The sequence below is a fragment of the Bubalus kerabau genome, chromosome 13, assembly GCF_029407905.1.
Source record: "Bubalus kerabau isolate K-KA32 ecotype Philippines breed swamp buffalo chromosome 13, PCC_UOA_SB_1v2, whole genome shotgun sequence".
In the NCBI taxonomy this organism is placed as follows: domain Eukaryota; kingdom Metazoa; phylum Chordata; class Mammalia; order Artiodactyla; family Bovidae; genus Bubalus; species Bubalus kerabau.
In genome coordinates, this window is record NC_073636.1 from 66,986,934 (window position 1) to 67,058,305 (window position 71,372).

General features: G+C 46.7%; 2 protein-coding genes and 1 long non-coding RNA gene across 5 annotated transcripts; 1 reads left to right on the forward strand and 2 right to left on the reverse strand.

Annotated features, from left to right (window-relative positions):
• Positions 1 to 23,179: 23,179 nt before the first annotated feature.
• On the reverse strand, positions 23,180 to 35,826 carry LOC129625928 (uncharacterized). Its single transcript, XR_008701655.1, has 3 exons — positions 30,076 to 35,826; positions 25,395 to 25,483; positions 23,180 to 23,337 (listed from the first exon to the last, which is right to left on the reverse strand). It is a non-coding gene; the product is annotated as an uncharacterized LOC129625928 (long non-coding RNA).
• A 7,663-nt stretch (positions 35,827 to 43,489) lies between these two features.
• On the reverse strand, positions 43,490 to 53,980 carry BLCAP (BLCAP apoptosis inducing factor). The gene is made up of 2 exons (XM_055545010.1): positions 53,889 to 53,980; positions 43,490 to 45,416 (listed from the first exon to the last, which is right to left on the reverse strand). Exon 2 carries the CDS (start codon positions 45,238 to 45,240, stop codon positions 44,977 to 44,979), a length of 264 nt encoding a protein of 87 aa, XP_055400985.1. The 5' UTR covers positions 45,241 to 45,416; positions 53,889 to 53,980; the 3' UTR covers positions 43,490 to 44,976.
• On the forward strand, positions 47,285 to 49,640 carry NNAT (neuronatin). 3 transcript variants are annotated; one of them, XM_055545008.1, is made up of 3 exons: positions 47,285 to 47,427; positions 48,337 to 48,417; positions 48,643 to 49,640. In XM_055545008.1, exons 1-3 carry the CDS (start codon positions 47,356 to 47,358, stop codon positions 48,733 to 48,735), a joined length of 246 nt encoding a protein of 81 aa, XP_055400983.1. In that variant the 5' UTR covers positions 47,285 to 47,355; the 3' UTR covers positions 48,736 to 49,640. The 3 variants fall into 3 exon arrangements, with proteins under 3 accessions (XP_055400983.1, XP_055400982.1, XP_055400984.1); XM_055545007.1 differs by having other exon boundaries at positions 48,337 to 48,412; XM_055545009.1 differs by lacking the exon at positions 48,337 to 48,417.
• Positions 53,981 to 71,372: the final 17,392 nt, after the last annotated feature.

Consider the following 71,372-nt stretch of genomic DNA (forward strand, 5'->3'; position numbering starts at 1 on the left):
TCCTATTTATTTAATAGTTTTATTGAGGTACAACTGACATACAAATACTGCACCTACTTAAAGTCTGGAAAGTTTTTCCATATGTGTACACCCATGAATAGTCCCTGATGCTGGGAAAGATTGAGGGCAGAAGGAGAAGATGAGGTCAGAAGATGAGATAGCTGGACGGCATCACTGATGCAATGAACATGAACTTGGGCAAACTCCGGGAGATGGTGAGGAACAGGGAGGCCTGGCATGCTGCAGTCCAAGGGGTCTCAGAGTCAGACATGACTAAGTGACTGAACAACAACACACCCATGAAACCAACAGCAGTCAAGATAATGAACATACCTGTTGCTGAAAAAGATTTCTTGAAGCCTTTTGTGATCTCCTCTTCTTCAGCAAATTTGGAAAACTCAATAGTGGCCACAGGACTGGAAAAGGTCAGTTTTCATTCCAATCCCGAAGAAAGGCAATGCCAACGAATGCTCAAACTCCTGCACAATTGCACTCATCTCACATGCTAGCAAAGTAATGCTCAAAATTCTCCAAGCTAGGCTTCAACAGATGTTCAAGATGTTCAAGAACTTCCAGATGTTCAGGCTGGTTTTAGAAAAGGCAGAGGAATCAGAGATCAAATTGCCAACATCTAAGGAAATGGCAACCCGCTCCAGTATTCTTGCCTGAAAAATCCCATGGAGAGAGGAACCTAGTAGGCTACAATCCATGGGGTCACAAAGAGTCGGACACAACTGAGGGACTTCACCTTCACATTGGATCATCGAAAAAGCAAGAGAGTTCCAGAAAAACATCTACTTCTGCTTTATTGACTATGCCAAAGCCTTTGACTGTGTGGATCACAATAAACTGTGGAAAATTCTGAAAGAGATGGGAATATCAGACCACCTGACCTGCCTCTTGAGAAATCTGTATGCAGGTCAAGAAGCAACAGTTGGAACTGGACATGGAACAACAGACTGGGTCCAAATAGGGAAAGGAGTACGTCAAGGCTGTATATTGTCACCCTGCTTACTTAACTTACATGCAGAGTACGTCATGAGAAATGCTGGATTGGATGAAGCACAAGCTGGAATCAAGATTGCCGGGAGAAATATCAATAACCTCAGATATGCAGATGACACCACCCATGGCAGAAAGTGAAGAAGAACTAAAGAACCTCTTGATGAAAGTGAAAGAGGAGAGTGAAAAAGTTGGCTTAAAACTCAACATTCAGAAAACTAAGATCATGGCATCTGGTCCCATCACTTCATGGCAAATAGATGGGAAACAGTGACAGATTTTATTTTTTTGGGCTCCAAAATCACTGCAGATGGTGACTGCAGCCATGAAATTAAAAGATATTTGCTCCTTGGAAGAAAAGTTATGACCAACCTAGACAGCATATTTAAAAGTAGAGACATTACTTTTCCAACAAAGGTCCATCTAGTCAAACTATGGTTTTTCCAGTGGTCATGTATAGATGTGAGAGTTGGACTATAAAGAAAGCTAAGTGCCAAAGAATTGATGCTTTTGAACTGTGGTGTTGAAGAAGACTCTTGAGAGTCCCTTGAACTGCAAGGAAATCCAACCAGTCCATCCATCCTAAAGGAAATCAGTCCTGAATAGTCTTTGGAAGGACTGATGTTGAAGCTGAAACTCCAATACTTTGGCCACCTGATGTGAAGAGCTGACTTATTGGAAAAGGCCCTGATGCTGGGAAAGATTGAAGGTGAGAAGAGAAGGGGATGACAGAGGATGAGATGGTTGGATGGCATCACCGACTTGATGGACATGAGCTTGAGTAAACTGCATGCTGCAGTCCATGGGGTCACAAAGAGTCAGACATGACTGAGTGACTGAACTGACTTCTCTTTCTTTACAATCTAACTTTCTTCCTCTATTCCTTAGACAACCACTAATCTGCCTTCTGTCAATATATATTAATTTGCAATTTCCAGAATTTTATATAAATAGAGATAGATATATTCTTGTTTATTCTGGCTTATTTCACTCAGCATAATTACTTTGAGATTCATCTAATTTGTTGTGTACTGATAGTTTATTCCTTTTTAATGCTGAGTAGTATTCCATTGTATGGGTGTACCACAGATTGTTTATCCATTCAACTGTTGATGGATTTTCAGGCTGGTTTCCAGTTTGTGGCTATTACAAATACAACTGCTATGAACATGCATGTACCAACCCAAATGGCAACAATTGGGTTGCCATTTCCTTCTCCAGTGCATGAAAGTGAAAAGTGAAAATGAGGTCACTCAGTTGTGTCTGACTCTTCGTGATCCCATGGACTGCAGCCTACCAGGCTCCTCCATCCATGGGATTTTCCAGGCAAGAGTACTGGAGTGGGGTGCCATTGCCTTCTCCAACATGCTGTCATTACTTTGGGGTAAATATCAAGAAATATGACTAGATCATACAATACGTGTGTGTTTAACTTGTAAAGAAACAGTCCAATTAGGTTCCAAAGTGTTTGTACCATTTTACATTCTCACTCACGATGTATGAGGGTTCTAGTTGCTGAACAGTTTCATCATCACTTGGTATAATCATTCTTTTTAATTTTAGACATTCCAACAGGCATGCAGTGACATCCCATTGTGGTTTTAATTTGCATTTCCCTAATGACCAATATATGGAGAAGGCAATGGCAACCCACTCCAGTACTCTTGGCCTGGAAAATCCCATGGACAGAGGAGACTGGTGGGCTGCAGTCCATGGGGTCGCTAGGAATCAGACATGACTGAGTGACTTCACTTTCACTTTTCCCTTTCATGCATTGGAGAAGGAAATGGCAACCCACTCCAGTATTCTTGCCCAGGGATGGGGGAGCCTGGTGGGCTGCTGTCTGTGGGGTTGCACAGAGTTGGACATGACTGAAGCAACTTAGCAGCAGCAGCAGCAGCAGCAGCAATGACCAATATTGAAAGGTTTGCCTTGGAAACGAAGCGAGATCATTCTGTCGTTTTTGAGATTGCATCCAAGTACTGCATTTCGGACTCTTTTGTGACCGTGATGGCTACTCCATTTCTCCTAAGGGATTCCTGCCCGCAGTAGTAGATATAATGGTCATCTGAGTTAAATTCACCCATTCCAGTCCATCTGAGTTCGCTGATTCCTAGAATGTCGACATTCACTCTTGCATCTCCTGTTTGACCACTTCCAATTTGCCTTGATTTATGGACCTAATATTCCAGGTTCCTATGCAATATTTCTCTTTACAGCATTGAACCTTGCTTCTATCACCAGTCCCATCCACAACTGGGTGTTGTTTTTGCTTTGGCTCCATCCCTTCATGCTTTTTGGAGTTATTTCTCCACTGATCTCCAATAGCATATTGGGCACCTACCGATCTGGGGAGTTCATCTCTCAGTGTCCTATCTTTTTGCCTTTTCACACTGTTCATGGGGTTCTCAAGGCAAGAATACTGCAGTGGTTTGCCTCTCCCTTCTCCGGTGGACCACATTCTGTCAGACCTCTCCACCATGACCCGTCCGTCTTGGGTGGCCCCACATGGCATGGCTTAGTTTCATAGAGTTAGTCAAGGCTGTGGTCTGTGTCATCAGACTGGCCTGTTGTCTGTGATTGTGGTTTCAGTCTGTCTGCCCTTCGATGCCCTCTCTCAGTGCCTACCATCTCACTTGGGTTTCTCTTACCTTGAATGTGGGGAATCTCACCGCTGCTCCAGCAAAGTGCAGCCGCTGCTCCTTACCTTGGACGTGGGGTAGCTCCTCTCGGCCGCTGCCCCTGGCCTCGGGCCTGGGGCCACAGCCGCCGAGCCTGTGCGCCGCCCGCAGCCATACGCCTTCACAGCCGCCGGCTGTGTAACTGGTGAAGTAACTATTCAAATCTTTTGCTCATCTTTAATTAGTTTCTAAAAATTGATATATAAAGTAAATTCTAGATACAAGTCCTCTGTCAGGTTTAAGACTGATAAGATGGTTGGATGGCATCACCGACTCAATGGACATGAGTTTGGGTGGACTCTACAGGGAGGCCTGGCGTGCTGCGGTTCATGGGGTCGCAAAGAGTCGGACACGACTGAGCGACTGAACTGAACTGAATGACCAATAATGTTGAGCATCTTGTCATGTGTTTATTTGTCATCCATAAATCTTCTTTGGTGAAGTAACTATTCAAATCTTTTGCTCATCTTTAATTAGGTTTTAAAAATTGGTATATAAAGTAAATTCTAGATACAAGTCCTTTGTCAGGTGTAAGACTCACAAATATTTTCTTCCAGTCTGAGGTTGGTTATTTCTTTCTCTCACTAGTGTCTTTCAAAGAATGTAAGTTTTTAATTTTGATGAAATCCAATTTATCAGTTTATTCTTTTATGACTGTTACTTTTTTCATCATATCTAAGAAACCTTGCCTAACCCAAGATCACAAAGGTTCCTTTATGGTTCTTCACTGTTAAGATAATATCCTACCTTCTGGTATGGCTCAGTAGTAACTCCCCACCACTGCTCTTGGTCATTTGCTCTGAAAGTAGTGATCAAATGGCAAATTTCTTTTTTATTTTATTTCTTTTTAAATTGGTGTATAGTGGATTTACAATGTTGTGTTAATATCTGCTGTACAGCAAAGTGAGATATATATATGTATGCATGTATATATTTTTAAAATTTTCTTTCCCACTATGGTTTATCTCAGGATATTGAATATAATTCCTTGTGCTATATCATAGAACCTTGTTGTTTATTCATTCTGTGTTTAAACTTGTAGTTTGCATCTGCTAATCTCAAACTTCCAATCCGTCCCTCCCCCACACCTCAAATGGCAGTTTCTTGGGATCAGCGACCAATGTAATTCTTTCTTTCAACATAAGGGCAGGCTGAACCAGACAACCAGGGTGAAGTAAGACTCCACTTTCCCACTTCTCTAGATTTCTTTGAATTTGAGAAGACAAGTAGGACCCTCTCTGGCATGTTCTAGGGCTTGGCCATTTACTTCCCTGTCTTCTACAAAATTGTCCTGAGTTCTATGCCCTTGTATTTAGGGTCCCAACACATTTCCTTTCAGTCTTTTTTAAGTATTTGTTTGTTTCCTGAGCCAAGATGATGTCTGGAACACGTTTTGCACTCTGGTTTTTCACTTGCTGCTCCACTTTTATATCATAAAAATTTTCCAAATCTCTTGGCAAAAATCATGATTAATTGATTTATATCCATTTATATCCATTTGACTGGATAAAAAATAATTTGCTTAACACTTTCCCAATAGTTGGTTATTTTGGTTGTTTCAATTTTTGTTGTTATAAACAAGGCCACACTACATCTCTTTGTACATAAATCTTTGTCAATTTGAGATTATTTTCTTTTGATGGAGTGTCATAAGAGTAATTACCGGGTCAAAGGCTATAGTAATTTACATTCCCATCAGCATTATTGTTGGTTTCATCACACCCTAGCCAGCATGGGGTAGTCTCATTAAAATTTTTTTCTTCACTCTGTGATGGGCAAAAAGTGTTATCTCACTGTTGTTTTAATTTATTTTTTAAAAAATAATTAGATATTGGAAAATAGGTTCAACCTATGAGCCATAAAAAATTAATCTTCTGTTAATTGAGTGTTCCTCTCCCTTCACGTTTATACAGCACTGATGTGAATTTTTAAAACTCAATTTGTATGGATTCTTAAACACTAAGGATATTAACCCTCAGCTTGACATCTTTAGAAGTTGTTTTCAGTGTCCTTATACGTAAGTCCAGAATTTCAAACTTGTTTTCTCTGTCTTTTCTTTGTGAATGCTTCTCTTGCTTTTAAGCTTAGAAGGTAACACTTATCCAGAGTTTTGGGATGCATATTCAACTCTACTTTATTCAAGTGTGATTTTTTTAATTTAAATCCTTAATCTGCCTAAACTTGATGCTGATGTATGACATGAAGTGAAGAATAAGGTGGACTTGTGTTTCCAAACAGCTTAGCAATTGTTCCAATACCTTTTATTGACTAAACCTTCCTTTGCTCACTGCTTCAGGGTGCCCTCTTTTAACTATGTCGGTACGGTAATATTTTTCTCCTGTGCTACATGTGGGTAGAATTCTCTCTACCTCAACCTCCACCCCACTGCCCAAGCTTTCTGGGTACGCTTTTCTCAGGGGCCCAGGGCGCCATGACACAGAGCCTCTGACCTGGCTTTTAGTTTCTACGCTGTGGGCTTTTGTAAGCCCACAGCACAGACAATGGTTGTGGAGACTTTTGTGTACAAGAGAGCCTATGGAGTGAGAGCCATAGCTTTTCAGGGTGAGAGCTGGGGCCCGAGAAAAGAAAAACTCTGGATTTCACAAAGCTTAGAGGACTTGGAGTCAAAGCTAATAGAAGAGGCATCCAGGGATAAACTATAATGGGAAAGAATATAAAAAAGAATACACACACACACACATATATATATATGAAAGTGTGAAAGTGTTAGTCTCTCAGTCATGTCTGATGTTTTGTGACCCCATGGACCCATGTGACCAAGCTAATGGATATATATATATATATATCCCTTTGCTGTACAGCAGAAATTAACACACCATTGTAAATCAACTACATTTCAGTTATATATATATATATATATATATATATATATATATATAAAGCTAATGAAAAAGACAAAGAGCTTCTGCATAGACAGTAGATTGACAAAACAATTCACAACACTGCTTGGGCCCCATGAGTAGGGCAAAGAGTTGAACCTTTGGGCAGAAAGAGAGAAATTCAAGTGGACTGACTAGAACTTTGGCTCCAGGAGAAGCTCAGCTCCTAAGTTGAGTCCCAGCGGGGAATAGGTTCGGGTCCCAGATTAGTCTGGGTAATCCCTGAGCGGAAGTCATCAGCCCAGCATGGTGCTCACACCGCAGAGGGCACAGCCAGAGCACTGGTACAGGCTCGTGATGGCATCTGAGCATGTCTGGGGTGTCTGCAAAGGGACTGGTGGGGCTGAGTGAGCTGGTGGGGGGCCCTGGGGAGACTAAGGGAAGCTGGGGAGGATTCAGAACGATGGCTTGTGATTGCTGTCACATGAGGATGGAGCTGAGCAGACTAGCTGTGTGAGCACTTGACATTGATTCCCTGAGCCTAGGGCTTGGACCCACACCCAGCTAGTGCAGCCTCATTGATGTGGTTTTGATGTCCTTGTTTGTTTTGATTTTTTTGTTGTTGTTGTTGTTGTTGATGTTTTGATATCCAAGAGGGTGGTCCAACCTCAAGCCTCAGTAAGCCTTCTGCCAAAGGTCTTCTCTTGACGACCCACAAATTCTGCTTTCATGTTTCACAACTTTTCCTCTTTTTTTTTTGCTTTATGTTTGCCAGTTTATTATAAGGGATATCATAAAGGAAATGGATGAACAGCCAAATGAAGAGATAGATGTATAGGGCAAGGTGTGTGGGAAGGAGTTCAGAGCTCCCATACCCTTTCCCTTGAATCAGTCTTCCCAAATCTCCAAGTGCTCATCCACCAGAAACTCCTTGAACCCCATCCTTTTGGAAGCTTCATTACATAGGCAGAATTGATTGAATCATTGGCCATTGGTGATTGAACTCAATCTCAAGCCCCTCTTCTCTCTCTGCAGGTGAGGGGTGGGGAGCGGGGAGGAATGCGAGTTCCAACCCTCTAAACACTTGCACAACTTTTCCTTCAGGTTCAGGACTTGATTTCTGCTAGCAGGCAACTTTTGAACCTGAGCTCCTTTTGGAGCTCATCCTGGGATGAAGAGAGGCTGGGATGCTGGAGTCAGAAGCAAGGACAGCCAGCCACCAGCACACTCTGAGGTCTTCCACAGCCTATGTCCCTTGCTGGGCTCAGCTTCCTTCGCCGTTTGTCTGCGAAATGGGCTACCAATCCTTATCTGCCTCACAGGGTCTGTGATGACCACACAAGATGGTGGCTATGACCCAACTGTGTAAAGTATAAAGACCTGTACCACGCTGATGTGGGTTGTCTTGGTTCTATCTCACAAGCAGACCTCTTTTCCCCATATTCCATGGGTCCTGCTTGGCAAGAATGCCAATCATCTAATCCTCCTCCTCCCTCACAAAACCCACCTCTCCTAGGCTCTCATTCACTCTGCTATGCAGGACTCAGCACACACCCAAAAACATTTTTCTGATTTTTCCATTGATCACCAATTCCTTTTTGGCTAAAAGGTTTTTTTTAATTAATTAATTATAACTAATTTTTTTTTGTGGTTGCCCTGGGTCTTCTTTGCTGTGTGCGAGCTTTCTCTGATTGCAGCGAATGGGGGTTACTCTTTGTTGCAGAGCTCAGGCTCTAGGCATTCAGGCTTCACTAGCTGTGTTACATGGACTTAGTTGTCACGCAGCATTTGGGATCTTCCTGGACCAGGGATCAAACCCACGTCCTCTGCATTGGCACACAGGTTCTTAACCACTGGACCACCAGGGAAGTCCCGGCTAAAAGATTTTGATCCTCCATTTCAGACATTTTGTTTCAAGTTAGAAAATAATTTCTTCAGCGGCCCTTCCTTGGCTGCCCCAGGCTGGAAACGATTCCAAAATGAGTAAGACAAGAGTCCTGGCCAGGGACAGGATGAAAAGTTTCTGCTAATGTGAGACACGGGTAAGTCACAAAGGTCACATCCAAGTTCCCTGAAAGGAGTGGGACACAGGTTACTTGGTAAAAGGCTGAGTCCTAAATTCTCTCCCGGGAGTTGGATGCACATTATTGCCCAGGATGGATCCTTCTGGTCCATGTGGCCTCATTTCCTTGGGGGCTTCATTTAGCTAATTGCCCTGTTCTGCAATGGCTCATGTCCCACAGGTGTCTTCCTCTGGGAAAATTAATATGCAGATATTGCTCTTCTTGGGTTTCCCTGCTGGCTCAGATGGTAAAGAATCTGCCTGCAATGCAGGAGACCTGGGTTCCATCCTTGGGTCGCGAAGATCCCCTGGAGAAGGGAATGACAACCCACTCAGTATTCTTGCCTGGAGAATTCCATGGACAGAGGAGCCTAGTGGGCTACAGTCCATGGGATCACAAAGAGTCGGACACGAATGAGCGACTAACACACATTGGTCTTCTATTATAACCAAACCAAATGAAAAATCCTGCACACTTTATCTACCCTCCTTCCTTCACAGGTAGACCTCACCCCCCAAAAAACTGGCAAAGGGTCCCGAAGACCAAGTCTGGGGAAGCCCAGCAGCTTTTATTTCCTGACACGTCTGACCATGGCCCACTGGCAGCCACTCTGTGCTTTTGCTTTTTCTTTTAAAATATTTATTTATTTTTGGCTGCACTGGGTCTTCGTTGCAGCACGCGGGAGCTTTCGTTGCAGCCTGTGGGCATCTCTCTAGTTGCGGTGCACCTGCTTTGTTACCCCGAGGCATGTGGAATCTTCCCAGACCAGTGATCGAACCCATGTCCCCTGTATTGGAAGGCAGATTCTTAACCCCTGACCACAAGGGAAGTCCCTGCTCTTGTCCTTTTGGAAACTCTCCTCCCTGGGCTCTTAGGAACCCCTCCGCCACAGCTGACTTTTCCCTTCTGCTTCTCCTTCTCAGCCTCCTTTTTCCATATCCAGACCTCTAAATGCTGTGCTCGCCTGGCCTCAGCCTCTGTCCTCTGCTCATTCGCTCCATACTCTAGTTCTTAATGTCATCCACCGCCCGAGTTGCTTCAAAGCCCCTGCACCCCCACCTGTGTCCTCATCACTAGGCCCAGAGCTCCAGAACCCAGAAGTCTGAAGGCGTCTCATACAGCACACACTCAACACACAAGTCTGTCTGTCTATAGTCTGGTTCTTCACTAGAGTCCTGGGTCTCATGGACTGACATCACCAAACGGACACCTGGGATCTTCCTCCTCCGCTTACGTGCACCCATTCCCCCTTCACAGGCCAGCTTCCTGCCTTCGAGACTTGACCTCCCAATGGCTTCTGAATCCTTCCAGCTCTCTTCAAGTTCACTGGCAACACGCTAGTCCAAGACCCCAGCCTTGGTCTGGATCATGGATGGTAAGTTGCCCTCTCCCAGGTTTCCTGGAGGCCCCTCCTGCTCCCCTGCAATCCTTTCCTCACCAGAAACCAGAATGATACCTTCAACATGCAGTTGGCATCATGTCGTGGCTTTTAAAAACTCCTCCAAAGACCCCTTTCTATCACTCTTGGGATCAAGCCCCAAGCGTCCCCCGCTTGCTGAATTCTCCAGCTGACTTCTCACCCTCTTTCTTGTCACACACCCACCTTTCGGCCCCTCCCTTCCCACAAGTCCTGCCCCTCCCACTGCAGGGCCTCCCCCTGGAACTCTCGTTTTGATCCCCCTTAGTGGTCCATACCCATTCATCCTTCAGATCTCTTCTGGGAAATATCAGCAGACCCTCCCATCCCTGGCTGCTCTCAGCATCACACACACCTGTCCTTCATGGTTATCATTTTTGATAACCACTTATTCTTGTGATTGCTTTACTCATGTCTGTTTCCCTGCTTAGACGTGTAGCTCATACAGGCAGGCACGTGTCTGTCCTGTTCATTTCGTCTCCCCAGCAGCCAGCCAGCACGTAAGAAGGAGATGCTTGGGAAACATTTGTTGACTTGAGTTGAAAACTTTCCCCTGACTTCGCTCTCTAGCTTCTAAACAATCCTCGAAACTTTTCTAATTATCTAAACTTAATTATCTAAACTTCGGCAAAAAGGGCGTCTTCGCTGAGTATCTATTCTCCTCAGGCGCTGCAGTCAGGGTTCTGCTCTGTCTCACCCCTGAAACCGCTCTTGCTGAGGGCTCCGATAACCTCCTAATTACCAACTTCAGTGGGTGTTTTTCCATCCCTGTCTTATTGGAATTCTCTGCAGGGTCTGATATTGTTGATCACCTTCGCTTTCTTGAAATGCTCGGCTCTCTTGGTTTCCATGACAACACCCTCTCCTTGTTTTTAACCCATCTCTATGACGCTTTTTCCTTCCCAGTCTCATTAATCAGAGCCTCTGACTCAACCACCCTTGAAATGTTAGGGTCCTGAAGACTCGATATTGTGAAGATGTCAATTTTCTCCAAATTAATGTACAAATTCAATGCCTTCCTAATCAAAATCCCACCAGGGTTTTCTAATGGAAACTTAATAAGCTGATTCGAAAGGTCATAAGGGAGAGGAGATGGGCAAGAATAGCCAAGGTAATTTTGAGAAAGTAAAACAAGTGGTGGGAACACAATAGGAGGGAAAGGATTGAATTTGCTCTACTAGGTAGCATAGACTAAAGCAGCAGTGATTAAACAATGTGGCCAGGAACAGACACACTGATCTATAGAACTGAAGAGTTCCTGCCATATTCTAGGACGGGCATTTCAGGAGCACAAAGCTCCGCATTTCTCGGCTCTTTGAAAGGGGCCCACCTAGGCAGCCTCCCCCACATTGGACCATTTTCTTTCCGTTTCTGAGCATCCCTACTTCCTACCTTCAAAACTTGCCTGATGCAGGTACCATTCTCTTAAGACCTGAACTTTTATGTGATGTCTGTTTTCTTTTTTTTTTTGGGGGGGGGGTTCTATTATAAAAGTAATAAAAAGATCTTAGAGGGTGAATACATTGCATACTGTGTTCATCACACTATTCCTGTTCTCGTTTGTATTTTTGAAATCTGTTATCATAAAAACAGCGCTACCTGGTCATTGCAGAAAATGTGCACAGTGACTAAAGCATGGAGAACAGAAACATCTTGAACCTCAGCACCCACAGTTGTGTTCTGGGAAAATGCATCTGAAAAGCACATCTTTTCTTAGTCTTTTTTATGCATTTGTTTTCAATAAATAGCTTTATTATATATGTAATTTGCACCATCCTCTTACACTGATTATATGCTAAGCATTTCTCTGTGTTAGTCAACATTCTTTGTAATTATTATGTTTAATGGCTGCCTAATAATCTACCTAATGAATGAAACATAATTTGGTTAACCATTCCCCTGGGGTGGGAGATTTTGATAGCTTTATTGTTTTTCTTCCCTTTCCCCTTTATAAATAAAGCCACAGTGCACATCTTTCTGCACCCATCTTTCCTTCTTTTAGATCGTTGTCTTGGGATGAACTTCCTGTAAATGGAATTCCTGAACCAAACAGTATGAAGCTTTGGAGGCTCTTCACACATCTTAAGCAAATTGCCTTCTAGAAAGGTTTTGCCACTTCATAGTCCTGCCAGCTGTGAACAAGAGGTCCCACGCCACCAGGACGGAGCCAGCACCGCCAGCCTCTCATTTTGTAGTGCTCCTTCGATGGGCTCAAAGTGGTAACTCTCCATCCTAATTTACATTTATTTTATTATAACTAAGTTCAACATTTTCAACGGAGATGGCCTTTTGAACTTCATCTTTCACAAATGGACTCTTACTGTCTTTTATTGCCCCAACATTTCATTATGAAAATTCTTACTGCTCTGTGAATGTTTTATTTATGAGAACTTTCAGCACTCAGAACCTAACTTGTCCTGTAGTCAATTATATTTGTATTTTCCATTATAATTCTCTCCATGGCTGTGAAGGCTACAATGGCCTTCCTCAATCACAGTTGATATAATGAATCATTTCTACTTCTTTTTCTAGTTAGTAGTATTTTTCTTTTCTTTTTTGCATTGAACTCTTTAAATAAATCACCTGGGATCGATTTTGATCATTAAGATATAGGGAGGGGGAGGTAAAAATTGCTTTTGGTTTCCCAAATAAATACCACTTGCCATCCCCCCTTAGTGAACAATCCTTCCATTCTCTATTCATTCGTAATGTTTCTGTTCTTCTCAGAAACTACAGTGATAATCTGTGGATCTTCATTTGGGTTTTCTGTTCTATTCTATTGAGATGTCTTCCTATGTTTTGAAAAAAAATTATTTCATTTTATGTTATACTGCAATATCTTTTAGGGTTAGAACTCTTGAAACCTCTATTTCTTTTTTATTTTTCTTTTTTATTTAGAACTTACTGATGGGAGTGTATTATACATGTGAACAGTGTCAGAGACAGAACAAAAAGATAAAAACCTCTAGTTGGTGTGGCAGACATTGAAATTATAGACTGTTTTTTTTTTTTTTTTTCTGATTAAGTTACAAGCAAGTAGTTAAACTCCATAAGTAGATTCTGCACTGCATAGCCCAGAACACTGAGTTCACCCACTTACCTGGAGTAGCCATACTAGATTAAAGAAATACAATTCTGTCCTTATAAAGACAATTTCCAGAAAGAGCCACCTGTCCCAATGAGGTACTTGGGTTACCCAATGTGTACCCAATGAGGTACACTAGGGTTAGCAGAGCTAATCACCATATCATTTTTTAGAAGACTGACTTTTCTGTTTCTTTCTCTTTGGTACTGTACAAGAGGTCCACCAACTTGTTATGAACAAACATTAGATCTCTATTTCTTATCAGATCGGTTGCCCAAGCATCCAACTTCCATGTCCAACTTTCTGTCTCATCTTGGGTTTCCCACAACACCATTTGTCCACATATGTATACATTTTTTGAGCTATTTCTTCTCTATGGAAATAAAATTGTAACGCTGGGCTCCATAGGGGCAGCCCAGGGGTGGGTACGACCCTGAAATCTGGAGGCAGGGTCAGGAGATCTGGAGTTAGCGCTGCCCCAGCCAGCCAGGCACTGTGTCTCTGGACTTCTCAGTTCCCTTTTCTGTAAAATGGGGTTATTGTAACCAAATGAGTAGAGAGCATCAACACAGCTTCATTCTCCACTCAACAACTGTGTGTGAGGAGCAGGAATGCCAGAGTGGGCAAGGAAGGAATGATCTGAAGAAATGGCCTTCAGGAAGCTTTTAGGAGAAAAAGTAAGAATTAGGGCTCTTTCAGTGGAGCTTCGTGATTCAGACGGTAAAGAATCTGCCTACAATAAGGGAGACCTGGGTTCGATCCCTGGTTGGGAAGATCCCTTGGAGAAGGGAATGGCAACCCACTCCAGTATTCTTGCCTGGAGAATTCCACAGACAGAGGAGCCTGGCAGGCTACAGTCCATGGGGTCATAGAGAGTCGGACATGACTGAGAGACTAACACTCTTTAAAACAGAGGGAAAAGGCAACTGCCAAAGAAATGACTAGAAGGGCCATGAGGGAAGTGAATGGAATGCTGAGGAAAGAAGGGGGCAGGGACTCTGCTCTGGACATTTGAGAGGAGGAGGTGTGGGGAGAGCTTTCCTGGGATGAGGGACTAAGCGAGCAAAGGCTGTAACAGAGGAACTGGAGGAATTCGCCGCAGGCTGAGGACCGTGAGTTGAACATCCAAGGGGATTGAGGAGATGAACGGGCAGATCCGGTGAGCCCTGTCAGCTTTGAGAGACAGAGCCCAGATTCTGTTCTAAGGGGGATGGGAAGTCACTGAGGGATGGTGTTAGGGAGAAAAATGATATGATCTTATTTACGTATTAAGGATCTGCTTTTACTGCTGTGTGATAAGGAAAGAGGTGAGGAGGAGGAAGGAAGGCTGTGAGGCCCTTGTGGCAAGGAGATGGGGGGGTGGGGGGTGAAGCAGGTGGTAGTGGAGGGGGAAGGGTCAGACTGGGGAGGATTCTGGAGATGGAAATGGCAGGATTTCCTGGGACTCGATGGGAGGTGGGGAGGGCAGGGTAGACTCCAGGCTGACTCAAAGGGCTGGGTTTGGGAAACCGGATTGAAGGCTGGGCCTTTTGCAGAGAAGTGAAAGTGAAGTTGCTCAGTCATGTCTGACTCTTTGCGATCCCATGGACTGTAGCCTACCAGGCTCCTCTGTCCATGGGATTTTCCAGGCAAGAGTACTGGAGTGGGTTGCCATTTCCTTCTCCAGGAGATCTTCCTGACCCAGGGATTGAACCCAGGTCTCCCTTATTGTAGGCAGATGCTTTACCGTCTGAGTCACCGGGGAAGTCCAGGGCAAGGCAAGTTTGGGGAGAAGAAGTCAGCATTGTGATTGGCTTTGGTAAGTTGAAGAACATCAGTGTAGAGCTGTCAGCTGGGTAGCTTGGGCAGGCCAGTCTTGAGAGGGCAGGGCTAGGGGCCTGCAATTGGAGTCACGAGTTCTACCCAGGATGAGAACATAGAGGAAGATGGAAGAGCCCATCCATGAGTCTTGAGGGAAATCACCACTTAGATGGTGGATGGAGAAGACAGTGAGGGGGGAGGTTTTTTGTTTTTCGTTTTAATTTTTGGCTGCACCCCACAGCATGTAGGACCTTAGTTCTGTGACCAGGGATCGAACCCATACCCCTGAAATGGAAGGCTAAGTCTTAACCAGTGGACTGCCAGGGAAGTCCCTAGTGGGGAGGCTAACTGGGAGGTCTTGGTGTCACGGAGGCCAAGGAAAGGTGTTTTCAGGAAGAAATGTCAGCTGGATCAGAAGCTGCCACAAGCCTGAGTGAGGGAAGGGGGGAAAGCTGAATGGGCCAATGGGAATTGTTGAACAGAACAGGTGGGGATGATGCCCAGCCAGTGGGCAGCGCCATCACCTATGAAGAGCTGGTCCATGTTGGCAGGAGAAGTCCCAGTCCTTCCTCCTGAGTACATCCTCTGAGCACATCTCCCGGGTCTCAGCCCCCAACCCTTCCATCCCCACCAACCCTCAGAGCTTCCTTTTGCCTCTAATCTCACTCCCTTAGAAGTTCTTATAATGTCTTTTTGGTAAAAAGAAAAAAATTCTGAACCTCCATTTCAGACATTCGATTTCAAGCAGAAAATAATTATCCTGTCTCTACCTAGAGCTCGCTGCCTGTTGCTAGGTACCGAGAGTTACAAAAAAAAGAAAAAGAAAAAACGAATAAAGACATGGCCCCAGACACGAGGCAGGATGAAACCACTGCTAATTAGAGCTGCAGTCACTATGCAGAGGGCAGAGAAAAAGCCTCCAGAAAAACATGGAGATCAGGTTCCTTGGTAATACGTACATGATTTAATTTGCCCCTTTCTGCAAACACAACTAATCCCTTCACCTCTACACTTAATCCCACCATCTCTTTTACCTGTCCCTGCTTTTCAAACTCGGGCTCACATAGCCATCCTCTCTCCAAATGTCAGTCTGAAAGAAATAGCACCTTCTAGAAACTTCTGTCCCCCTCAAACCCCACTTTGCCCTCCTGCTTTCTCAGTCAGCCTCTAATTCATCCTCCATGCAGTTGGGCTTTGCTCCCTTCCCCAAAGTTGCAGTGGCAGGGGTCCCCACAGTCCAGGTCCAGGGCATGACCTCATCTCCCCCAGTGTCTGAGCCTCTGGCCCATCAGTGGCCACTCCATCCTGGAAACTCCTCTTCATGGGCTTTCAAGGCCCACCTTTCCTTATCTTCTCTTTCTCGCACTCTACTTCCGTGTCTACATTGGTACCATCCAATGTCAGTGTCATCCAGGGCTCTGTGTGTTCTTTCACTGAGTACCTTTCCTCTCAATCTCATACATCTTTAATGCTTTGCAGACCCACTGGGAGCTAATTCTCCAAACTGACTGTCCAGTCCAAGCCTCCTCTGAGCTCTAGACCAACACATTCATCCTTCTCTTTAACTACCACCCTCCCACGTGCAGTCCAGAGCTCCAGAACCTGAGAGCCAGTCATCTACCAACATCTCAGACACCTCAACTCTGTGACCAAAATGAAACTCTTGGTCTTTTTAAAAAAATTTATTTGGCTGTCTTAGCCACAGCATTCAGGATCTTTGCAGCATGCAGGATGTTCAGTTACAGCTTGCAAACTCTTCGTTGGGCCATGTGGGATCTAATCCCCTGACCAGGGATCGAATCCAGCCCCCCTGCATTGGAAGCATGGAGTCTTAGCCACCGGACCACCAGGGAAGTCCTCCTGGTCTGTTTTTAATCACTTGATTATCCTTTTTTTTCATTCAAATTCCTAATCCTTCTTCCCGCCAGCCATCCTCATCTGGGGTTTCCTATTTTGGAGAATGATGCCCCTGCTATGTAGGAGACACTTAGCAGTCACCTAGAATCTCCTTTGACCTCACCTGCAACATCCTATCATGAGGCTGTGGATCTTACCTCCTAACCCTTCCCATCATCACCACTAGCTTGGTCCATGCCATCATCTCTTGCTTGGTCCAGTGCAATTATCTGTTAATTTGTCTCCTCAAATCCACCCTTGCTTCCAATGATCCAATCTTCACAGAGCAGCCAGAGTGGCCATTTAAGAGTACACATCTTGGGCGTCCCTGGTGGTCTAGTGGTTGGGAATTCACCTGCCAGTGTTGGGGACACAGGTTCGATCCTTGGTTCCGGAAGATCTCACATGCCAGGGAGCAAGTAGCCCTGTGAGCCACAAGTACTGAGTCAGTGCCGTAGAGCCCAGGGGCCACAACTGCTGGAGCCCACACACCTAGAGCCCATGGTCTGAAACAGGGAAGGCTGGTGCACCAAACCTGGGGAGTGGCCTCTGCTCGCTGCAACTAGAGAGAGTTTGTGTGTGGCAACAAAGACCCAGTGCAGCCAAAAAAAAAGTTAAAAAAAAAAAAAAAAGAATACATATCTTTTTCATGCCCACCTCCTGTTCAATGGTTTGAACGATTTCAAAGCAAGATGGACTTCGATTTCTCCAGTCTCATCATATACCATGGTTCCCTGGTCTTTGACATGATTCCCACCTGACAGTCATTTCTCTTTGGTTGTTGCTAACATAAAACCACTCCTCGTGACACAGACTGATCACTGACAGTCACAAAGGGCAGGACTATTTCTCTCATCAGTGACTGGCTTCTGAGTAGGTATTTGGTACAAATCTGATCAATGAGAGTTTTTGGTGGTAGAGTCTTCTGGGAAGGGTTTCTTAGTCCTCAAAAAGAAGTATAAGGAAGAACCACTTTTTCCCATCCATCTCTGGATGTTGATACTGTGGATATAATGCCTGGAGTGGTTGCAGCCATATTGTGACCATGGGGACAGGAGCCCATACTCAGGGGCTGGGGGAACTGAAAGATGTACAAAAACTGGGTCCGTGATGACATTAGAGCTCCTCCCTTGTAACTCCTTGTTATGCATGGTAACAAATCTCTGTTTAACAATTCTTGAATTGGGTTTTCGGTCACTTGTGTCAAAATCATTCTTACTGTTAAGTGCTGTAGCCATGATGGCCTTCTGGTTTCTGGAATATATCATACACTCAGCACAGAGTTCTGCAAATGGCATATCCTTATGTGCAGAGCTCTTCTCATTTCTAGTTAATGTCCACTCCCCTGATCAAATGTTACTTCTCTGACCTAGGAAGATGTCTCCATGGCACTATCAGAGTTTAAAATTAGGGATTTCTTTATTGTCTTGATTAATATCTGGCTCCCTTGCTGGAGTGGCAGTTCTAGGTGGGGAAAGATGAGGTCTGTCTTTGTTCAGTGTTGTGTACCTTCAGACACAACTGTCCCACTGTTTAGATGAACCAAGTTCACTGATAGTCAGGATCCTAGAAGGTGGTGCAACCAAAATAATTTGACAGAAATTACTTTAATGAAAGGATGACTCCCAGGGTGTGGCAGGGATAAAGGTTCCAGCAATGACAAAGGACCCAGGGACGAACAACGGTTGGAAACCATCAGTACCTCTTGTTAGTCACTTAGTTGTGTCCAGCTGTTTGTAGCCCCATGGACTGTAGCCCCTAGGCTCCTCTGTCCATGGGATTCTCCAGACAAGAATACTGGAGTGGGTTGCCATTTCCTCCTCCAGGGGATCTTCCCAACCCAGGGATTGAACCTGGGTCTCCTGCATTGCAGTCAGGATTCTTTACCATCTGAGCCACCAGGGAAGCCCTCTAGGCCTAAAGAGATGAGAGGAGGCTGTGGGTTTTCAGAACCTGGAGAGAAAGCTGTGGCTTTAAGAAAGGGACCCCTCCTCTGGCCATGAGTATGGATTGGTGGTCACTGCAAACCCACAGCCCACAGGCAGGTGATCAGGGGAGACTCATTCCCCTTTTCCCTCGACTCTCCCACTGGTTCGTCCGTTGGTTAAACTCAGCTAGAAGCCAGAGGGCAGGGAGCATGGGTGGTGGTACATGTTGGCCATCTAGGGCATGGGACAGGATGCAGAAAGATAGAGAATGGCTCTGGAGGGACCAGTGAAGAATGTCCAGAACAGTCACACAATGACCCTCCAGCTATTTCCCCTTTCTTGTCAGTCTTCACCACCCTGCAGAATCGGACAACCTGGCCTCCAGGTTTTCAGGATCGGAGAGGGCATCACAGGGAGACTTCTCTATGGCCCGCTCTCCTCCCCTGAGACATCTCCAATCATACCCACTTGTTTCCTTTCAGCCGGGTTCAGAAGATGGATCCCAGTTCACAAATCATTCTCTTTTCATCCCCTCCCTCTCTGCAGGTGCCCCTTCTTTCAAGAGGAGGAAATTCTAGGGCCTCTCATTTAAAAAAATCCTCCATTGATCACTCGCATTTTTCTTGTTGCCTCCCAGCTCCTCCCCTTGTCTCCTAACCCTCATGTGGGAGAGATCTGTATCTCCTCACCCATTCACTCCAGCGCCTCCTATAAACTAGCTTTTGCCCCTTCACTCCCCAAAACAGTACTTGCTAAGGTTCATAATAGCCCCCTGATTGCTAAATTCAAAGGACTTGGCCTCTCATTTTTCTGAGATTTGGGCCATATCAGAGTTGATTACTTTCTCCTTGAAACTCTTCACTACCTCGGTTGCCTTGGCAACCCCCCTCTCCTAGTTGTTTGTCTCATCCTTCAAGTCTTTCCTTCTCCCTCTCCTTTGTCGACCACCTACCTTCAGTCAGCCCCTCAAATGTCACAGTAACTCGCCCTGGGTCCTCTCCCTCCACTCTCTCTCTGGGGACCTTATTCATTCTTAGGTAAGAATTATCCGTTAACCTCTGTCCCAGGGTCGGCCCCTCCAGTCAAAACTCTTCCTGGTCTAGGATCCAGCTGGGCCGCACCAGGCTGCAGCCCCCAGCCCCAAACAGCTCTACCTGAGACTAAGCCCATTGTTATACCCCTCAAACTGGCCTCATATTGTTTCCCCTCCCAAGTATCCCTGCCCCCCACCATCCATGGAGGGTCCCACCCAAGACACATGTGCATCCCCCTTAGCTCTACCCTCACTTTCATCCCGACAGCTAACAATCACTGTGCATTTCTTTTCTAAAAGTTTCCAGGTTCTGTCCATCCTTCTTGCCCTTGCTCCAGGTCAGGTCTCATCCTACCTTGCCTGGACCATGACCAGAATCTCTGAATTGATCTCCTTAGCTGGAGATTGTCACTTTTCCAAATCTAGCCTTCACAGGGCTTCCACAATGATTTTCCCATGCCACAAATCTGAACATATCACCAATGTGAAAACAGCACCCACTGGCTGCAGGATGGTGTCCAAACTCCTTGATATGGAGGGCATCCGCGGCCCTGAGGGGTCTAATTTCTGTTCACATCTTCAATCCACTTCTCACATTCTCACTTTCTTCTCTCGTATTCCAGGAGCACCAAATGCCCTCAAGCTCACTCTAGTTACTCCTCACTCCTGGGGCTTTGCTTTGCTGCTTCCTTTGCTTGGAATGTCCTTCCGATCCCTTGTAGCTTGCTCATTCCTACTCATCTTTAAGAAATCAGGCAGTGGTCACTTGCTCTGGAAAGTTCTGTACATATCTATGTTCCATGATTGCACTTACCATGCTGTATTATAATGGTCCACTTACACGATGTGTTGCTGGACACTATTCTATACGTTACTCAATGTGTTCCCCCACATACTTCCTTACCTGTCACTCTTTTGATGCATAACAAACAGGCCCAAACTTTACCTACTTAAAGGCATGATTTATTATTTCTCATGGTTCTGGGGATTGACAGGGCTCAACTGGGTGGTTCTTGCTTAAAGTCACTTACGCAGTTGCAGGCAGAAGGCAGTTGGAGCTCAAGTCATCAAAGGCTCAACAGGGCTTACTGAGCAAGATTCACAAAGCTGGCAACCAAGGTTGTGGATCAGAGTGCTCACATATGGATTCATATGGGTTGGACTTTTCACAACATGGCAGCTGGGTTGCAAGAGGGAATGTCCTGAGACCAGGTGTTTCAAGAAGCCTGTGCAGAAGTTACAAGGCTCCTAATGACCTAGTTTCACAAGTCCCAGAATGTCTTTTCTGCCATCGGCCTAATGTTCTGTTGGCCAAGTAAACACTAAGAGCAGCCCAGATTCACAGGGAGAGAAAGTAGACCCTGCTTCTTGATGTGAGTAGTATGTGCATACGAGGAGGCAGGAATTGTTGGCAGCCACGTTGGAAACTAGCTTCCATGGTCACCCTCTCTGCATTCAGTCGCAGCTTTGGGGGAAGATTTGGGTTGTGACAGCATGAAGGCAATGAGAAAGAAAGTCAATGGTTTCAAGTAGTCTCTTGAAACCTACAACAGAGATAGGGTGTTTGGTTGTGGTCAATGGTTTGTAAACAGAAAAGAACTCAGGGGACTCAGAACTGGAAACGGAAGCCATGAACATGAAACAGGGATAATGCAGAAGCTGTCCTTCTACCTGGAAGGAATAAAATTCTGACCATCTAGCGGAAGGAGGGGAATCACATGGAGACAGAACTAACAGTAGATGCTACATCTCCTGAAAGAAATTTGGGAGTATCCCAGAGTAGGAGGGAATATTGCCTGGTTTCTCATGGTATTTCCCAGGAAACCAACACCTCCCAGCAAGGGCTGGAGAGCTTGAGAGCCCTGATGGGAGGAGGTGTTTGACAGATGGGCCTGGGATGTCCTCCACAGTCCTGTGAGTCCTTGTGGCAAGGTAGGGATGATGAGGGCATAGTATAGCCGGTGAGTACAGCTGGTGGACTTAAAAATGTTTTGTGGTCAGGACAAGGATTCAGGGGTAACGTGCTGGTTCAGAGGATGGCAGTTGATAGAGCCTGTGATCTAGGATCAGATGCACGTCCTGGGACCAGGTCAAAACAGGAGATCCCAGAACATGATGCACCCTCAGGAGAAGGGAAGGAGCAGTGGAAAGCAGAGAAGCTGGAAGCGGACCAAGAATCTACTTAAGAGAGACTTAGGAAACATCCAGATGCAACTGCATTTACCTTGAACTGAAAAGATTTTGTGCTTCTGAACAGAAAGGGGTAGGGGTGCAGGTAAGAGTGACCTTGATCATGGAGAAATAAAAGAAGCTGTATTTTGGCAAGGCTCTGTTTGTGGCAGTTTCTGGGCCAGCAAACTGGGGCCATCTTCAACTTTTCTTTCTCTCTCATCTCTTGTGCTTTGTCAGACTCAAGCCTCCTATTTCTACCTCTAATGTTGCTCTTTTAACCATCTCACTTCTAAAAAAAATATATTTTTGGCTGCACTGGGTCTTCGTCGCTGAAGGCTTTCTCTAGCTGCTCAAAGTGGGGACTACTCTCTAGTTGCAGTGAGTGGGCTTCTTATTGCGGTGGCTTCTCTTGTTGCAGAGCACAGGCTCTAGGTGCACAGGCTTCAATAGCTGTGGCTTGTAGGCTTAGCTGCTCTGCAGCATGCAGGATCTTCCTGGACCAGGAACAGAACCTGTGTCTCTTACATTGCAAGGCAGGTTCTTAACCACTGGACCACCAGAGAAGCCCCTCTACCTCTGTATATTGAATCCACCTCTTCCCCACCTGCCCTGTGGTTCAGCTCAGCCCTGCATCTCTTCTCACCTGGACAGCTGTGGCAGTCTTTGGATAAAAGCCCAAACTCCTCAGCCTGACACATGAGTCACTGCTCTCCCTCCAGTTGCATTCACGCCCCAAACCTGTGTGCCCCACCCATGCTGGACTCATTTCTGTCCTTGGTGTATCCCACGGAGGCTGCTGGCCATACAGGGACCCGGTAAGAGATGAGATCCATGCCCACTTTGCCTGCTCCACTGCCCTCCCCTCAATCTTGCAGCTCTCAAATCTTTTGAATCCAACTCTTTACCTAGGATTTTACCTAGGAAGTTTCTTTTAAGCTCTGGGCCCTTCCTTTTCCTGTATTAAAATTTATCTCTCTCAGTGTCATCTCCTAAGAATTTGGGTCTTTGCATTTCTGTAATTACAAAAGTAATTTGTGGACATCTTAGAAAATTGCTAAGTACCCAAAGTACCCAGAGGCAAACACTGTCCGCATATTACCAAGAAGATAGAAGAGCAGCCTTCTCCCCATCCCCAAACTCTCACCTCAGAATATGTGATCTGCTCCTTGGGGTCACCTCCCAGCTCTAAGAAGCTCTTAGATCCCTTGTATTAGGAAGGCTGCTTTCACCAGCAGCTAACAAAACACCCAAGAGTGACTTAAACAATAAGAACATTTTATTTATTTCAAAGAAAGTCCAGAAGTCAGTGGTGCCAGGTGTTCAAGCTGGAGTCAGCACAGAGTTGCATCTCCTGGCCTTCCCCTCCTGGTCACAAGATGGCTGTCAGAGCTCCAAGCATCATGTTTTCACCCAACAGCACCTAAGCGGAAAGGAAGGGGCAGGGCCAATAAAGCCTTCCAGATGCATCTCTTTAATCAGGGAGGAAAGTGCTTCCTTAAAGCTGCCTCATAATGTCCCTGAACAAGACCCTAGTCAAAATTGGGTCATGAGAGTTCTTGGACCAGCATTTACGACACCCGATTTCTAGTTCATAAGACCCACTAATGTCCCATGTGGCAGATGAGGCTTTGGGTCACTTGGAAGCTGCTCCCCTCCCTCCTTGATTCTCCCACCAAAGCTGTCAAATATTTCTGCTGGTTATCTTTTTATTTTTTTTGGAGGATAACTGCTTTACAATGTTGTGCAGTTTCTGCTGTACAATGAAGTGAATCAGTTGTATGTACGCGTCCCATCCCACTCATCTTGGTCTCCACAGAGCCCCGAGCTGAGCTCCCTGTGCTCTACGGTGGTTTCCACTAGCTACCTGTTATACACACGGTGGTCACTGTACATCAGCCATGTCAATCCTAACCTCCCAGTCCACTCTGCCCTCCCCTCCCCCACCTGAGTCCACGTCCATTCTCTACATCTGTGTTTCTCTTTCTGCCCTGCAAATAGGCTCATCAGTACCACCCTGCAAATAGGCTCATCAGTACCATTTTCTAGATTCTACATTTATGTGTTAATATACTGACTCAATGGACATGAGTTTGGGCAAATTCCAAGGGAGAGTGAAGGACAGGGAAGTCTGGCATGCTACAGTCTGTGGGGTTGCAAAGAGTCAGACATGACTTAGAGACTGAACAAAGTCAAATATGATATTTGTTTTTCTCTTTCTGACTTACTTCACTCTATGATGGACCCTAGGTCCATCCATGTCTCTACAAATGATCCAATTTCATTGCTTTTTGTGGCTAAGTAATATCCATTGTTTACCCACTCTTCTGTCGATGGACACTTAGGCTGCCTCCGTGTCCTGGCTATTGTACACAGTGCTGCAGTGAGCACTGGGGCGCACGTATCTTTCTGAATTATGGTCTAATTTTAAGAAATCTACTTCCCCTCCACTCCTGACAGACCCCACTGTGTGTCCACAGATGCTCTTGTGCCTCCCCCTGCGTCCCTGTCAGTCCTCTGACCCGCTTCCCTCCGCTGCTGTCTCCCAGCTTCCATATCTTTAACGTTGTGATGGATGATATTGACATTCCATTCAGTAACTATAATATCAATAAAATCCAGGTCAATACAAAAACTGACTCTCAATGAAAAGTGAAAAGGAAAAGATAAAATTCTCATCATTTGAGTCAATGATACCATACAATCCCCGCGGGTACCTACTATGTATTTACAAGTTTTTAGAAAGTGAACATTGAGCCCATCACAGTGGCAGCCTCGGGGGAAGAAGGAGGAAATGGGATGGCAGTGGGTGGCCAAAAGGGACTTGAGCTTCATCGGCAATGTTCTATTTCTTAAAAAGGAGAATGTATTCATGTTGCGCTTGTGTCATTAAACTTTAATTTGGAAAAATTCCCATTCATTTCCAGCCAATTATGTCAGCTCTGCGTGTTTGGCAGTGCTTGCATGTTTGTGTCCAGGGAGGAAGGACGTTTACTTTGTGTGTGTCTATGAATGAAATACAGTGATTAGTAGATTTAAAAAAATGTAGCAAGCAAGAGAAAAAACAAAGCGGGGGAAGTAGAGAGAACTCATTGACAACAATAATAAAAAAGTATAGGAATAAACACATTAGGAAATGGGTAGGTTCTTTATGAAGAAAACCATAAAATGGGACTGAAGGGGAGAGAAGATGATCAGAATAAGTGTAGGGCTCTTCTGTGTTCATGGATTGAAAGTCTTAGTATTGTATTAATGTCGATTTCCCCCAAATTAATCTTTAAATTCACAGAACTTGACAAGCAGGTTTTCAAATTCATGAAGAGAAGTTAATAGTTAGCAGAGATAACTGAAAAGGAGGCACAATGAAATGAAGCATTTCACTTAACAGGTACCAAAAGGTGGTCTAAAGCTATGGTGAAAGAGTCTGATGCAGACAGAAATACACAGCCGGGTGAAACAGAACAAGGGCCTCAGACCTACCTAGACATGGCGATTCAGTGTGTGAGGGAGTTTCATCTCAGCTCAGTGGAGAGAATGAACTAGTCAATCCATCATGTTGTAATAATCAGCTGTACATTTGGAGAAAGGTTAGATCATATCTCATTTCAATCATAAACATACATTCCAGCTGCACTAAAGACCCACAGAAAAACAAAATTACTAGAAAGGAATGCAGAATATATTTAAACCTTAGGAGTAAGAAAGGCCTAAATATGACCTATAAATAAAAGGAATAAAGGAAAAAAAATAATAAATTTGGTTATGTCAAAATCGATAACTTCTAACAAAAGTTCCTAAAAAAATCTGAAGGCAACAGACAAGCTGGAAGTAAATAACTGCCCACACACATACACATACACACAAAAGATTAACAGATTATATCAGGAGACTCATAAAATCAGTAAGATAAAGACAAACAACCTAATTTTTTTTAAATGAGCAAAAATAGATTATTCAGAAAATAGAAAATACAAATGTCTAATACACATCTGAAAATCTCACTAGCAAACAAGTATGTATAAACTTTAAAAAATGATTCAATTTCACCCATCAAATTGGCAAATATTTAAAACAACTACTTATGGTGTGGGGATTGGAATCCTCTCTTACCCTCTGGCCAGAAGTGTAAATGGTACAGAGATTATGAAGGACACTTTGGTAATATCTGAAACTAAAAATGTGGGAACCTTGAGAAGCAAAATGCCATTTCTCAACCACTACCCTAGAGAAACATTACAGAAGAGGCAAGTGTGAGGCTGTTTTCAGTGGCATTGCTTATGAAGGAGGAAAGAAAAGATAGAACTAGATGTACACAGATCTTAAGGAAGGAAAGACCTGGCCCATTCATGGGAATGAATATAACATAGCTACTAAAAGGAACTGGCAAGGGCTATTTGTATCAATATGAGTATATCCTAGAAATATATGGTGGCGGGAAAATGCAGCTTACAGTAAAATCTCTATAAAGTGGGATGATTCATTCAAAATACCTCCATCAATACTCTACATTTATATGGAAGGAGATACATAAAACTGTGAGGAAGGCAGGGGAACCAGGACTTCGGAGGGTGGCCGAAGGAAATTTTAGTTACATTCATATTGTTCTACTTTTAAAAGGAAAATGTATTCATGCTTCATTTCCTTAATTAAAGTATTATCAGAAAAGACTTTAATTTGTTTTCAGCCAATTATGCCAGCTCTGTGTGTTTGGTTGTGCTCGCAGGTTTGTGCCCAGGAGGAAGAACATTCACTTTGCGTGTGTGTCTGCAAGTCAAGCCCACTGATTAGTAAACAGGCTGAAATGAAATATGGAAAAACAAGGGCCAAACAAACAAGAGAACAGGAAATCCTATTCACAGTTGACAACAAAGTCTTTCATAAACCCAGGAATAAATTTATCAAGAGATACGTAGGTCTTTAACTAGAGAAAACCATAAAACTTGCCTGAAAGACATAGACGATGACTGGAATTGAGAGATACAGCAGTGAGCATCGAGGGGAAGGCTCAAATATGATAAAGGTGTCAATTTTCTTCAAACTTATCCAAAACACAATGTGATCCCAATTAAAAAAACTAGCAAAATTGTTCCTGAAACTTGACAGGCTATTTAAAAATTCATGTGGTGGGCCAAATATGCAAGGATGACCAAGGCAATTTTACAAAAACAACAAAGAAGGTGGGATTTGTCCCACCACTTAGCAAAGCATTTTATCAAGCTCAGGAATAGACAAATAGATCAGTGGACCAGAAAGAGCTCTGACCTAAAGCCACACTGGACTTTAGTGTCAGGTAGAGGCAGCAATTTTAAATTACTGAAGAAATGACACGTTATCCAATAAATGGTATTGAAAAAATTGGTTATCAATTTTGACATTTAAAAAAATTAAGCACTGATATCACACTTAAAATTAGCTTCATATTCAATAAAGACTTAAATGTGAAAATAATAAAACATATATGCAAGAAGGAAATTTACAAAAGCTTTAGGAAAAACACAGGAAAATGGTTGTGATCTTAGTATAGAGAGGGCCTTCTTAAGGCAAGATGAGATTCTAAATTTGACATAGAAATGAAAAGTTCTATGATGAAAGATACAATACAGTTAAAATGACAAGGGTCACGATGGTAGAGAATTATGTGCAACGCATAGAGTAGACAAGGAATTAATATACAAAATTAAGAGATCCTTTAAGTCAGGAAGAAAAGAACAACACGAAAGATGGACAGAGGAGATGCACAGATGACCCCAAAGGGAGGAAATAAGAATGGCCAGGAGACCTGGGAGGAGGCCATGGTGTGGCCAGGAAAACACAAATGAAACCAAGAAGAAACCACTTTTTATCATCCATCAGATCCATAAGCCTTACAAGCTGTCAATGGTCTGAAACAAGGGAGATTGACATTTACTTGTGGAAGGATCTTAAATTGGCACAGCAGCTTTCGAAGCTGACCTGGGCTGTGTCTATGAAAACTGAAACAGTGGCCACCATAGAGGCTAGAGTTCTACTCTCAGATACTACCCTAGAGAAACATTTCAGGAGCTGGCAGGTGCCAAGGTGTTCCTGGCAGTATTCGTCATTATAGTGGGCAGAGAGGAGGAACCCCCCGGTCTATGGATGTCAGAGAAGGGGAAACAGTACAGTTGTGAGCAAGAGTACTATACTAAGCAGACAGCTGTTAAAAAGCAGGAACAGGAGCTGCTATATCACTAACCTGGGGAACTCCCCCCAAATATAAGATTAAAGGAAAAATGCAGGATACAGTATAAGACCTATGACTTGGTATAATTTATTGAAAATACCTCCATCAATACTATCTATATATTTACTATGGAAGGCAAAACATAAAACTCTGAACAGTGGTCACCTCTGTGGAGGTGGAAGGGACCAGGATCTCAAGTGACCAAAGGAAACGTTAATTACATTCATATTGTTCTACTTTTAAATGGGAAATGTATTCATGCCTTACTTCTTTAATTAAAGTCTAATCTGGAGAGATTTAATTTATTTTCAGCCAATTATGCCGGCTCTGCAAGTTTGGTTGTGCTTGCATGTTTGTGCCCAAGGAGGAAGAATGTTCACTTTGCATGTGTGCCTGCAAGTCAAGCCCACTGATTAGTAAACAGGTTGAAATGAAATATGGAAAAACAAGGGCCAAACAAACAAGGGGAGAGGAGATCCTATTCACAGTTGCCAACAAAACCTGTAATAAACCTAGGAAGAAATTTATCAAGAAATATGCAAGATTTTAACTAGAGAAAGCCTCCAGTTACAATAAATAAATAAAACTTCCCTGAAAGACATAAAAGATGACCAGAACTGAGAGACAGAGCAATAAGCAGTGGTAGAAAGATTCAGACATGAAAAGGGTGTCAATTTTCTTCAAAGATATCCAAAACTCAATGTGATCCCAATTTAAAATACTAGCAAAATTGTTCCTGAAACTTGACAGGCTATTTAAAAATTCATGTGGTAGGCCAAATATGCAAGGATGACCAAGGCAATTTTACAAAAACAACAAAGAGGGTGGGATTTGTCCCGTCACTTAGCAAAGCATATTATCAAGCTTAGGAGTAGACAAATGCATCAGTGGACAAGAAAGAGATCTCACATAGACCCGCACTGGAGTTTAGTATCAGGCAGAGGCAGCAATTTTAAATCAGTGGAGAAATGATACATTACCCCATAAATGGTGTTGGGAGCATTACCTATCCATTTAGGGAGAATGGGAAGGGATTAAAGTTAGACCCTAAGATTTGTGCATAAGGAATTTATTTTTTAGATATAGTATAAGAGCTTAAATATGTATGTATGTAGAAACTATAAATTTTTGAGAAGGAAATACAGGAAATATTTATGACCTTGACATAGGAAAGGCTTTCTTAAATAAGACTGCAAAAATGGCATAACATTAAGATTGACAAATTTGATTGTATCAAAATTTAAATTTCTCTAAGCCAAAAGGTACTATACAATTAAATGACACACATCACAATGTAGAAAACATCTGCAATATACATGACAAAGTATTAATATTCAAATACATAAAGAACTCTTAAAAATCAATAGCAAAAAGACAAAAAATGGACAGTAAACACATGAAGACTTCAGCCTTGTAGGTAATTAAGAAAAATACCAACTAAAGCAAGATACTATTTTTCACTGGTTAAAAATGGAAAACCTGGACATGGTCTGGGGAAATGGACACACACACTATGAGCAGGAGAAAGGAGCAAATGGAGAACATTTTTAGAAATCTCTATTAGAATTTAAGATATGCATTCCCTACAATCCATCAGTTCCATTTCTAAGTATCTATCCCAGAGAAATACTTGTACATGTGCAAAATGAGCAATCCTAAGAGGCTCTTACAGGTGTGTCTTAATGGAATGACACTGGAAACGCTTTAATAGTCAATCAATAGGAAATAGGAAATCAAACACAGTGTAACTGGCTAGGGCCACCAGCTGCCAGTGGCAAGGAGCTCTGTGGCCCAGTGTCAGCTATTCCAGGAGTCTCACAGCATGCTAAGCTGAGTAACACCTCCAGCTTGTACACACCATGTCTGTGTAAACAAACACACAAAAAGATAACAGAAGACACGCTTCAGTGGGCTTTGGAAAACATTTTGGATAAGCAGCAAAAACCTAAGAGCAGTTACCTCAGCAGGGCGAGAGGGGTCTTGCTGGAGGCTGGGAGTAGGGTGTATTCAGTAGAGACTTCTTTATCTGTAATACTCTAATTTTATTGAAAGGAAAATGTATTCATGTATTACTTGTATAATTAAATTTTAATTCAAAAATTCTAATTCATTTCCAGTCAATTAGTTCTACTTTATATGTGTGCTGTGTTCTCATTTGTGTACCCAGGGACAAAGCACATTTACTCCGAGAGTGTGTCAGTGAATGAAGCATCATGATTAGTAAATTGATTAAAATTTGGAAAGCAAAAAGAAAAAAAGAAAAGCCTTTTACATTCACAAAAAGAACACAACTGATAAGGTACTCAGGAATAAACCTAATAAGAAATGTGAAAAACCTTTACGACAACATCGACCAACCTTTATTAAAAGGCATTAAAAATCAAACCAAACAAATAAGACTTTGATTAAATGGAGACAGATACCAGTTCACGGATGGGAAGAACGGGTATCCCAAAGATGTCATTTCTCCCTTCAGTGAAATCCCTCTCAAAATTCCCACAGGATTTTCATGGAACTTCGACAAGCTGATTCTAAAGTGTATGTGTGAAAAAGTAAATGTACAATACAACCAACATACTTTTAAAAGAATAAAGGGCCAGGAAGGGAGGGGCACTTACCTGATCGGGTAGGAAGATAAAGCTTTTGCTTATTAAAATCTGGTGTTGGCCCAGAAGTAGACAAACAGATCAACAGACTTGAACAGAGTGTAGACAAGGGAACTGGGAGAAAAGATAGTGCTGGAACAATAAATGGTGCTTAGCCACCTGGTTATCCGTTCAGAAAAAGATCAAATTAGATCTCTGTGTCACACTAAACGTGAAAATACATTTAAGATGGGTCTAAAGACAAATATTGAAAAAAATACAGAAGTCTTCAGTGTAAATATAAAATGTGTATATCATTCACGAGGTAGAGAGGCTTCTTAAGACGGATGAGCTATCTGCTCTGGTGCTAGCATTGCAGATGTTATCACCGAAGTTTGATATGATGCTTTAATATCCGGTCTCCTGTCGGAGCGTGCCTCCAACCTTCCGCACATGTCCAGGTGGGGCGTCCACCTGGACCTCACAGATTCCTCTTCCTCTTTCTCTCAGCTCAACCTGATCCTGGAAAGAAGGACTGTGATTTCGACGGACTGAGGTTGAATCCAGCTCCTGTTACTTGTGCTCGATGTCAGCAAGGCACTTCCTTCTGTTTTTTTTTTTTTGGGGGGGGGGGGGCACTATGCTAGGTCTTCATTGCGGTGTGTGAGCTTAGTTGCCCCGAGGCATGTGGGATCTTAGTTCCCCTGAGGTGTTGAACCCACATCCCCTGCACTGGGAGGTGGATTCTTCGCCACTGGACCACTAGAGGAAGTTCCCCTCCTCTGCCTTCTGCTCCCTCCTCTATGATGGGAGGTGATGCTCTCCTTCTTCCGGGGGAGGTGAAGTTCATATGAGAGGATGAATGTGAAAGGCATAAATGGGACAGAACGTATAAGGATGAAGACAGCTGACTCTTGTACTCTCTCTCCACCCCCCACCACCCCATACTCCTGCCACCAGGACTTTACACCAATTCTTTCCCACACTGTACTTCTGGAGAATTATCACAGATTCTTTTTGGTCAAAAAGTTTGAATGTTGACTTCAGATTTTTCATTCCAAGGCAGATAATATTGATTCAGCACCCAAAGACCTTACTGCCTGTTGCTAGGTGCTGAGAAACACAAAAAATAATAAGACATGATCCCAGCCCTGAGACAGGATAAAAGTGGTGCTAATTAGAGCTGTATTTGGTACACAGATCAGATAAAAGCTCCCAAAAGAACATGGAGATCAAGATACTGTCTAAAAGGTAAATAATTAAATTTTGCCCCATTCAGTCAAATATACATTATTGCCCCAAACTAATTTATCCACCACCACACTTGAACCTAACCCCTGTGGGAACTCATTTCACTAATTGTCTCCATCCTTAATCACTCCATTACTCAGGCTCCCTTCCCTCAGAATATCTGTATGCCAGTATTGCTCTTTCCTTGAAGACTAAAATTTCATTTAAAGGCCTTAGACTTTGCTCCCTCACTTCTCTCCTTAATCACGCCCTATGCAGGCTGCCTCTGCTACGGTCCCCTGAGGTCTCCCATGGGCCCTGGGGGGGGTACCAATCGGGAGGGACACTACACTGCCCAATTCCAGGGGTGCCATGGCGATTGGGCAGTTGCACCTCAGAAGAGCTCCTGGATTTGCCCTTGACCTCTGACCTTTCTGCACATAACCACTGCTGACCACTCCATCTTTCTGTTGAAAGACCTCTCTCGCCCTTTCTTTTCTGTGCCCCAAGAGGATCTTTCTTTTTACAGGCCCCCAAATGTTGATGCTTGGCCTCTTCTTCCTCAGCCTCCCTCATCCCCTCAGAATGCTCCAGAAACCTGATACCACTTCAGTTCACATTTTCACTCAGGATCCCGCAGGAGTACTGAAACGGTCTCTGTGATTTCTCACTCTGGGTTCCAGGTCCACGCAGTCAACCACTTCCTCCCCAGCTCCTGGCTTGCATGTCTCAGCTGTCTACCACCAGACTTGGGGGTCTGCCTCACAGACCTCGTTTCTTTGTAGGGCTCCCCAGTTCTGAGGAAAGCACTGCCACACCACCAGTAAGGCAAGCCCTAAACTCAGGGGTCATCTGGAACACCTCCTCCCCTCCTTACTCATCTTCCTTCCATCCAGCACCAAGACCGACCAGAATGTGTTGTCCAAATCCTGTCCACCATGACAACAGAAACTTCCCAACTTGTCTCCCTAAGTCCACCTGTGCTTCCTCTAATGACTTCTCCAGGGACCAGCCAGTCTCAGAGCACAGGAAATATTCAGGCAGGTCTTGAACACGCTTCCCTCACTCTCGGGAGGTACACAGGAGCTCAGCCCTGGCCTCCAGAGCTCTGCCCCCCCAGCCCTGCCTGCCTCTCTGGCCTCAGTGCGCCTCCCTGTGCACAGGCGGGTGGGTCCCTCTGGCCAGAAGGTTCTTCTCGAATCTGTTCAGTCCCATGAACTCTGTCCCCTTAACAGCTTGGTTCAAGTGTCACCGCTGCAGGGAAGCCTCTGGAGTTGGCCTGGGGCAGGGGCCCTTGTACATCCTCCAGCACTTGCTACCTTTCTTTCAGAGTGTGTTCTGTCAACGTTGGAAATTACACATTTATGTGTGTGATTACGTGATTCACATCTTTCTCCCCTACTATCATATAAATGCCACGAGAACAGAACTCTGCCTATTTCAATTCATTCACAACAGAATCCACAATGCTGGGCACACTGCCAGGCACAAACAGGTGGTAAACTAGAATATGTGGAATGAATCAACTTTGTCACTAAACAACACTTATCGCATCTGGGAGTGGATATCAGCCTATGAACTTGCTCCTGTCTTCCCTTTGCTCAACCTCCCCACTCTCATCCTTCACGTCTCCAAGTCTTCCTTCCGGACTCCTCAAAGAACTCTCGGTGACGAATTCACCTCCCCCTCACATCTCAACATTATTCAAGTTTTGCCCCATCACTCCCCCAAAATGCTCTTATTGAGGGCATCCAAAGCTTACTAATCATCAGATCCAAAGGCGGGGGTGGGGGTGGGGGTCTGTCTTTATCTTTCTGGAATTCTCTGCTGCATTTGACAGTGTTGATTACTTTCTCCTTGAAACCCTTCACTACCTTGGTTTCCATGGCAACCCACTCTCCTGGTTGGTTGTCGCATGTCTCAAGCCTTTCCTTCTCTTTCTCCTTTGTCACCTACCCACACCTTGATTGGTACTTCAAGTGTCACTGTAACGTAGGATTCTGCCCTGGGCCCTGTCCCATTCTCTTTCTCTGGTGATCTTACTCATTCTCAGGGTTCCTGTTACTGGAGTGGCCATGGCCTTAGGCCAGTACTCCCAGCAGAATTTTTTTCTGAGCCCCTGACCCTTGACTCAAGTGCCTGCTGGGCTCCACCTGACTATGATCCTGACCCCTTGGCTGTATCTGAGACCACTGTCTTGCCCCTCAAACTCACTCCCCATCTTCCCAGGGGCCTCCCCACTGTCTACCCAAGACACACAGGAGTCTTTGTCTTCACTCTCTCTCTCCTCCTAAAAGCCAATCATCATTTCTGGTTTTTAATCTCCTCTAAGTTCTGGATCTACTTACTCCCTCTCCACTGGTTGAGTTCAGACTTCTCTCACTCTTATCTGGACAACGGCCTCCTAAACAAGTCTGCCTGCCTCTGTCTGGTTCCTTCTTAGTAGATGTCTGGGGGCGAGGGTGGGGATGTCGGGCTTTCCAGCATTCTTTATTGCCCCCTAACAGCCCTTGTTACATTCAGGGAGATTTCCCGTTCTCCATTTTACATGGCTGTGGTGCGACATGGGATGCTCTCTCACACAGAACCCACAGAGGCCCCTCCTTCAGGCCCCGCCTCTTGCCACCCAGCTCTTATCAGGCGATGGCATGAGGCCCAAGTGCAACCAGTTAGACCAAGGCTCCTTCTTGACTTTGGAAGAAATAGTTCGAATTACTCAATGTCTAGGAGATACTGGGCTTCCCAGGTGGCTCAGTGGTAAAGAATCCACCTGCTAATGCAGGAGACACGGGTTCGATCCCTGGGTCAGGAAGCTCCCCTGGAGAAGGGCATGGTAACCCATGCCAGTATTCTTGTCTGGAAAATCCCTGGACAGAGGAGCCTGGCGGGCTACAGCCCATGGGGTCACAAAGAGTCAGACATCACAGTGCCTGAGCACATGTGCTAGATTACACCAGGAGTGGTGTGAAGCCCTGAATGCAGTATTCAAGACCTATCCCCACCGACTTCATTGCTCATGATTCTTTCCTTCTATCCTGCCGCTCTAGGTCTCAGTTTCCTACTCTGTAAAATGGGGCTAGCAGTCTCTGTCTGCCTCAGGAAGGACAGGAGGGTGGATTTGCAATGACCAGATGAGACAACAATCACAACCTCACCATTAAAAACTATGAAGAGCAGTACCCACACCAGAATGCAGAGTGCATTTCCTGAGACCCAGACAGCCTCACAGACAGCTTCAACTTTGACTTTCATTTCCCTGTTTGTTGATTCCTTGGGAATAGTCACAGAATCTTTGTGGTTTAAAAAAAAAAAAATTCTGAACCTCCATTTCAGACATTTGATTTCAAGCAGGAAATAATTATTCTGTCTTTACCTAGCTCGCTGCCTGTTGCTAGGTACCGAAAGGTACAAAAATGAATAAGACACAGCCCCAAACACGAGGCAGGATGAAACTACTGCTAATTAGAGCTGCAGTCAGTCCTCGGCAGAAAAACAACCTTCAGAAAAACACAGGGATCAGGTTACTTGGTAAAATGTACATGATTTAATTTTGCCCCTTTCCACCAACACAACTAATCCCTTCACCTATACACTTAATCCCACTGCTCCGGGGGCCCCCTTCATTACCTGTCCCTGCTCTTGTGTCCTCGCATAGCCCTCCTCCCACCAAATGTCAATGTGTATGAGACAGTACCTTCTAGAAACTTCTGTCCCCTCGGGTCTCCCTTTCCCCTCCTGCTTTCTCAGCCAGTCTCTAGATCACCCCCACCCAGTTGGGTTTTGCCCCCTACCCCAAAGCTGCTATGGCCGGGGTCCCCAAAGACCAGGGACACTCTCACCTCCTCTGACTTCTGTGCCTTTGGCACATTAATGGTCATGCTGACCTCTGGAAGCTCTCTCCTCCCTGGACTTCCAGGGCCCCCAATTTTCCAGCCCTTTCTCCCCACCCCCCGCCCCCACACCCCGCCCCGCTTAGACTGCTCAGCAGCATCCCTGCATCCGTCCCTGAAATGTCGGTCACAGCTCAGTGTCTGGCTCTGCTCCATGAACTCTGCACTTCTCTGAGTTCTCCATCTACCCACTGGGGAGAGGCTCACACCTTCTTTGTGAGCTCCAGACTGGCAGACAGACTTTCTTGGAAACAGCTCTAGTCAAGGTCACTTATGGCCATTTTTCCTCTTTGCCATCCATGCTCTTTGATCTTGCCTCTGATTTACACAGACAAGACGACTTTAGGTGACAACCCTTTCAACCTCTCTTCCATCACGTCAATCCTGCCTTCCTCTCAGCCCAGCCCAGAAATCTCTCTGACCCAAGTCATAACCCTGGCAGCTTCTCCCTCATATTCCAAGTTCCTCAGGACAGGTGCCATGCTGCCTGCTGTACCCCTCTTTCACTTTGCTCTGCCCACCTTGTGGGGGCTTTAGGCCCACCTCTCACAGGAATTGCTCGTGTGGGGCTTGAGGGGCCCCTAACTGCTCCGTGTGGTGGGCCCTCCGTCCCTATCTAACTGGCTTTTCTCTTCTGTTGACTGATTATTCTCTCTTGGAAACGCTCCACATCCCTGGGTTTCCATGCCAACACAGGCTCCAGGTGCTTTTCCCCTCTCTTTCTGCTGTCTCTTTTGCCTCTGTGGGCTTTTCTTTCTCTCTGTCCATGCTTAAACAGGGGAAAGATTCTCAGCCCTAGACCCTCCTTTCTCTTCTCAGCTGCCACCTTCTCCAAGGGCAGCTCAGCAAAGCTCATGGCTACAGTCGCCATCAGTCACAATCTGAATCTTTCATTCAAATCCCTGCTGGGGTCCAAGCTCTCTCCTAGATCCTCATAGGCCATCTCTACCTGGATGCCCACCTTTCATTTAACTTGTGCAAAATTGGGCTCAACAATCCTCTTCTCACCACTAAGCCTGCTGTTTCTCCTCAGTATTCCATCCGCCCAAGACACAAACAGGGAAGGCATCCTAGACTCTGACCCAGTAACCAGTCGGTCAGCAGCTTCTCCTACTTTTACCTTCTGTCTATACTCTTGCCCCCACCCTAATTCAGACCTTGTCTTCTCTACCTGGACCGAAGCAATCATCTCTTCATTGGTTCTCACACCTCTAAATGTCTCCAAGTAACCAGAGACACGAAGCAGAGACGAGTAACCTCCCTGGATACTCCCATGAAGCTTCATACTTGCACCACCCATCTTGGCTGCTCCATGCTTTGCCCATGTCCCAAGCATATCTCTGGCCTTCTCACCACATATCACTTTAGAATCTATGTGTCTTTCTCTCTCTTTGACCGTATGCCCAAGAGCAAACAGTGTCTTATTTATCTTCACATTCTAACACCCAGCACTACGGGTGGAACACAGTGTTAGTCACTCAGTCATGTTCAACTCTTTGCCACCCCATGGACTGTAGCCCACCAGGCTCCTTTGTCCATGGGATTTTCCCAACAGCAATACTGGAGTGGGCTGCTGTTTCCTTCTCCAGGGGGTCTTTCTGACTCAGGGATCAAACCCAGGTCCTCCTGCCTTGCAGACAGATTTCAAAGCAGACACTCAAATGTTGTATTAATATATAGGTCATTGGCCCTTGCTTGAAACTTTCATCTCTCTCCTTCTCTTTGACTATCATTATTTTCCAAAGTTTATACCAATTCACAGTTCCCTTTGTACTTAGTGCCTGTTTGACTGTATCTCATTAGCATTGAGTATTCTTAGACTCTTCCCCCCAAATTTGTTGGTGAAAACTAGTGCTTCTTAATTGTTTTTATTGTTGATCTCCTGTTATTACTGAATTTTAATTATTTTCTCAAAAAATTTTCAGTCAAGTCTATTTTCTCTTCTGTATGCTGTTGAGGTGAATGACACGGCTATCTGTTGGGTAAGGGTGAGGGTTATTTTTACTGTTAAGGATTTGTGTGTCATCTTTTTACACATTATAGATCTGCAAACAGTTCATCCGCTCTGCTTTTTGGCTCTGTTTGTGACACTGTTTGACTTTGGAAATACTTAGCTTTGATGTGGTCAAGTTGGTTGGTCTTTGCCTTCTTGTACTTTGTTGTTTTTTAGCTTAGAGGGGCTTCCGCTTTCAGATACATTCAATATCCAGTTCCTTTTCTCCCTGGTTTTTAATGGAATTTATGTCTCCTTTCTGATCAAAAGTTTTTGAATTTGGGTATGTGCTCTCAGGGAAGCTGAAGATGGATTATTACTTTTCTTTCAATAGTCAGAGCTCCAACTTTGGACAAGTCTTCCCCTTGTGGCTCTGACACTAAGCTAAGTTATTCCTGGCTGATGATGGTATCAGGACCACAACATCCTCAGAGAATATGCCACCTAGACAGGGAACCAAAAGGCTATGGGAAGGTATGACTCCAGACACAGTGACAATGAAATGCAGGAAAGCATTTAAGGGGTAGCAGCAAAAAACCTTTTTGGAAGCCTGGCCAGGACAATGTGTGGAAAGATGGTTCACCCACTTTGCCAATACGAGGGGCTGAATCTAGCTGGCACCCAACAAACAGTCTTGGATAGCTTCTGACTCTACAAGGAAACATTACTCAGGGACCACAAGGGGGGGAGAGCCCAAGCCCTCCCCTCACCTGCATCAACCTACCTGCACACACTCTGCCAGGACATTTCACCATCAGCAGAAAAATCTCTCAGCCAGTTCCTGCCTGGCTCATCTTCTGGGGGCTGCAGCCATCGCCACGATTCCGCCATGCTCCAAGATGTGGACTTGACCCAGATCCTGGAGTCATCATGACCCCTGTCCAGTGACTGCTCTAGGAACCAGGGCATCTGAGGGCGATGCCAGAGCTAGAAAGGAACTCAAGGGTTATCTAGCTCAAATGCCTCATTTTACAAATAGGGAAACTAAGGCCCAGTGAGGGGAGGTGACTCACAGCCACCTGTTGCTGAAGGAAGGATACCAGGCTATCGAGCCTTTCAGGAGGTTCTTCTCACGTATCTTTTGTGACATGTTAGTGTCTGTGGTATCTGTGTGTAAAATATTAGTCTGGAGGCTAGAAAATACTGTCACTTCAGAGTTGCCAAGAGTAGACTTGGGAGGTAAACTGAATTCCTTCACTTCTAAGAAAGACCGACCCACTTCATTCCTTAGGGAGTCTAGAGAGTAACTGATTGAGCCATCCACCCGCCGGCAAGCCAACTAGCAGTCTATGCCACGCCTGGTCAGGCAAGTACTGTGCCTGGTTAGGGGACAAAGTTCAAGCCCCTACCCTCAAGGGTTGTGCGGGGCTTTGATGGCCAAGTTTAGGAGTCAGGACCACAAGTGACAGGGAACCACCGAAGGGCTGTGTTTGTCTTCCTCCCTCAGAGACCCTTCCAAGTCTGCTTTGACTCTAAGACTCTTGGCACTTACTTCTGCACCCAAGAGATGTAAAGTTTACTCTTTAATGCAAAAAATTCTTTGATCAAATGCTTGTTTTAACACACTTTCTCTCAATCAAGATTTCTCAGACTGAAGTAATAAGGATAAAGTTCACTGATATTTCACAGAAGGCTTTGGAAATGTGGACAGCTTCCTGGGTCAGCCCCTCTTTGATGAACAGATGGGGAAATGTGTCTGGAGGGGAGGCAGAGGAGGGCAAGGTCACACTGGAAGAGGGTCGGAATGGGGCCACGGCCTCAGCTCCCTGCCACTAGCAGTGTGAAGCGGGGAGGGGCAGCGTTCAGGTTTGGAAAAAGTGGTGAGGCCTCCCCGTGTAGACACTCCACAAGCTGCCAGGAAGAGAGGTGAGAGGCCAGAACTGCTCCAATGGCCAGCCTGTGGAGAAGGTTCATGTTCACCCGTATCTGATGTGACACTCTCGAACATCCGGGTCCCTCATGAGGAGAAGGCCATACAGGCAGGGATTTCTCTCCAAGAGGCAAAAATCCCTGGATGGTCCTGGGCAAGCTAGTGGCCAAGCAGGACTCTGGCCTCTCAGGAAAGAGCACTGTCTAGGTGTTCCTCTCCCTTTTAGGATACTGTCATTTGGGGGCTTGTAAAAAATAATTAAGGGAATTCCTGTGGAGGTGCTGACATACAGCCTCCCAAATGAGGTCTCTCCCTAACTCCGTGCAGCCCTGACGACTGGCACTGTAATTATGCGCCTACAGGACTGCCTCGGAGCCCTCCCTCCTGCTGAGCTCCTCAAGCAGCACAGGGCCTTCTCAGGTTCTGGGTTTGGTACAGGGCCTGGCAAATACTCCCTGTAGGAATGAATGAGCGGGAGAGCTGGGTGATCAGATTGCATCCCTAAGAAGCTAGGGTAGGTGGAGGGCAGTGGGGGCACGGAAGAGAGGCGAGAACATGTGTGAAGGCTCGGCCTTGAGTCAAGCTCCAGTGGGTGCTACGATCTCCGTTTTACTGGTGAGGAAACTGAGGCTCAGGGACATATGGTCACAGAGGCGGGGCCATAGGGTCTAGGCTCCCCAAAACCTCATCTCTCACGTTTGTCAGTCCTAAGTTGTTCCCCAAGTTCACCCCACCAAGACCTGACAGCCGAGAGGGAGACCCAGGGCTTCTGTCTGAAACCTTCAGCTGTTGCTCAGCCAGCTACTCCCTTTTACCTCAAGAACACTCTATAACCCAAGTTTTTCGCAAGATGTGGACTTCTCTCCCTGAACCTGGCAGACCAAACTCTGCCCCTCTTCTGGCTATTAGTCAGGATCACCTTCCCTTGCTCGCCAAGGATAGCACTGCTTAGTTCTTCCTTCTTGCCAGAGCAGTGACCCTTTCTCCCATTGGGGGTGGGCTGGGGGAGGGGGTTGGGAGTGAGAGTGAGCTTTGCACTAGATGCCAGGAGCCTGGGTTCTGGCTTGGCCAGCTGACTGAACACAAGAACGACCCCTCCCTGATGGTTTCCTGTGGCTGTTCAATGGGAGTCTCTCATCTTTGTCTTCCCTCCCCAGCCTGCTTTTTTCCCTGCCTTGTCTTCCTCATCCATCATGGCTCCTTGGATCCACTTCTCCCCATTTGTGATGATCTAGAAAGGGCAGGGGCCTTCCTGCCAACCTGTTGCTTTCACTGCTCAAATGCTCCTGTGTTCCCAATGGAAAAAAATCCCATCTTAAGTTAAATGCTGCTGTGATTGGGTCACCCCTATCCCCAGCACACCCTTATCTGTGATGGTTCCATCAGCTGGAAACTGAAGGCTTCTCACTCAGGACTGAGTTTGTGGGCCTGCCACCAACATGTCAACCTTAGACCCTCTCACTCTCTCCCAACACTGCTCCAGGGCAGGCAGATCCTGATGGTCCTTCCTGTTACTTTCAGCCCAGTCAGTCTCTTTAGCTATAAGCCAGAGATGCTTTGATTAGACAGTGAGAAATAACATTTCCTTTATTATCTCACGGCTCCAGCACTCACACTGGTCTTCAGGCCTCAGCCTGAACCTCACCAGGTCCTCTCCTCTTAGGGCACTTGTTATATCTTATCTGTGGGATTATCTGCCAACATCATTCCGTTTAGCTCAGATGACTCCCTGATGACAGAGACGATCCACCTTGTCCACCATGTGGCCCCAAGGCCTAGTCCCGTACAGGATTCCATACAGCTTAAGTACCTTGGCTTTTTGTTGTTATTCAAATAACAACACAAGACCCTGGGAGGTGGGGGGAAACCCAGTCACTGAGGAAGTCTGCATGAACATTAGCACTCAACAGAGGGCTGAGTGAAGTCACCTGGGCAAGTGGATCTCTCAGGAGAGGGCAGAAGTCCAGGAAGGCTTCCTGACAGAGGCCTCCTGGGCTAACGTGGTACAATGAATAAATCATAAAGCACATGCAGGCTGCCCTGCAAGGGCAATACCACCTTCCCAGAGCTCAGTCACCTTTCTCAAGTGCCTCCAGGAGGACAGGAAGATCCTAGGAGAAAGGATTCCCTGATTGTTAGAGGTAGGAAGACTGTGTTTGCTCCAAAAACCACATTTTACCTATAAGGAAACTGAGGGCCAGACGAGGGCATGGACCAACTGCTAGAAAAGCCCAGACCAAGGCCTCATGGAATCCTGTGGTTATCAGGTACCAGTCATTTCACACTAGGAGCCACAGAGACCGCCAGAATTGCCAGGTGTGGTTTTCTAAGACCTCATACCATGCTCTTTTGTAGGAGAGGCATCTCCTTCTCATTTTCCTGAAAGGCATTTCAGGAGGAGGGGCTGGGTGCTGCTGCGGTAAAATGGAGAGCAGTGCTGGACAGATAGAATGCTGATCTGGCAGTCACCTTGGGGAGGGGCGGCCTGCAGGCTTCCTGATGGAAAGGGCCACAAATCTTTCGGAGGGAGGCCTGTTTGTGACTCTTTAGTGAGCCTGACCTATGACAGAAAGCTGGTTTCTAGAGGAGAGCAAAATAAGCAATAATCTTGGCTTCATTTATCATCCAGGTGTCTCCATGGGAGAGCGTGGTCACAAAAGCCTTTTTTGCTTGTTTGTTTTGTTTTTGGAATTTGCAGTTGTCTATTTTCTTAAGTCTTCCCACTAGGCTAGAGTCATGAGCTCCTGGAGAGTCAGGCCCGGGTCTTGGCCCTGAAATCCACAGCAAGCCCAGGACAGGGACTCAGTGTTTGCTGAACAAACCATCCCTTCCACATGTAGGACTCCTCAGCTTGACAAGACTTTGTTGAACCACAAAATATATCCAGAAATCCAGAAGAAAAAAAACAAAGAATGCAGAGAGAAAAAACAGAAGCATCAGAAAGCAAAACACCCAGCAGATATAATCAATAAGTTTGGTTCTCTCATAATACCTTTAAAATGAACAAATCTTTGGCAAGTTTTGACCAAGAAAAGAGAAAGTGCTGATAGGCAACGGTAGGAATGAAAAAGAGATAAATGGACAATGGGGAGATTGAAGAGGGCAGGAGAAAACTACACAGTACTTTATAGCAATAAATTAGCAATCTAGGTAAAATGACCCAAGTTCTTTCACAATAAACTCTCACAATAGTCCTGTGCCTTGGACAGGCAGTGCTCCTGTTACGTTTTCTAGGAGACAAGACGGAGAGGTGGACACCCAGCATGGGGCCCTGACAAGGCACCCGGCTTTGTCTCAAAGGTCACGGCCACGGGAGCACGTGCACATCGACAGCATAGAACCGCACTTCCAGCCATCGCCCGGAGCCCCCGGCGTGGCCGGCCGGCCTTATTTATTTTTCCACTTGAAATGCCGAAAGGGGTTTCACTTTATTTTTACTTCAAAAGCAGCACCATAAAAATCCTTGATGATTAGAGCTCCAGCTGTCTTAAGTTGTTTGTCAAGGGATCAGTTACTCCGATCTCCTACGGAGGGAAACAGTTTCAGGCGAGAAGCCATGGGAGCTGAGAAACGCACATGTCTCCTCTCTGAAAACTTTCAGGCTCCCTCCTGTTCACCGCCTGGCCTGCCCTCTGCTCCCCCGCCCCCAATCCCACCATCTGCTCTCCAAAAAGCAGATCGAATTTTCGGGCTAAGGTACTCTGGCGCCAAGGACTCTGCCCCTCCATACTACCCTCTGCCCCCCACCAACTCAGAAATCCAATACCACGACCCAAACGGACTGCAGCCACATAAAACCACAGAGTAAAGTTTATAAAGCTTTATTAAACATTTCAAACAGCTGTGCAACGAACACACCAGAAATAAAAGCTCCAGAATAGCAGTCCAAATGTCCCACAAGTGTGGCCTTGAGGTCCCATTCCCTAGATGGACTGCCTCCAGTTCTGTCCTCTGCCTGGCCCATCTCCCTCCTGCTTCAGGCAAGAGAAAGATGGATGCTTTAGATTGGAGGGACAACCATGCTGATCCCCAGTGGGCAGGGGCCAGGAGACAGTCTCGTTTGCTGACACTTTTACTGAAGCGCAGAAAAAAGAAAAGAGCAAGTGACAGTCACAAAGTCTTCCTGTGTATTCTTCGTAAGGTACAGTCTATACACGTGCAGGACCGGAGGGACTCCTGGCACAAGGGCGATGGCCACTGCTCGCCTCTGTCTCGTCTGAACCACCTCGGAGTCCAGTGTGCTGGTCACTCTGCAATCCCCATGCTAAATACACACTGTAGCGGCACCTATGAGCTAGCTATTGTGACACCTCAAAATCAGAACACGTTCGATAAAGCTTCTTTAAAAGGGATTTACAACATGTACTTGTACAGGTACGTAAACACACACGCAGCACGCACAGCACACCACACCAAAAAATATCCAAACACATATCGAGGGGATCCTGGCTGTTATGAAACACACAAGTACGCTCCCATTCACTCGGCTGGGGACTGCTAGATCTACATAAACACACTGCACATCAACCCTGCAGCGCATGCATGGGAGACACAATGAGGTCCCCCTCCTCACGACAGTTGAAAGGCAGGAGGAAGGGCAAAGGAAGCGAAGCTGGGTGGCTGAGCAGGAGCTCAGACCCCTGGATGAAAGAGCAACATGTTATCTGTTACTCTTCCTTCAAAATGAAGTGGGGAAAATACTGAAGATCTGTGGCCAGCAGGCAAGACACAGTGCTGTCTAGCCTGTCGGCTGGGAAAGAAAGATGAAAAAGCGAGGCTCTCGGGCGTCAGCAATCTCTTTATATTCGAGATAAGTGCAAAAATGAGCTCTGTCTTGAACAGGTGCTCCCCAAAAAAGGAAAGGGGTAAAGAGAACTTACAGGAAGCCAAGAGAGGGACGGAGGAGTCAGTAATACTCAGAAGGGAGGACAGAGGTGACAATGAGTCTGGCATTTTATCTGCCCCGGTCATGCTGGGGCAGTTGACCAGGATGGGTGCAGATGCCTCGCGGGAATGCGGCGAGGGGGGTGGCCATCCTGCCAGCTGGGGGCCAAGATGGGGACAGAACACACACAACCACAAGACCACCTACGACTACAGGACTCTACAATAAAAGCACCGGTCAGTGCCCATTATTCACATTATAAGGATAAAACATCACAGGCCAAAAAGGCGCCGTCAGGAATGTGGCACCCGCGGGACTGCGGGATTTGAAACTCCAATGCTTTATGACCTATGTCAATGCCTCCCCTCCCGTCTTCTGCTTCCTTGGAAAGCTAACTGGGCTGGCTGTTAGGTGCCCACGACGCCAGGGTCGTGCGCCGATTCTGGAAGCGGGGAATCGGAGCAGTGGTACAGGAAACAGTTTCCCCAGCAGCTATAGCAGATGAGGAACAAGGCTGCCAGGAAAACCAAGGCACAAATTGTGCAAGGCTTCCGCTCCAGGAGGAAGCTGAGCAGGTAGAAGCCCATGAACATGGAGTGGCTGAACCACAGGGCGGGGTTGAGGGGCTTGGGGATGAGGAGGACGGGCAGCAGCCACTGGAGGCAATACATGATCTCTGCCGGACAGGGCCTTCGCCAAGGCCACCGGGCACCGCTGCAGGAACCGACCTAATAGGAGCTAGCGGGCGCGGGCGGCTGCCCTCTGCTTTCTTCAACCCTCGCTCTCCAGGAGCTGAGCCGCTGTGCTCTCTGGCTGTCAGCCCGGGATCACCAAGGCAGCAGGGATCCTGAAGAGAAAAGTCAACACAATAGACAAACAGACACAAAACAGACAGACAGACAAACAGACAAAAAAAAAAAAAAAAAACAGGAACAGAATGTATACTTATTTGGAAAAATGGATCATGGTTAACAACACCAAATGTGAATGCCCTTTCCTCCCTGCCCTCCCATGGAAGTCTACTCCTCTCCAAGCCACCCTTTGAAGAAGCATCCTAGGTATCTCCCCTTCTGGGGGGGTGGGGGGGAGCTCGGCCAGAGGGCTCTAGGCAGGTCCGGCACAGTGGACTGGCTTTGCCTGGGCCCTGCCCAGCAGAGATCATGTATCGCCTCCTGGGGCTGCGGCCCGTCCTCAAGGGGCCCAGACCTCACAATACCGCCCTGTGGTTGCCACCGGATGGCCATGGGCTCCGTGCTGTGCCCCCGCGGAATAAGAAAAGGATTCTGCCTGTGGTCTCTTTCACAGCAGGTGCTTGGTGTAAAGTAGCCGCGCACCGCAGGTGGCAGATTGCAGGCAATGGTTCCTCGCAAGCTCTGCAAAGCTGCCGCAGCATCTCCAAATATTTTGCTTTAAGATGGCAGCCCAGAATGAGCTTGGCTCTTTTAAATAATCCAGTGTCATTCTGCCAAAATCTGCCAACTTCTTCGAAAGTCAAAATAGGAGAAAAAAAAAAACCACCCTTCTGCTTCATCCAACATGACCACTTGCCCAAGTTCACTTACGCTCTCCATCTGCCGCCGGCACTGTATAGAACTTGCCCTCCATGCGATTTTAATCAAAATTAATTGTCTACCCATATTGGGGCAAATGCCAGTTGGCGCCTGTGCCAGGCAGTCGCTGGAGAGAAGTGCGCTTGAGCGGCGGGCCACTGGTACGCCAGGGCCGCACTCGCAGATCGCGATCCGATCTTCCTGCCGCGCCTGCTATCTGAACCGCAGCAGCCTCTACCCTCCCGTGGCTGTACCAAAACCCCGCTCCGAACTCCAGGCGTCCAGCTTAACGGGTACAAAGAACCTCGCGGGCTGAGGAAGACCTGCCAGGGCCTGGGGGTAGGGGAGCAGAGGTTGAAATAACTCACCTAGCAGCAAACTATCCCAGAGCGCCTTCAGACCACTACTTTGGAGAGCTCATCCCATCCCTTCCACGCACACAAAGGCGCCATCCCGCCCACTTCCCATCCCACAAGGTAGACACACCCGGTGACTATCGCTCTTCCACCTAGGGCTCAGTGTCCTGGCTCAGCTCCCTACAACTGCCACGGCTGCAGATGTAACAACCGTAAGAAGCGGGATGTGAGGAATCCCCGAAAGGTTCCGCGCGCAGGGACTCTTGCAAAGCAGAGGACGTGGGCTTCTAACACATTGAGTATTAGAAAAAGAATACTGAGCAGGGGACCTGTGAAGTCAAGGCTTCTAGAAGGGGCACCTGTTTTTGCTCCGCGGGGCAGATGATCCCTCTCTAACTTAGGTCCCCTTGATTTTCCACCTGAGCCCAAGGTGCGATATGGCGCAGCATCGGACACTGGGCTCGAATCTGCAGGCTTGGGGTCAGAGAGAGGGGTTCCGCTACCAAGAAGTGCGCGCCTCTACTTTCACCCTATGCGCTAACTCAAGAGTTACATTTCCCCTCCATTTTAAATTAAAATTCAAAGAGCGGGCACAGCGGAATCTTCTGGAAAGGGGCGAAGATGAACTCAGGAGGCGGGGGTCGATGTGGAAAGAGCAGACGGATTATTTTTTTTTCCTCTTCTGACGAATGAGGAGCGCCCCCAGCTACCCCTCCTCACGGACCCCCCGCCCAAGCACGCATGCGCACTTGGGCAGCGGGCAGATACTTAAGGCGCGGCCACCGCGGCTGCGGCAGTGCGCCCAACAGCGGACTCCGAGAGGCTAGCGGACCTCGGAACCGGCAGCACTCGCTCTCAACCACCCACCAGTCTCGGAACCATGGCGGCAGTGGCGGCAGCGTCGGCTGAATTGCTCATCATCGGCTGGTACATTTTCCGCGTGCTGCTGCAGGTAAGCATGCTTGGGTTCTGGGTGGGAGAGGGTCCCGATGCGCGTCCCCAGAACCGGCAAGCCCGCGTTGCAGTTGCCGCATCCCAACCCGTCCTGCCCCAATTGCCGCGATCCTTGCCCGCCCAAATGCCGCGGGCGGCACTGCACGCCCCCGCCCGTTCCCTGCGCCCTCCTCCTTGCGTAGACCCTTCCCAGTGCGCCCGCTCGGGAACAAAGAGTTGGGGCGCGGCGGGCGCCTGCCGCTGATGATCGCCGAGGCTCTTAGCGACCAACGTGGTAAGAAAATCCCGCTACACCAGATTCGACCCCAGGAGGGAGGCGGGGCACTTCTGTTTTGCGAAGAGAGACTTTACCGCTCACAAAGTGAAATTTTTCTGCCTTAAAAAAATTGCGCATTGCGGAAAAATTTTCCTTTAGAAAATACAGCACTTGCGGGGGTGGGACAAAAAATAAGTTAGAAAAAGGCATTTCTCGGGGGAAAAAAACCAGCACTTTGCAAAAGCCACGAATACAACAAATCAGAAAAATTCGCGGGAAAAAATGAATTAGAGAAATCGCGCATTGCAGGAAGAATCAGACAAAAGCACTTGGAAGAAAAAAATAATTAGATAAGAAACGCACTGCAGAAAAAAATTAGACAAAGGAGCTAACAGAAATTACGAATCAATAAAAGCGCTCTGAAGAAAGCAATTAGAGGAAAAGGTTCTTTTTAGGAAAAATAGGGAAAAAGTGCTTCCGAAAAAGGACAGTTCGCTTTATTTAAAAATAGTGAAATTGCTTTGTGTAAAAAGAGATAAATTAGAAGAAAGCGCTTTGTCCATAAAATCATCTACCCTAAAAGCACCCCTTGTTGGAAGAATTCCCTGCTAAAGGAATCCTTTGCCAAAGGAATCGCATATTTCCTTCAAGGTGTTCCTGGAATGCTGCATTTACTGGGTAGGATTCGCTTTTCGAAATCCTCCAGGGACACAGCCCATTGCGAGAAGTGAGGTATACCTAAGTTGTGGGTCCAATCAGCTTGCGGCCATGCAGCCTTCAGCACAGTTGGAAAAGCTCCAGCTGCCCTGACTCGTGGACAAGCTGCGCCCGCACCCGCCTCTCCTCATTGGACAGGCGGGCGGGGCAGGGGGCGGGGCGGGGGCGGGCCCGGCAGCGCTGCAGACACTGCGGGTGCCCGCCTCTAAGGGCAGGTCCTGGGTCTCTCACTCGCCACAGGTGTTCAGGTACTCCCTGCAGAAGCTGGCATACACGGTGTCGAGAACCGGACGGCACGTGCTGGGAGAGCGCCGCCAGCGGGCCCCCAACTGAGGCCCCAGCCCCCTCCCCTGGGCGGCCGTGTCACCAGGTGCTCCTGTGCCATTCCACCAGCATGGGAGCCAGCGCCGCGCAGGAATGGGGCGTCCCCTGTGCCCTCTCGCCAGAGGAGCACTTGCCAAGGTCAGTGAGGGGCTGGTAGGCCCCCGGAGAAGCAGCACCGACAATGACGACAACAAGAGATCCCTTCCCCACCCCTTTGCACCCCTCCCACTGCGGGTGGCCTAGAGGGAGGAGGGGGGCTTGGGGGGAGCAGACTCCTGAGATCTGGGCACAGGCAACGCATTCAGATCTGGACCAAGTCGGGACAGCGCCATCCCAGCTGTGCAGCCATGGCCATGCCAGCAGGCGGCACCACAGAGATCCAGACAACTACACCAGCCAGCAGAATGGCCATTCCAACATCACCAGCCGAAGCCCTGAATCTCGGTGCAGCAGACGAGCGACAACTATGTGCCTGTGTGGCAGGACTGGAGGGCAGAGGGTGAGGGGAGAGGGTTAAGAAGCAGAGCAGGGCCCTCACTGTCCTTTGCCTACGGCATGTGCATTCCAGCCTTGCTGCCTTTGCTCCCTCAATTCCCCTTTCTTCCTCACTGCCACCCCAAAGAAATGTGTCACTCAATTTGGACCTACTGAGCAAGAAAATGAATCCCATCTTTATCAAAACACCTTCTCCAAGCCCCCAGCCTCTCACTGATCTTGAATCCCCCAGGTCTCATGCAATTGTGGTCAATATTGTGGTAATCGCTAATTGTAATGATTGTATAAGTGTGCATTAGTTGTGTCTCCCCGGCTAGATTGTAAGCTCCTGGAGGACAGGGACCGCCTCTACTAAAAATAAAAAAGTACCTCCCCTGTCTCGCACAGTGTCCCAGGACCCTGCGGGGCGGTGGAGGCGCACCAAAAATTTTGTCTCCTGTCACTTCTTGTGGCTTCAACACATACTTCTAAGACTGGTCTGGGTGGGCACACTACTTGGGGTGGGGGAGGCAACAAAATGGGAATAAACCTTCACACACCCAGTTTCATCTCAACACTGTCCTAAGAAAAAGGACCTCACCCCCCACCACCCACAGGAAAAAGGGGAACCATCTTCACTTGTGGTCTCGAAATAAGGGACCACTTATCCCTCCCCAAAGGGGTGGGCTTCACTCATCCTGGGATAGGGGTCTTGGCAAAGATGAGGGGGGAAAAGATGGGAGAGGGGGAAAAGTGGGAGGGGGGAAACATGGGAGGAAGGGAAGGGTAGAAGGAGGGGGAAAGGGGGGAAGTGGGAGGAGGGAAAGGAGGAGGAGTGGAAAGGTGGGAGGAGCCCTACGTCCCTGAGGGTACTAGGGACCAAGAGGGTAATCAGGAATTGAGAACACAAAGTCTTGGGGATCCATCTAGGATCCCCAAGGAAATAAGCATGGGGTACACAGGTTTGGACACTACTGGTGTTCTGTCGTTAGTCAGGTCTGACTCTGCAACTCCATGGACTGCAGCACGCCACGCTTCCCTGGGATAAAAGGTGTGGTGTGGCCCTTCCCTGCCCAGCTCACCCCTTCAGGCCCTATAACCTCTACCAGGACCACGACATGGGCATCCTGCCAGGCCGGCCTAGTCCCCCAGGGCCTCCTCCCCAACCCTCAGGAACCTCTCTCCAGCTCACTTTCCCCATCACTGGGTTCTCTGCTTCTCCCACCCATAGCCTCCATATTCTTAAGGGTGCTTACCAGGTCCCCGACCCTGGGCTCTCTCCTGCCATCATGCCAGGGTGGGTAGGTGGGCTGGCTGCTCAGCTCCTGACTTCTCTCTCCCACTCCTCAGTGAGTCAGGGCTTCTTTTACATGGGGTCAGCTGACTGCCCCACCAAGTGGCCCTGCCGCCTGTTCAGCCTCGTCTGTGGCTTTATGTGTTCCTGTCACCACACACCTGTTCCCGGGTCAACATCCAGGGAGTGAGTTGGAGGGCCATAAATCTTTCTGCCACTTCCTTAAATCCCTTAGTCACAGCTGTCGCAAACACTTCTGGAGCACAAAGGACCTCAATCCCTTGAGCCTCATGTTGCCTGCCCCTAATCCAGGCCCTAGCATTTCTCAGGCCAACCACCAGCACCTTCAGAGGCACCTATAACTTGAGTTCAAGGTCAGAGAATTAAGGGGGTGGAGGGTGAAGACCTCAATTCAGAAAGTGGCCTTGCCTTGGTCAGCCCAGGGAACCTGGTCAGGTCACTCCTAGTCCTCCCTTTAGTTCCCCTCTGTGAAAGGACTGCTAAGATCCCAGGGAACCCCAACCTGCTAGAAACATTCGGCCATCATAGAAACATTCGGCCATCAAAGTGGCAATCAGGACTCAACGGGACTGGGGATGTGCAATCTGAGGCTTGGGGTGGGGATGTAGGATCCGAGGCTCGGGCTGGGTGGTTCCAGTCCTTACCACAGCCTGAAGGTGGGGCAGGTCTCCGCATGCCCCAGGGTGACTCAGCAGCCGGCAATGTCCACACCTCCCTTCTGAAGCCCATATCTTGGCAAGCCTCAAGACTGGGAGTATTCGTGGTTTTCCACACTAAACTGGGAGACCCGTGAACATATTCCAACACCTGTTCTCAATGAAGGGTGCCCCTCCTCACAGAGCCTTCAAGGGGTGTGCCCCATGGCCCCAGTGCCCCAGACGCTCTAGTCTTGGCCCAGGTATAAGGCAGCCAGGCTTAGGGAGACGAGATGAGGCAGCATGGAAGTGTCTGGATGCTCTTGACACAGTAGGCCCCCCTTTAAAAAGGCAGGAGGCTGCTGGCAGCCCCAGGGCTTCCCAGATGATCCTGGCGAAGCCCCACTGCAGGGCTTCCTCCATCCATCCATCGGCAGGACTCTGAGTGCGGCATGATGAGATGACAGACTCCCCAGCCAGGGCTGCCCTGGTGGGCTGCACTCACACAGGTGGCTTAAACGCGCAATGTCCACTCCCCCCGCCCTTCTGCCCCGCATCAAGCCCTCATGTTATGGGAGGAAACACAGTCCACTGGAGAAGACGGAAGGAATATGTTCACTTTCTACTCCTGTGCAGTGCTTAGAAGTCTGGTCCAAACCTAACTTGTTTATACAATTTTTTTTCCAGAGGCAATACCATTAAAACATTTTATTCTGATAGAGAACAATGGGAGGAGTTAAAAATGACTACAATTTTGTTGCAAAGCCCTTAGTCCACAGCACCCCCCCTTTCCTTAAATTTTCTCTACCACCCCTGCTTTGCCCCCACAAGACCAAGGATAGAGCAGATGAGTTATGAAGGAACTGGAATGGCTGAGTGGGACTCCAACAGCAGGCAAGGATCTTGGGACGAATGCCCCCAGAGGATGTTAGTCTCTTAGCCTAACCAGCTTCAGTTAAATCCCAGAGGGGTTTAGGTACCCTGACCGTTAAGAGATATAGGGTTCTATGTGACACCATTACCTCTCCCTGTGGAACATTTGGATTGCGATGGAAGGACAGGTTTCTTGAGCTTCGGCTGCAGGACAGCAACAGCTTATTACGCGTGGGTTGGAGGTGTGAGCAGGTGTGCTGTAAGCCATTTGCTAGACAACTATTTTCAAACTTGTACCTACTCAGGAGCCAGCACCCTAAAGTGAGATTCTAAATTTGCAGTTACTTTCACCCCCAGAGATTTAAACGTGCACACACATACAAAACATTAGTCTCACAACAGTCTCTTTCCCTGGTGACCTCTGATTTCCTCTATAAGCCCCAGAGACATGCCACCATCTTCTCTGGTTATGGTCCTGCTCAACCTCCCCTCTCCCTTTCCCACGGGGCCCATTCCCCAGCAGGATCCAGATTCCAGAGCATTCCCAGAACAGGAAGTCAGACAGGCAAGCAACACAGGGTCCTTGGTATATCGCACAGTGACAGGCTTGAAATGGAATGCATATGCTTCGAAGATAAGAGAACAACAACAGAAAAACACAACCAAACCCAGACTTCAAGATTCCTCTTTGAAACAACAGATTACAGACAAAAGGTTAAACTGTTATTGGCAGAAATTCTAACAAGACCTGTTTTAGTTATGGAAGTGATCTGGTCGCTGGAAATCGACCAGGGCTCGGCAATCTTTCAACAGCTTTGGTTGACATTAATTAGTCTCTGATTTCAAACAAACAAATAAACAAAATCTAACACTTGGCATTAGCACTTAAGCTGGAACTTTTTTGGGGGGTGGGGGGAGGTTCTGGCTTTGGTGTTGCCGTCCAGAAGGCTGAGGGGATGGTGGTACCATGTCAGGCAAGGCAAAGAGAAGCGGTCCCCAAGACACCAGTTCCCTGTAAGGGATAAAACACGATCCATACCTATAAACAGAAAGACCATTTCTTTCCTAAGATAGACCCCAGTGTGCCCCAACATTTAGCGTTGCAAAGGGACATGCAGGCCTGGAAGGAAATTAAAGAAGCTGTGGAAGAGGGAAGGAAAAATCAACTGTCCCCCATCCCCCATTCTTTCCAGGCCATTAGTGTGCCAGGCATTTCATTCCTTCAGCTGCCTTTGAGGGCCACTCCCCATGTATATTGTAGGAAAGGGAACGGGTGTCTAGACTTGGTGTAAAATTAGAGAGAAGAAGAACCACCCGCGCCCCAAAGCAGAGCGTCAACCTATCACCCCAGACAGCACGGCGGGGACCCGGGGAGGGAGACCCTTTTCTCCCCCCTTTCCCCCACGCCCCTTCTGATTTTAAAAAAAGAGGAAGAAAAAGCAACTGAAGTGGCGGGGACAGAGTGACAGATCTCTCACAAGCTGGGCCCCCTGCCACGGGTCCCGGGAGCTGAAGACACGGTGGTCGCACCCCCAGCCCCGCGCTCCCCGGTTCTGCCTGCCCCTTCCCGGGAGCTGACAGGCGAGCGCTGACCTTGGAGGCCAGAACGAGAACCCAGGAGGCCGGGGACCCGCCCTCGGGCCGGGAAGGTAGTACCCCCGCCCCCCCGCCCCCCACAAGGCCCGGCCCGGAGGCCAAACAGCGCGATCACGTGACACCGGACAGGGGCGGCCCCCAGGGTGCGCGGAAGGAAAACCCCAGAGAGGGACCGGACGACGCCTTAAGGTGACCCCGAAGGGACAACATGGCGGCGCGGTCGCATGAGGGCCTCTCATCCCGCCCCCCGGAGGCCGACGCCACAGTACCTGCGAGACCCGCCATGGCGCCGCCGCCACTGCTGTCGCCTTCGCTGCCGCGACCCTCTTCCACCTCAGCTCGCCACCGACGCCGCAGGAAGCCGGGGAGCCGCCCCCTTCGTCTTCTAGTCGAGCCGGTCGAGGACCCCTCCTGGAATCGGGCTGCCTACATCAGACGCCTGATCAAGCGACCTAAATTCTGGGGGCTCACCCTGGCCTCATACGCTCTTAACATTTGCATAGATGACCATTTGAAGATTTTTATTAGTGTGTGCCGAAATCTGCGGGCTCTGGACGCTTCAAATCCGAAGAGTTTTTGATCAGGCGTGTCCTGAACAGCCCCGAGTCACAGCGCCCTTGGTCCCCTCATGCATATGCAGTAGATTGTGATCTTTACACTCGGGGAGCAGAGGGGGTGTACCCTAGTGTCCGTAGGTGAGCACTTCCACTTTTGGGGATGACCCGTGTCCTGCGGGGAAACCCTTAAGTCGGCCTCCTCTCCGGCCCCTTTACCAAGGCCAGCGGTCAGGAGCGGAAATATTCCGGCTCAGAATTTACGATTTGACTTGGATCAGAACCTAACTTCCCCTTGTGCTGTACTTTGCTACTTGCCTTGACTCCTCGCTTCCCCGTCTGATTGGATGCCTACATAACAGGGTTGTTATAGGAATTAAATGACTCAATGTATCCATTTATTAGCTGATTAAACACATTCCTTGAGCACTTACTATGTAAGTGCAGTGCTAAAGGCAAGAGGATAGAATGGAGAGTGACATAGGCACTGTTTTAACTCAAAACGCTGCCCGGTTAGTGGGGGAAAGTCGGGGAGGGTGGGAGGCTGGTCATCAAATTACTTACGTGTGGAATCTAAACTATGACACAAATGAACAAATCTACGAAATCGACGCACAGAGAACAGACTTGTTGAGGGGAGGGGGATGGATTTGGAATCTGGGATTAGCAGATGCAACATACAGAATGGATAAATAAGATCCTACTGTAAAGCACAGGGAACTGTATTCAGTATTCTATGATAAACCATAATGAAAAGGAATATGAAAAGAACTGTATATATATGTGTGTATAACTGAGTCACTGCTGTACAGCATAAATTACAACACTGTAAATCAACTATATGTCAATAAAATTTTAAAACATCAAAATGATCACTGTTAATAATTTTAATCAAATCAATATATAATTATGCATGATGGGAAGTGCTGGGGGAGAATGAAGAGTGTTATGAAAAATTAATGGAGTCCTAATGTAGGGTGAGGGCTTCCCAGGTGGCTCAGTGGTAAAGAATCTGCCTGCCCATGCAGAAGATGCAAGAGATGCGATCCCTAGGTTGGGAAGATCCCTGGAGAAGGAAATGGCAACCAGCTCGGGTACTCTTGCCTGGGAAATCCCATGGACAGAGGAGCCTGGTGGGCTGCAGTCCATGGGGTTGCAACTGGACACAAGGTAGCAACTAAACAACAACAACAAATGTAGGGTGAAGAGTGAGGGTGGACTCTCCTTGGGAAGCTGGCATTTAGGCTAAAAACCAAGGATAGTTAAGAGTTGTTTGGGGCAAGACTGAGAGGGGAAACATTCTAGGCAGAAAGAACCACTTGTCCCAGATGCTGTGGAGGAGGGAAGGAGCCAGTGAGGGTGAGGAATGAGCAAGTAGAGCAGATAGTGCTACCTAATGAATTTGGATTTTACCTTGAGAATAAGGAGAACCATTTGCATCATGGGAATGGGTTTCTGAAAGGCCACCCTGGCTTCATGGCTCAGGAAACACTTTCCAGTGGGTGTGGGGAGACCAGGTAGAAGGCTGCTGAAGGTTTCCAGATGCTAACCTGTGACCTTGGCAAACTTGTGGCTTGGGGAGGTGGAGATGCAAAGAATCTCAGATGGGATGTGGGTGGTTGTTGAAGCATCAGCGATGACACCTCCATCTTTGCCTCGGGTATGAGGGAATGAAAGAGTCCTTGACTAAGGTGGTAAAGCCTGCAGAAGGCTCAGATTGAGGGGAAAGATCAAGTTTGGCTAAGAAGGCAAGTTTGAAAAGCCTGGGCAATGATTGGATTGAGAGGGTCAACAGGCCGTTGTATATGAGACTGGGGCTCCGAAGAGAGTTCTGGGCTGGAGACACATATTTTGGTAGCATCGACACACAGCACGCACGTCATGGTTCTGGATGAGAGCCTAGAAAACAAAGGTAGATTTAAAAGTAGGCAGAGGAGGAAGAGACAAGAAAGGAGGCTGAGAAGCAGTGACCCAAGGGGTATGAGGAGGACCAGGTGAGCATGGGATCCCAGAAAGAAGGTTTAAGGGTGGAGGGAGTGTTTAGTGGTGCTGACTGCTGTGGAGGAGGGAAATGGCACCATTTGGTTTGGTTACCAGGGGGACTTATGGACTGTATCCTTTATGATTCTAGTTCCAAACAGAAGACCCTAATTCACTTGGCTTAAAAAAATAAGTACCCTGCCACTCAGTGGTAGATTAACTGAATGGCTTGGCCATGTCCTCACGGATATGCCATCTCTCAGGTCCATTCCAGGTCTGCCCTGCTGTCCTCACGTTGGTTTCATACTCACGGTCATGAAATGGCCACCCCACTTCCTGGAGTCCCATCCACATCAAGGAGGTGACCATTCCCCCTGGAGGTAAGACTCAAACTCGATGTGACTTCTGTCTTGCTGCCTCTGGACTGAGGGATCTGTGTACAGAGGCCAGGTGCACCCAATATCCAACACTGGAGGAAAAGAGGAGTCTCATAATGGAAACTCTTGTTTAGAAAAGGGAAAGGCTAAGCATTGGCAAGGGTGTGGAGCGACCAAAACTCTTGCACCCTGCCTGTGAGAGAGGAAATTGGTACAATCACTTCAGAAAACTGGCAGTTTCTGCTGAATGTAAGCAGACACCTATGCTATGACCGAGAATTTCCACTCCTTGCTTTTCATCCAAGACAAATGAATGCTTATTACCAAGAGACTTGTGCAAGGATTTAGAAAAATATGTATTTGATTGTATCAGATCTTAGTTGCGGCACACGGAACCTTTTTGGCATCACTCAGGACCTTTCCTTGCAGTGCAGGAACTCTAGTGGTACTTGGGCTTCAGTAGCTGCTCTGTGGCACGTGGGAATCTTAATTCCACCGCCAGGGATGGAGCCCAAATCCCCTACATTGCAAGGCAGATTCTTAACCGCTGTACTGGCAGGAAAGTCCCTTGTGCAAGGATTTTCATAGCAGATTTATTCATAGCTCAAAGTGGACATAACCCAGTGTTCATCAACAGAAGAATGGATAAACAAATTATGGCATGTCCATCCAATCGAATACTATGTTTATATATACAAAAGTACAAATTGTTGAGAGTCCCCTGGTGCCCTAGTGATTAGGAATCTGGGCTTTTACTGCTGTGGCCTGGGTTCAGTCCCTGGTGGGGGAACTGAAATCCCACAAACCGAGTGTCATGGCATAAGAAAAAAAAACTACGAATTGCTGACTCGTGACAGTATAGATTATAGTCATGTAGAGTATGTGGATTGAAAGAATCCAGACGCAAAACAATACATTATGTATGATTCCATTCACAGGAAGTTCAAGGGCAGGCAAAACTAATTTACGGTTCTAAAAATCAGAATAGTAGTCACCTGGGTCAGAGGAGGGCATAGAGATGGGAGAGGAGCAGGAGGGAATTTTCTGGGGTGCTGGCAAAGGTCCATATCTCAGTCTGGATGGTGATGATGTGGGCAAAAATTCAGCAAGCTATATCTTAAGATTAGAGGATTTTATGTACTTTATGTATGTTATATCCCAAGAAAAATAAAAGCTATTCAGAGGGAGGAGGAGGTCCTTCCATCCATGGTGTGCAATGTGTGCAGCTGAGCAAAAATCAGAACGTGTGTTTTTGGAGGAACGTCACCTTCCAGCGACCCTCTGGGCATTGACAAGGTCCCAGGGGCAAACCTTCTCCCCCTCAGGGCCCAGAAAACAGGTGAAGGTGAGGCAGGGCCTCTAATTCGTAAGGAACTGACTTCTCTTCCCTTTACCCACTGGACAGCTGCACCCAGCCCCCTCCCGCCTAGCTGCGTTCCAGGTAGTAGAAATGATACCAGCACTGAATTGAGGGACCTGGAAGGTCTTTCTGCCCTCAAATTTTGCTCAAAAGACCTGAACTTCCTGCCAGGCATAGCCAACCTGCCCCCTCCCGCAGATGCCCAGACTCACCTGTGACTCCCGCCCTTTCCTGCTTCACTCCTCCCGCATCTTGTCCATTCCTTCACAATCTCCCCTCAGGCCTTTCCTGGCCTCACTACCAAAGCCTTGGTCCAGACCACAGTCCTCTCTTTCCTTGACACTGTATTGGCCTCCTAGCAGGAATCCCTCCCCACGCACCCCCCGACTCCCATCTCACCCAGAATCACCACTCCCCACACTGCAGCCAGGATGATCCTTCTAAGATGGCCTTGTCACTCATCCTCTTGAGGGGGTGATCCCCTCTACCCGCCACCACATCTTCACCTGTCAGCAGCCTCTCCAGTGTCGAAGCCCCAGGTCAAACGCTGCCTCCTCCACGAAGCCTTTGCATTCATTCAGCAAACATTTACTGAGCACCTAAAATGTGGCCCAGTCCTGTGCTAGGCATGGAGGATAGAGAAATGAGGACGACAAACACCCTATGTACACAGTCCAGGGAGGTAGGCGGTTACACAACACCCATCTGTTGGCACTTCCTGCATCTGTTAACTCTCACTTGGCTACAGCTGCTTGAGGGCAGGGCTCATTTTGAGGTCACTTTTTGGCCTCAGAGCCCAGGAAAGGGCCTGGCAGGAAGGAGGAGGCAGTAACTGGTAAATGAATGGGTGGATGGATGGATGGATGGATGAAAAGCCAGGACAATCTCTGCCCTTTCTCATTTTCCTCCAAGCCTCTGATTTAGCTGGTAACCAGGTCCATGGAAGTTGGTTGGAACTGGATGGCAAATCTGGAGCTAAATGATAACGAATCAGCAAAAGGTTGTTATTTATAGCCCAGGCTTTGGGGAACCGATTAGACCTACTTTCCTATATCATCATTCCACATGACAATTATGTTTTTTGCAGATCAACATTATTTCCTTATCAAGACAGGAAAGTCAGGAAATTTAACTGGAAGAGAGCGATAGTTATTTGCTAAATCACCAAAGAAGCTACGTGGTATCAAAAGATTTAAAATGTAATAAGACACAAATATATATCAAAACAGAAACAGACTCAGATGTTGAGAACAAACTCATGGTTATCAGTAGGGAGAGGGAAGAAAGGAGGGGCAAGATAATGATAGGAGATTATGAGACACAAACTACTGTGTATAAAAATAAGCAACAAGAGTATATTGTACAGCATGGAGAAATACAGCCATTATTTTGCAATAACCTTAAATGGAATATAATCTATAAAAATGTTGACTCGCTATGCTGCACACCTGAAACTAATTTTGTAAATCAACTATACTCTAATTTTAAAAATGTAATAAGAAGCACTATTACCAAGCGGTGAACTCTGGTAGCACAGACTGCAGCCAGAATGCCAGGGTTTTAATCTCACTCTGCATTCATTGGCTGTGTGGCTGAACAAGTGACTTAACCTCTCTGTGCCTCGCGTTTCCCATGGGTATAATGAAGAAAACTTGAGACTCTGTCCTGTGTGTTTGTTCCTGAGAATTCAAGAAGTTCATGCTCAGAATAGCACTTTTTGTGTTAAGTGAAGTATGTGAAGTGAAAGTCGCTCAGTCATGTCTGACTCTTTGCGACCCGATGGACTATCCATGGAATTCTCCAGGCCAGAATACTGGAGTGGGTAGCCTTTCCCTTCTCCAGGGGATCTTCTCAACCCAGGGATCAAATCCAAGTCTCGTGCATTGCAGGTAGATTCTTGACCAGCTGAGCCACAGGGAAGCCCCTTTTTCTGTTAACAGTGTCACAAAGTTAGCACTCAGAGCTACCTATTAATACAAATGGAGTCCCTTGGACAGCAAGGAGATCAATCCAGTCAATCCTATAGGAAAACAACCCTGAATATTTGTTGGAAGGACTGTTGCTGAAGTTCCAATGCTTTGGCCACCTGATGCAAAGAGCCAACTCACTGGAAAAGACCCTGATGTTGGGAAAGACTGAAGGCAAAAGGAGAAAGGGGAGGCGGAAGATGAAATCGATAGCATCACTGACTCAATGGACGTGAATTTGAGCAAACTCTGGGAGATAGTGAAGGACAGGGGAGCCTGGTGATCTGCAGTCCATGGGGTCACAAACAGCTGGACACAACTTAGTGACTGAACAGCAACAAATGGATGGAACAGGCTATCCCCGGGGCTGGATGAACTGTGGAACCCTGGTGGGGAGGGTGCCTCCCAACCATGGCCCTTAAATTTGCCATCCTTAAGGAGGCAGGACAAGCGGAGTCAAGTCCCAGACCTGCTATCATGACCTTGAGAAGTTCCTGCCCAAGCTGTCTTCAGTCTCTCCCAGGTCCTTTGGTTCCAGACTTCAGGGCTTCTACATTTGGAACTTATGGCTGTTTTAGCCTAGTCTGTGGCGACATCTAGTGGTAATATGGGGAAATGCCTGACATTCTTAACAAATTGTCTTCAACCTATTATTAACTGTATGAATAATATAGTTAACAATATTAACTGTATGAACAATACCTGTTACATTATTCACCAGTAATGGTTAGATACTCCCTATGCTAGACACTGAGTGTTACATGAGTTGTATTCGTTAATTTTCAATGTAATTCTATAAGAAGAAAATTGTTATTACCTTTATTTTACAGAAGAGGAAAGGAAGATTCAGGAAGATGAAGCCAGGAAGTTGCCTAAGGCTACACAGCTGTAGGTGACAGAACTGAATTTGAATCCAGGCCATGTGGACCTGAAGTTTGCATTTTTAACTCCTCTGTGTCAGGCCTCTGCATGAATGCTGAGAAAACATGAAAAATCATATTCCTGCTTCATGCAGAACATAACTATAATTTATAGCTGTTTTAGGGACAATAAATGAAGCTTAGACTTTCATGCTCGAATAAGCTGTAACATGTCTCCCTAATATTCCTTGGAGAATTTAGGACCGAGGGGGCTTTTCCTTCCCAGGTGACCAAGTCAATCCCAGAAGATAATGGGATCCTGACAAAGACTCGCTGTAAAGCCTAGATTGCAGAATCCCAGTTGTCATTCATTCATTCAACCCTACAACAAACACTGAGCTCCTAGTGTAAGCCAGGCATCATGCTAGGCTGTAGGGATACGGTGGTGAACAGGAACAAAAAAGCCCCTGACTTCACCGAGCTCACAGCCTGATGGTGGAGGAGCCAGACATGGAGATTACAAGCTGTCACTGTGTGAAGGAGAAGAATCATAAACAAGCGGACCTAAGGTCCCTTTAGTGTGAGGGAGACCAAGGAAGGCTTCCTGGAGGTGGTGACATCTAACTGGATTCCTGAGGATGAGAAAGGATTATGAATACGGGTGACAGTATTATAGGAAAAGAGAATAGAATTTGAGACAGCCCAGAGGTGAGAGATCAGGACTGGTCTAGAGAACACAGACAGGTCAGTGTGGCTGGATCTGTGGGGGTGAAAAGAGATTGACCTGGTCATGGTCATATCACACAAGGTCTTAAAGGAGTTTGGGTTTTATCCTAAGACAATGGAGAGCCTTTGAAAGGCTTTAAGCAAAATACCTGGATCTTTAAAAGATCACTCTAGGTGAAGTGAATAGATTGGAGAACCAGAGAGGTTGTGGGGAGGTGGTGGGGAGGCCGGGACAGATGTCTAGGTGGTGATGGTGACTTCATGGAGGGTGGAGGCAATGGTGATGCAGGGAAGTGGGCTGGTTTGTTTCTTTGGAGGCAAGGCTGTTAGAATTTGCTGGTTGCTTAAAATGTGAAGAGATAAAGAAAGGAATTGAGGATGATTCTTGGGATTTGTGCTTGAAAATGGATGGACTTACTGAAATGGGTAAGACTGAGGGAATAGCAGGCTTAAGGAGACTATATTGAGTTCAAATATACCCCAGAGGGTAGAGATTTGTTGTTGTTTTGTCTGTCTAGGGTTGTGCTGTGTGATTGCCCCAGACACAGGGATGGGAGGAGGTAATAGGTGCCAGAAGTGCTGCTGAGAGAGACCATGTTAGGTCTGCGTGTTTAGGATCATGCCATCGACTTCCTCTGAAGAATCAACATGAGGAGAAAAGGAAATCAGAAGCCTTTCAATACTTAGTTGCACACAAGAATACTCTTTTGACTTTCCTTGGAGAAGCCAGATGGACCCACATGTCCATTAACACAGGAACTGGCCAGTGAGTCCATTGAGGTGAGGATTTGAGGCTCAGGTTGATGTGACTGTGAGAAAAGAGTGCAGACTGTAGCCAAAAATTCCTGCCTAAAATTTGAAGTGTATACTCCTTTGGTGGAAAGCAGTGGAATTTCAGCTAATTTAAGTAAAAAGGAAATGTATCAGCAAAATCTTGGGGCTCATGGAATTGAGAGGCAATTGAAAGAGAAAGTTTCAAAATTTTTCCTTCCTGCCTCAGGGCCTTTGCATGTGCCACACCCCCTATCATTTTCCTGGAATATTGTCCCTCCTCTTCTTCATCTGGCTGAGCCAAACTCATTCTTAGGTCTTAGTTTTATTGTTGCTTCCTCAGATGCTCTCTCTGGTTTTCCAGATGATTTCAGGTGCCCGTGATAGACGCTCTTCCCAGTAGCAAGTGCTTTTCCTTTGTATAATATTAATAGCTCTGAGAGACGAAGAACCCTTCTCCCATCACTTTGCAGACATCTGTAAATAATTTGACACAGTCCATGAAAGGACCGATCCTGGAGAGTGCCTCATATGGTTTCCAGAAACAAAAGTTTGGTATGCAAAAGCCACGACATGTTGATAAGGAATTAATTCTCAGTGTCTGACACTGACAGAGAAGGGGGTTAATACCACTTTCCTGAACTGTCTACTGGATATCATCACTTGCATATCTAGCAGGCATTTCAAACTCAGTGTCCAAAACAGAAATCCTGATCCTTCCCCTACTCCAAATCTGCTCTGCCTGCAGTGTTCTCCGTCTCAGCTGATGGCAAGGCTTCCCTTTTCTCCTTTGAGTTATCCTTGACACTTTTCTTACATCTGGTCAATCCCTGTGACTCCAGCTTTGAAATAACTCTAGAATTCAACAACTTCTCGCTATTTCTGCCACTAATATTCTAATACAAGGTACCATCATCTCTTACCTGGGTTATTGCAAATGCCTTCTTATTGGCCTCCTCATTCCAGCCTTGCTCTGCTGTGGTCAAGAGTCAGCAGCCATGGTGATTTCATTAAAAATAAATCAGATCATGTAAATACTCTCCTCGGAATCCCCAATGTCCCTTTAATCCTAGCAGATTCTCCCTGCTCCCCCTCTGACATCACCTCTGTAGCCCTCCAGTCTCGTGTTTGTTTCTCACAAATTCCAGACATCTTCCTGTAAATCTGTGTTCAAGTACCATCTATTCAACAAGGCGGACCTCACCATCCTATCTGAAACTGCAACCTATCCCACACTCAGATCTTTCTCACTCAATCCTATTTTTTCCCCATAGCACTTACCACCTTCTAACATATTATGTAATTTATTCATTCAGCATGTTTACTGTTTATTATCTGTCTTCTCCCTCTATGATGTAAATTTCATGGGGGCAGGGATGTTTGCCTGTTTCATTTCCTGATATAAGCCTCCTTTCTAGCAGACCGCCTGGTGAAATATTTGTTGAATGAAAGAATCTGTGGACTATCTGAGTACATATATCTGAAGAGGGATTCTCACTGCTGGATTTTTAAAAACTCTGAAAATGAGAATCATTTGACAATGAGAATCATTATTGCCTAGAAGTTTATCTTAATCCCAAATGAAGTAATATTGAAATAAAGGGCTTCTCAGAAAATGAAGATCATGGCATCTGGTCCCATTACTTCATGGGAAATAGTTGGGTAAACAGTGGAAACAGTGTCAGACTATTTTTGGGGGCTCCAAAATCACTGCAGATGGTGATTGCAGCCATGAAATTAAAAGACGATTACTCCTTGGAAGGAAAGTTATGACCAACCTAGACAGCATATTCAAAAGCAGAGACATTACTTTGCCAACAAAGGTTCATCTAGTCAAGGCTATGGTTTTTCCTGTGGTCATGTATGGATGTGAGAGTTGGACTGTGAAGAAGGCTGAGCGCCGAAGAATTGATGCTTTTGAACTGTGGTGTTGGAGAAGACTCTTGAGAGTCCTTTGGACTGCAAGGAGATCCAACCAGTCCATTCTGAAGGAGATCAGCCCTGGGATATCTTTGGAAGGAATGATGCTAAAGCTGAAACTCCAGTACTTTGGCCACCTCATGTGAAGAGTTGACTCATTGGAAAAGACTCTGATGCTGGGAGGGATTGGGGGCAGGAGGAGAAGGGGACGACAGGCAATGAGATGGCTGGATGGCATCACTGACTCGATGGACGTGAGTCTGGGTGAACTCCGGGAGTTGGTGATGGACAGGGAGGCCTGGCGTGCTGCGACTCATGGGGTTGCAAAGAGTCGGACACGACCGAGCGACTGAACTGAACTGAATAATTAGTGATGTTGAGCATCTTTTCATGTGCTTTTTAACCATCTGTATATTTTCTTTGGAGAAAAGTCTATTTAGATCTTCTGCCTATTTTTTTATTGTGTTGTTTTCATTGTTTTGATATTGAGCTGTATATGCTATTTGTATATTTGGAGAGATTAATTCCTTGTCCTTCATTCATTTGCAAATATTTTCTCCCATTCTGAGTGTTGTCTTTTCATTTTGTTTACGGTTTCCTTTACTCTACAAAAACTTTTCTTTGATTAGGTCCCATTCATTTATTTTTGTTTTTATTTTCATTAATCTATCAGGTGGATCCATAAAAATATTGCTTCAGCAGCATATTAAAATGATTATACATCATGGTCAAATGAAATTTATCCCAGCAAGGCAAGGATGGTTTGACATACAAAAATCAATCAATGTAATGCACCACATTAACACAATAAAGGGGGAAAGAAACCCCACATGACCATCTCAACTGATATAGAAAAGTCCTTGAAAAAAATGCCATGGCCATTCATGAGAAAGACACTGAACAAGCTAGTAATAAGGAAGCTACTTCAACATAATAAAAGCCATACATAAAAACCCACAGCGCACATCATACTCAACGGTGAGAGCCTGAAAGCTCTTTCTCTAATATCAGGAAAAATGCAAGGATGTCTGCTTTCACCAGTTCTATCCAACACAGTACTGAAGGGTCTAACCAGGTTAAGCAATCAAAAGAAACAAAAGGCATCCAAATAGGAAAGCAAGCAATAAAGTGATCTCTCTTCATGGATGATATGATCCTATATGTAAAACCTTCAAGATTTCACCCAAAGCCCTGTTAGAACTAATAAATGAATCCAGCAAATTGGCAGGAGACAAAGTCAACACACAAAAGTCAGCTGCATCTCTGTTCACAAACAACAGACAATCTGAAAAGGAAACTAAGGAAAACATTTCCTTTACAATGGTGCCAAAAAGGATAAAATACTTATGTGTATTTTTGCCACAATAAAAGCTTTTAAGTAAGCTGTGTAGTAACTAAAGTGAGTAGAAAGATTGGCTGAGAGGGTGTTAGAAAGACCCCAAGCCCCACCACCTTTCGCAGGCACACCAAAATTAGAACTGCTGATAGCATAAGCATTGATGGAAAAGACTGGAACCTACCAGAAAAGATCTGCTACAACACAAGTTACAAAGAAGGAAGCACAACAAGATAGGAAGGTTCTCTCCAAGGAGTGCGGGGCCTGGGACCCACATCAGGTTCCCCAACCCCAGGGGTTTGGGCCAGTAAGATGAGTCCCCAGAAAATCTGGCTTTGAAGGGAAGCAGGGCTTCCTTTTAAGAGTCCCAGAGGACTTCAGGAAATACAGACTCCACTCTTAAAGGGCACTCACAAAATCACACATGCTCCAGGACCCAGGGCAGAAGCAGTAATTTGAAAGAAGCCTGCCTCGGACCTACCTGCTGATCTTGGAGAGTCTTCCAGAGAGGCAGGAGGCAACTGGGGCTCACCCTGGGGACACAGACACTCCCTCCCATCTTTGCAAGCTCATTCTGAAACAGATTAGACCCTACGGTCCTTGTCCTGCCAGCCCGTTGCCCTGCCACCCCCCCCAACCCCCCCACCCCATGTCCTCTGCCTGCCTTCTGTCTGTGGAAAACTTTAGTCAAAGAGTAAGTTTAATCAGAGAAGTGAGAAATGCAGAAACAAAGGGAGACAGTCTAAGGAGACAAAATATTAATAATAATGTAGTCATGAAGCATAGTCAAGGACCTTTAGTTCTTTCTCAAGGGCTCTAGATAATATTCTGAGCCATGAGCCATATCCTGTGAGCTCTCTTATAGAGTCTAGAACACCAGGTGGAGAAGTTAGCTACCTGAAAACCCAGACTGTACCCAGGACACGAGCTGCCGCAGTTCTGAGATTTGGCCGCAAAGAAATGGGAACAAATGGACCCTGGAACTGAAGACTCACTGTACCTAAAACAACCAAGATGATGCTGGCCAGACCACTGATGACCAATCTGAAGATGACTGTTAGAGAAGTTAGAAGATGTGCTGTCTCTGCATGTAGCTGCCTCGCACTTCTGCCTATAAAAGCTCTTGGTCCCTTGCTTGTTGGGAGCTGGGGTGGGGGGGTGGCCTTTGGACAGATAGCCCCCTACCCCACAGTTGCCGGTATCTGAAATAAAGCAAAGTTTCGTTTCCACCAACCTGGCCTGTTTGTTGGCTTTTTGAGCCGAATCCACATACACAACAATTCTACCATGCAGACGCTGGTGCTGGCAAGTGCCATTGTGGAATCCTCCCTTTAGCTTACCAGCCTCAGGAGCCAGCCATGCCCCAGCCCAGCAGTAGGTACTAGTACTGGAGCACTTCAAGCCAAGCAACTAACTGGGCGACGACACAGCCCCCCAACCCCCCCTCCCCCACCATCAGACAGGCTGCCTTAAGAAGCCCTAGCCCACACCCACTCCTAGACTCAGCCCTGCCTGCCAGAGTGCCCAGCACCCAGCCCCACATACCAGTGCATAGGCATTAGACCCAGGACCCCCAGGGCCCTGTAGCCTTAGTCTCTGGGACCCAGCTCCAGCCCCGGGTGGGCAAGTGCCAGTCCCAGGACAATGACAGCCTCCCAGACTGCTTAGAACTCTTGTCACTCCTAGAGAGTTTCAACGTTAATTCCTCACTGCGACCCTTCCGGCAATATCTTAGTTCGGGCTCCTCTCAAACAAACCTTGAGATAAGGATTTGGGGGCAGGGACTTTAAAGGGGAGGTGATCACAGGAAGTGTGTGTGGGGAGTTGGGAAGCGAGATGAGCGGGAAGGCCAACAGGGGGGCGCTGTGACCGTGTGTTACCGCTGTGAACCATGGGCTCAGTCCTGCAGCGGACACTTGGAGGGACTATGTGGAGATGAAGGTATCTGAATGCGAAGGGCCCCATGGACGGGCGAGGAATCGGGAGCCGGGACTAGGGTGAGACAAGCGAGGTACCTAGGGTGCCAAAGCCAAGGAGAAACCACAAGGTACCACTTCACACCGCCCCCCCACCCCCCACCCCACCACCACATCGCTCCAATCCAAAAGACAGACAAGAAAAAGTGCTGGCGAGGGTATGGAGGACTTGAGGCCCTCACATGCTGTTGCTGGGCTCGTAAAATGGTGCAGCTAGTGTAGAAAACAATTCCTTAAACGGTTAAACACAGAGTTAACATATGACCCAGTAATTCAGCCAAGAGAAATGAAAACACACTACCTCACAGAACCATATATGAATGTTCATAGCAGCATCTGTCATCGTAGCCCCAAAGTAGAAACCACTCAAATGTCCGTGAACTGAGGAATGCATAAACCACGAGGTTTATCCAGACAATGGAATGCTATTCAGCCCTAAAAAAGGAACGAAGTATTGACACATCCATGGTATGTTGGATGAACTCTGAAAACATTATGCTAAGTGAAAGAGGATGAGATAGTTTGATAGCATCACTGACTTAGTGGGCATGAATTTGAACAAACTCTGGGAGATAGTGGAGCACGGAAGAACCCGGTGGGCTACAGTCCACGGGGTTGCAGAGTCGGACACGACTTAGCGACTGAACAACAGCAAGTGAGAGAAGCCAGTCACAGAAGGTCACGTACTGAATGATTCCATTTCTGTCCACAATAGGCATATCTATGGAGACAGAAAGGGGATGAGAGGCTGCCTGGGGCTGGGGTGAGATGGGAGTGAGACAGGAAGTGACTAATGGGTTCAGGGTTCCTTTCAGGGTGATGAAGATGTTCTGGAATTAGAGAGTGGTGATGGTTGTCCAATTTTGTGAATATACTAAAAACCGCTGAATGGTGCACTTTAAGAGGGTGAACTTTATAGTATTTAAATTACATCTCGATAAAGCGATTATAAAAAACAGTTAAGGAGGTGCTTGCTCTCAGATGCTGACTCGACGCTTGCTTGCACAACTGTGAGAGTCTCAAATTTCGTGCTCCAGGTATTTCCCTTCCCAGGGCACATCCTGGACTCATCTTGGCCCCGAGGGAAGATGGGGGTGTTTATCCTCTAAATTCTGATCCTCACTGATCCAGGGTCACCCTGGGGTTTAACTCTCCTGACTTGTCCTTGAAATTCAGCCAAGCTCAAGGCTATGAGACAGGCAGCAAGGCACAGGCAGCAAGACACAGGAAGCCAGCAGGGGTGTGTGTGCTGATGACTGAAGCACCATCAGTGATGTCTCCTCTATTCTATGTCATCTGCCTACCACCATCATTTTTTTTTTTTTTTTTAAATTTGACTGTGCTGGATCTTCGTTGCTGCATGTAGGCTCTGGAGTGTGTGGGCTCAGTAGTTGCCCTGTGGCATGTGGGATCTTAGTTCCCCTGCTGCTGCTGCTGCTGCTGCTGCTAAGTCGCATTAGTCGTGTCCAACTCTGTTCGACCCCATAAACAGCAGCCCACCAGGCTCTGCCATCCCTGGGATTCTCCAGGCAAGAACACTGGAGTGGGTTGCCATTTCCTTCTCCAATGCATGAAAGTGAAAAGTGAAGTCTCTCAGCCGTGTCCGACTCTTCACGACCCCACGGACTACAGCCTACCAGGCTCCTCCACCCATGGGATTTTCCAGGCAAGAGTACCAGGGATCAAACCCACATACCCTGCATTGGAATGTGGATTCTTAGCCACTGGACCACCAGGGAAAATCCCTAGACACCATTATCCTTGTAACCTCATCTTGTTCTCTTTCTTACTCCAGACACCTTGACCTTCATGCTCATCAGGAAATATATTACTTTCCCAACTCAGGGCCTTTGCATGGCTGTTTTCTTTGCCTGGAACACTGCCCTCAGCCTTTCTTCCTGCTGTCTTCTTCAGGTTGCAGCTCGAATGTCACCCCACAAAAGGCCTTCTATTCCGCCCTATCCAAATTCATTCCTTGTCATTCTCTCTCCAAACACCGAGGGTGCTTTCTTAATAGCATTTACCACAATCTGGAAGTTATATACTCATTTGTTTGTCTGTGTATTTAGTCCCTTATGGGCTGTGAGATTCAGAAGAGAAATACTGGGTCTGTCTTGCTCATGACTGTATCTACCATGTCCTTCACTGTGCCTAGTATACAGAAGGTACTAAATAAGTATTTGTGAGTGCTTTATGAATAAGACACCTCAGACCCTTTTCCTTAAAAGAAACACCCCCAGCCGCATAGGAAGAGAAACATCTAAACAAGCTTCTATGACACCAGATGATTTGTATTGTAACAGACAGAGGAGTGTGGGAAGCCAGATGAGAGAGAAATTAATTCTTCTGGGAGCTCAGAGAGTGAATACAATTTAGAAAGCAATTGCTATTTGAAATGGGTTTTGAAGGATGAAGAGGAGAGCATCAGGTACATAAATATGTGGGAAGAAAATGTCAGGCAGAGGGAACAGCGTAGCTAAAAGCCTGAAAGCAGGTGAGTGCTACTCTAATTGTGTGTGTGTATGTTTGTGTGTGTGTGTGTGTGTGTAGGGTGGCAGTTGAGGAGGCAGAGGAGGTGGAAGGGGTGAGGTCAAGAAATCCTCCAATGCTGAAAGGAGTTTGGACCCTGTCTCACGGGTATGGGAGCCACTGAAGGGGGTTGAGCAGGGGTGTAGTGTGGCCAACCCTGGGTTATAAAGCATCTGTTTGAGGTGGTCTGGATGGGGTAAGAGGGATAGGAGGCAGAGAGGGCTGCCAGAAGAGAGCTGGTATTCCAGGGGGGAGATTCTAAAGCTTAGACAGATGTCGAGGGAGTAGCTGGGCTGGGGGCTGGCAGTGGTACCCAGACTCAGGCTCCCTGCTGACCCAAACACCAACTCCTGATCCCCAAGAGGGTACCAAGGAGGGAAAGAGGAAAGAGGCTGGATGGTTTTAGATACGATGTCAAATTCATGATTTCACAAGGATTTTAAAATAGTATGGGATTTTAATAGTTTTGTTTTGAAGATAAGTGTACATAAATCAAACAGGCGAGTCAACTTGAAGGAAAATATTAAGTAAATAACAAAGGCAGGTAGATCAGGGATAGACGACTGATGAATACTGCTGAGGCTGGTGGGCGCCACAGCAAGGATGGAGCGAGGGAGGAGCAAGGCAAGGCTGGAACGCTGAGGCTCACTCTGCCGGCTCATTGGCCACCTGGCTTGACTGGGCAGTGATAGGAGGACATGAGTCCAGAGCCTAGAGGGCAGGAAGGAGGCAAGAATCCGTGGGTCTTGAGGTTTGATTGAATATGGGAGTAAAAATGATGAGGAGTTGGGGGAAGCCCTGGTTTTTGGCTTGAAGGGACAAGGCTACTTCTAAGGTGGTACCAGAATCAGTCATGTTAGAGTGGCTGCACCTTATGACATTTGGATTCTTATATCCTGCAATGAAATATAATTTGCAGAACTCTGTAGTTCCCACCCCGTGTCCCCAGTCAGATGCTGCAGCAGATGCGGCTGGTGCCCTGCTCATCCCCCTCCCTCAGCCCATGCTGCAGGTGGCTCGCAGACAGGACCATCCTCGCTGACATCTTTCTGAGTGTCTCTCTGCCAGTGGGCATTCTCTAGCCACAACTGGGTCAGCCTACACTCCGGGCAGCTGGACGAGCTGAATTCATGTCCCAGGACTGGCCCTCATTCATGTGCTTCATGCAATGTCCCAGAGGCCCCCAGCCAGATGCAGCCCCCATTACACACAGCAGGAGCCCCACATTAACAACCCTGTATTAAGCTTTCTTCCATTCCTAGGTTCACTTCTTGCTCTTAGATTGTGCCTCCTGGGACCACTTCCCTGCAAAAGCACCTGCATCCTTTTCTCAGGGTCTGCTATCAGGGGACCCCAGGGGAGACAGAGAAGCAAGAAATACCAGGGATACCCCTATG

Excerpts from the sequence above, each read along its gene's own strand:
- BLCAP (XM_055545010.1), bottom strand. The coding sequence starts at position 45,240 with ATGTATTGCCTCCAGTGGCTGCTGCCCGTCCTCCTCATCCCCAAGCCC.
- NNAT (XM_055545007.1), top strand. The coding sequence starts at position 47,356 with ATGGCGGCAGTGGCGGCAGCGTCGGCTGAATTGCTCATCATCGGCTGG. Across the intron at positions 47,428-48,336 it reads TTTTCCGCGTGCTGCTGCAG|GTGTTCCTGGAATGCTGCAT; the intron begins GTAAGCATGCTT and ends ATTTCCTTCAAG. Across the intron at positions 48,413-48,642 it reads GACACAGCCCATTGCGAGAA|GTGTTCAGGTACTCCCTGCA; the intron begins GTGAGGTATACC and ends CACTCGCCACAG.